A 60,948-nucleotide genomic window follows, 5' to 3' on the forward strand; every position below is an offset into this window, starting at 1 on the left:
AGAGTGTACTCCCACTCTTCCCACACCGTCTACATAAGAGGCTTCATGGCCAGTGAAAACTGTCTATCATCAGATTCTCACATCATTCCAATATCCATCCTGGTGTTTACAAAAGTACTCTAAAAACATGGCCTGCAATTTTTTCTCCATCCAGAACCCTCATGGGCTCCCCAAGTTTGTCTCTTCACATCCAGAAGATGCAGGCACTCTGAAACCTCATTCAGTCTGCAGGCAAATGAATATGGAGGCCTGGCCCAATAGAGTACATCTTTTTTATAAAGCCAATATATACAGTACCAGTTGGCACTGAGCTGAAAAAAAAATGACAAAATATTTAAAACTACTCTTTTTCACTCCAGATCAAAATAAAATGCTGCTATCTGTTTGGTTACCATCTCAGAACCATGACCTCTCCATATCCTGAAGCCCATGTGACCTACTTATTCCTTCCCATTATTAGGCACTCCTTCCTTCCTTATTTTTCTATTCTTCATTTTTTTCAATTAAAACATGGCCTGTCTACCTTTCCATGACTGTCTTGACTCTCAATTTATACAGCAAGCTGTGTAGCAACTAACAGAGCTCCACCTCCCTTTGTTTCTTTAAGCTTCATATTAAATATGTAGGCAAACACACAGCTTGATACAGCATTTACAAAGGCTAGTGTGTCTGCTTGGCCTTCTATATTTTTTATTATTTCTATTCACTTTTTCCCTTGTCATAGCCCCATCTCTCCTTTATTCCCAGAGTGCCATTCTCCCTCCCCATTCCATTGTCTCCTCCCCTTTTCCTCAGAAATGAGATCCCCACTTACCATTCACCCCAGTTCATTAAGTTCTATCAGGGATCTGCTGTTCCTCTTCCCCTTTGGCCTGTCTAGGCAGTCCTGCAAGGGGGGATTCATCAAAAAGCTCAGCCCATATCAGAGCCATCCCTTGCTCTCCTTAGTAGAGGACCCATATGAAGCCTGGAATGCCCACTGGCAACATCTGTTTAGAGTGCATAAGTCAAGTTCATGGTTGGTGCTTAAGTCTCAACAAGGCCCCTGGGCCCAGGCTAGTCTGTCCCATTTGTCTTCCCATGAAGCTACTGGCAGATCTCTTTCTTCTTCTTCTCCCATGTTTTTCATAAGACTCTCTATATACTGCCCAATGTTTGGCTATTAGTCTCAGCATCTGCTTTGAACCACTGATAGGTAGAGTCCCTCGGAGGAAAACTCTGTTGGCTCATTTCTGCAAGCATAAGACAGTATCCTTAAGAGTATCAGTGCTTGACTTGCTAAAATTGGATGGGTCATGGGTTGGGCAAGGCATCACTGGGACACTCCCTGAATCTTGCTCTATCTTTTTTGTTTGTTTGTTTGTTTTTGAAACAGGATTTCTCTGTGTAGCCTTGCTTGTCCTGGACTTGCTTTGTAGATCAGGCTAGCCTCAAGGTCACAGTGATCTGCCTGTTGCTGCCTCTCAAGTGTTGACATTAAAGGCATGCACCACCACACCCAGCTTACCTGCTCTATCTTTACCTCAACTCATCTTATACAAGGGGCAAATTTCTGTTGAAGTTTTGGTGTTCCCTTTTCTCTTCTAGGACTCTTGTCTAGTTAGAGGATGTCCAATTCAGATAGTATGTCTCCTGTTCCTAGGAGTATTAGGCAGAGCACTCTCATATTGTCCCATGAGCCTACAGTGAAGTAGGGCTCCAGTTTGTCACAGAGTAGGCCCCACCCACAGTTTCATTTTTCACGGGATCAGCCTTCTATCTTTTTAATTGAGTGTTTGAAAAATGTATTTGCCCATGTGAGTGTATGTGCACATTAAGTGGAACAAAGTGTGTTAGATCATTGCAATGGAGATCCTGAACCTTGGGAGACATATTACATGGATGATTGTAACTGAACTGGCTGCTCGGTACATGCTCTTTACCTCTGAGCCATCTCAAGTACACAAGATTTTAATTTTCTTCATGTTGTGGCATTTTGTAAAGTACAAAGAGAGGCACTTGAAGTTTTACAACAATCACGTTATTTATTTAAAGACAAAGAATAAATAAGACAATAGGAGATTGGTACCAGTCATTAACTGGTGAGAAAAGGTAATAGTGAAGACTGGTGTGTTAGCTTACCCCTCTAATCTCAACACTCAAGAGAAGTAAAAAGATACACAATTGTATTGTCCTTGGTTAGTGCAGTAGTTTGAGCAGAACCCACCCCCCAGGCCCTGACATCCATCATGATGTTCTTCTTGTAGGTTTTGAGGACCCTCTCAGTCCTTCTATTTCCCCATCTCCTATATTTCTCTTACCTAGAGTCTCAGTAGGATTGATTCATTGTTTCCAGAGCAATTACAGAGAGAGACATGACTGTGTGAGTAGAAAAACAAAAGGAAAATTGTCCTTGTCCTCTTGGAGATCAAGCCCACAAGATATTGGGGTGTACCTCACAGTCACTTTCTGAAGAAAGACATTTCTATTTAGCCTTATTCCAGGGATTCTCCCCTTCTGTTTATCTTACTGATTCCTCCGTCTTAACTTTAGAGCAATCTCTTCCTTCACCCATGAACATTCTTCATAAAGTCCAAGTGCCAGTTCAGCCTCCCTCTTTCCTCCCTTTCCTACAACCCTGCCTCTTCATGGGCCATCCTGACTTTCCAACTTGTCCCAAAACTCACTGAAGTATTTGTGGTCATTACCCAGATTCCCCAAAACTTCTGCACAGAGTTCTCAAGTCTTGGCCTGATGGTGGCTTGGGTTCTGTTCACATAGACCTGCTACACAGACCAGGATGGCCTGGAAGTCACAGGTGTCTGCCTGTCCCTGTCTCCCAAAATGCTTGGATGGATTAAAGCCACGTGCTACCAATCCAGGCTTACATAGGGTCTTGTGTTTCTTATCTGGCCATGAATTTGCCGTGTAGTTTGTGATAACTTGAGCATCTGGAATTACCATGATATCCCCCAACACAGTAGATGTGGTACTGAGGATGGAGCCCAGTGTATGCACTGAGATCCACTCCTACTTCTTTATTGTTCCTGCATTTCTTGGCTTCACTGAAAGATATTTGCAGAGATCTTGCCGAGTCTCTTCTATGCTGGGAATACATGGCCTTGCCCTCATAAATAGATAGCTTTTGCTATAATTGACCTACTTCTATTCATCTCATAGGATCTCATTGAAAGTGCAAAATTCAAACATATATGACCTATAAGCACTGCAGGCTAAATGGTGCCCATGATGGCCCAGTTGTATGTATTTATACTTAATTGCCTCATCTTTGTAACATTGCAGAACTTAGGAACATTTATTGCATCTACACAGCATACCAGTACAGCAGGTGCTTATATCCTCAGAGTTGGAGACAGGAAGATCAGGTGAAGGGCAGCTTTGACTACACAACAGGTCAAAGGATGCCTGGGCTACAGGAAAACATACCTCAAGGGAAAATATCAAACAACAAAGAAAACATGTCTCCATTGTGCTCTAGGTTTTTAAATATCGAAATAATCATAGATTCATAATGTTCTGAAAAGCTATTTAAGAGCAACAACTGGGCCACTGCCTCAGAATAGCACCTCTGTACAAAACTGTAGCAACAGTATTGCACTTTCAGGGATAGCCAGGCCACAGAGTGGCTTTAGATCAGCCAGGGATATGTGAGCAAAATTTTCCCTTGAGAAAACAGGCAGGAGACAAGAAATGTTTCTAAAAGCAGGGCATAGTTGATCTTGCCTTCAAACTGAGTGCTAAGGAAGGCAAATGCAAATGGATGCAAGGCTGGCCCAGCCCACAAAGCAAGACCAGGAGAGGCTAAGGTGACACAAAAAAGCCCGTCTAGAAGCAAGCAAACAAACAAACAAAAACAAAAAAGAGAAATGTGTGTTAATGGGACACCACTTTTTTGAGGGGGGGGGAGGTCAAAACAGCATTTCTCTATGTAGCCATTGTCTGAAATTGACCACAGCCTGTAAACCTGGCTGGTATCAATCTCAGAGATCTTTATACCTCTTCCTGTGCTGGGATCAAACTTGTCTACTACCACAGTCAGCCCAAAATCGGACACTTCTGTTTTTACTACGAACTCGCCTCAGAAGAGAAGAAAAAGTCTTCCATTTTATGAGTGAGGCATGGCAAGAGACAAATGCCTAGTATATGTGGAGTTGGAATTTCAGGCCTCTTCTTTGCTCATATGCATCACACTAACCCTCACTGACACATCCAGTAGAAGTACTTAACTTATTTAAAGACTATATGTGATGTCATGTGATGATTGGGGAGCCACATGTGATGGAAGTGGGCATGTTGCAGGCATCTCTTTTCTCCAAAGGCCTTCAACTGGTAAAGCAACCTTGGAGACACAGAAAAGTAATAACTGGCATTTTAGAGGGAAAGTTTGCTCAAAGTATTTTAATCACCTAATATAGGGTCTACCTTTAATCCTAATATTCTGGAGGTGGAGGCAAGAGGATATAAGTGAGTACCATGCAACTTGGTCTCCACAATTCATTCCCAGGCTGCAGTAGCTACAGAGAAAAATGCATATTTGTCAAAATGACAGATATGAAGTTAGTGTGCAGTGCTGCATAACATTGATCACAGCAATCAGGAGACAGACACACTGTTGGATCACTGTGAGTTTGGTGGCAGCCTGGTTGAAAACATCCAATGTTATTACACAGAGAAACTGTCTCATAAAACCACCAAAAAAGACAAATATGCATATATATATATATATATATATATATATATATATATATATATATATATATATATATTTATAAACAGGCATGACATGTTCTTTTCTCTCTCCCAGGTCTTCTCCATATCTGTGGCCACCTAACACCAGGTTCTTTCATTTTCAGCAATATATGTGTATAAATGAATGCATCATACACACATACACACAGAAAAACGGAGTCCAACATTATTCCTGACTATGGGGTGGGGAATGCATGAAAATATGATTGGTATTGATATATCCAGTGTTTAAAAACCTATAATCCCTGAAGCCAGAAATGCCCTATCGCACAAGATCTGACAGTGGGTTAATATTTAGAAAACAAAGCAAACAATTGTAAATAAACTAAAAAGAAGAGCAGCCATGGTAGGGTGTGGTGACACACACCTTTAATCCAAGCACACAGAAGGCCAAGGCCACAAAGATATTTGTGAATTCCAGTCTGGCCTGGCCTACAGAGTTCAAGGACAGCCAGAGATACACTGAGAAGCCATGTTGAAAAAAATAATAGGAATACTAATAATGATAAGAATGAATAAAATGTTCAATAAGCTGGGTGTGATGGCACATGCATTCAATCCAACACCCAGGAGGCAAAGTTAGGAGGATGTGTGTGAAGTGCTCCCAAGCCTGGTCTACACAGAATTCTTCACCACAGACTTGACTATATAAAGAAAAGAAGCCTCAAAAAAAAGCAAACAAACCTTCAATATCCTTAACCATCAGATGGAGGCAAATCAAAACCGCTTTGAGAAACCAGTCATAGTGTAACATGACTTTATTCCCAACACTCAGAGAGTAAGAGACTGGCATATCACTATGAATTAAGGTCAATCTGGTCTACAACGCTAGTACAGGACAGTGGAAGCTACACAGAGTAAATCTGTGTGGAAAATAAATAAATATTAATTAATAAACCTACTTTGACATAAAATCTTACCTAGACAGAATAGCAAGGATAAATGTTGAAATATAGTAAAATTTATTCATTGGGGTAGAAGGGCAAAATAGTGCAGCCAACCCACCCTCACCATCTCATCTACACAGGATCCCCTGTGGCTAACTCATCAGGGAAAACAGCAGGCTCTCCAATCTTGCCAAGATCCATTCTGGTGGTTGAAGCTGAACTCACATGACCTGACCTTTAATATCTTCTCCTTTCAGAAAACTCCCAGCTGGGTATACCTTTTATGTAATTGACACTCAGCCAACCTGCCCATGCTGGGCCTTTGCTCAGTGTTCATTCCCAGTTAGGATGACATGCATCCTTTGAGTATAGCTCCCTGTTGGACACATATAGTCAGTGAAGGTTTGCTTCAGACCTAAGACACTAGCATGGGTTTGGCCCAAAATTATTGGGTCTCTTTGCCTCTTAGGGCTGTAGCCAAGAGCAATATTACCTCCACTGGTTGTTTACCATGTCAAGAAATGAGCCTTCACTTGCTCTGCACCCTAGACACCCTGCTCTACCTTTATATTGCTGTCACCCTTCTTTATTTATTTTTCCACCTCTTTCTTTTTATTAATTGATACAAGGTCTCTACATAGCTCATGTTGTCCTATACAGCCGAGGCTGACCTCTGCCTCACACAGATCTGACTGCATCTGCCTCCTTTGTGCCACCATTAAGGTGTGCCCCCACACACACCCAGTTTCATCCATATATCTCTGTGGGGAAGGGCCTACTTACCCTAAGACATTCCTGGCTGTGACTCATTTCATGGATAATAGCACCACCATCCAGGTCCTTTAACTTGGGCCATATAGTGTCTCACTTTGGTGCCCCAGGCCACTAAGAGATATAAGGGCCCACATTTGCCCACAAACACATTATACAAGTGTAAAGTGCCCCAGCATAATTACATAGGGCTCAATGAGTAGGACTGATGGTGGCTTGTGTGTTCACAGAATGCCTCCACATTGCATGGGCATTCAGGAGACAGCTGCTGGTACATATTTGTGACAGTACAATCCTCTTCCATCCACAGCAGGGATACTTTGTTTCTGAAGAGTTTAGTCAATTCCACCTGCGTTCATATAGAAGCTTTATCAGGCCCCTTACTTGTTATGACAGCTTGTATAATGGAAGACCTAGGTTACTGCCCAAAGTCCTTTAAGATTTTGAGTCACCCAACAGATTAAATTTAACCAAAATATGAAATTCTTGCAAAATAAACAAGTAGAAATTGATGAGGGTTAGTGATTGAGCCCTTGCCCAACTCTGTGAAAATCTTGGAAGATGCAGCTGTCTCTCTACCATCTAGGACACCAAGAGCTACATAAAAAGAGCATGACTAAAAAGAACATGGTGATGAATAGATACAATGATAGGTAGATAGATGATAAATAGATTGATTGATAGGTACATGATAGACCATTCAAGTTCACTATGCAGAAAAGTAACTTGTCATTTATGATATAGAAATGTTAGTTACAATGAGTCAAGACAACAAAGTGGAAATGTAAGGAATAACATATGATGAGAATCCAGACCGAAGGGGTTAGCAACATGGAAAAGAAGAAGCAACAGGCCTATAAATGGCAGTCTCTGTGTTAATTGTAGCGCTCAGTACTAAAAGAAAATCAGTATGGTGGGTACTTCTCTGTAGTGAAAGTAACTTATATCTACTGCAGCCAACCCACAACTCTTTGAGAAAGTTGGTTCGAAGCTATGTCAAAAATAAAAAATAAAATAAAATAAAAGCCAGGTGTGGTGGCACACACCTTTAAACCCAGCATTTGTGGGGCAGAGGAAGGTGGATCACTGTGAGTTTGAGGCCAGCCTGGTCTACAAAGTGAGTCCAGGACAGCCAAGGCTATACAAAGAAACCCACTCTCAAAAAACCAAACCAAACTAAACCAACCAACCAAACAAACAACAGAGAGTTGTGGCAATGGAAAATGACACTTTTGGTAAGGTGATTGGCACGAAGCCTAGAAACATGTCTTTCATTACTGGCACACACAGGTAGGAGGGAACCAACTACTGCAGGTTGTCCTCTGACATGTACACACATGTGATGAACCATCAGTGATAAATGACACACAAAATTATTTCAAAGTAGTTATGCTATGCTATATTTAGTTCACTAGTTGACTGCTGGATGGCATTTATGTAGTAGATACATTGCTTTTATGTGGTAGAGTGTTCTGCCTGGAGTACACCAAGGTTATGCACTGCCTCCCAAGGCAAGAAGAATGCACAGGAGCCCCTGAAAATATAGTGCAGGCAGTAGTGAGACCCATGTGACTTGAACCTGCAGTCCCATTCAAAATCAACTAAACAAGCTGACATTTTATTTCTACAGATGCTGTGCATCCTGCAGAAGTGTCTAGGATTCCCAACGTGATATAATATCATGGCTTCCGTGGGTGTACTTAAGCATTATCCACAGAGATCCTTTGATAAATTCTATGCACCCACAAGTTGGATCACAACTCCATGTAATTTATACTTATAGAATCCTACTCTCATCAGGTCTGACTGACTGACACCAGACATGTTCACACATGCCTTCAGGCATGCATGTGGAGCAATAAAATAATGCTTGTTAATGTCACAGAGGTTCTTAATATAGCCACATGGGAGGCAGAGGTTTATACAATGTAATCATGTGTGTGTGTGTGTATATATATATATATATATATATATATATATATATATATATATATATAGAGAGAGAGAGAGAGAGAGAGAGAGAGAGAGAGAGAGAGATTCTGTCTTATAAAATAAAAATAAAATAAGATAAATCTTTAGAAATAAAAACAAAAGCAAGTTTCACTCTAATAGCTCTTCTGCCAAGAGAAAAGTGTAAAAATAAGCTTTTCAGATGAACAATTTAGCCTTTTAAATTCTGGTTTTTACAGATACTAGCTTCATAGTATGGAATGAACTGTAAGTCATGTAGTTCTCAGACTCACAGAGATCCACTTGTGCCCTGGGTCATCTGCCCCGCACATCCCCCAATATCCCGCTAGAAAAAATGCAGAATCCTGGTTCATGGCCTTAGCTAAGTGCCGACTGCTCTGCATGAAGCTGGAGGATTGGACCAGAAAGAGTCCTCCCTGGGGAGGTGGCCTCCTTTGTGACCTGCTCTCAGGACAAAGCCCTTCTTAACCAACCTCTTTAAGGCTGAAGAAAACTCCATGACCAGAATCTTTGCCCAGTCTCCCTGAGAAGGAACCCAGAGCTGACATCAGACATGGAGCAACATTGCCATCTACTCCCCAAAAGCAAAATTAACAGTTACCACAGAGGAGGTGAGTTTTTCCATGCCTAAAAGTCTTGAGGGTGGGCGTAAAAATCTTTATATATATTTTTCCTACTTTTCTCTTCCAGTAAGAGCCCTCACATGGGTCCAGATAGATTTTGTGGAATAACTGAAGCCTTTTGGCCAGGGAACTCTCTCATACTGGCTGAAGATTTCCTTATCTGACCTCTGAGGTTTTTTGTTTTTGTTTTGTTGTTGTTGTTGTTCTTGTTTGTTTGTTTGTTTGTTTTTGATACAGGGTTTCTCTGTGTAGCCTTGACTATCCTAGACTTGCTTTGTAGACCAGGCTGGCCTCGAACTTACAGCGATCCACCTACCTTTGCCTCCCAAGTGCCTAATCTGACCTCTGGACCCAACTGCCCAACCAGTTGTGGGCAATGACCTTGTAAGTTTTCTGAACAAAAAACTGATTTCACAGCAACAGAGTAACATCCATCTAGGATGGTTGTCAGTTCTGAAACTGCTGCTAGGCTTGTTTTTGGTGAGATGGTGAATCCCTCTAACAAAAAATTGTTTAGAGAATGTTGACCATCCTCAGCAGCACTTCCTATCTTTTCTATCACCATGGGAAACAGTTCACCAATTAAGAAGGACCCTCAGATTCAGGCCATACATAACATCTGGAAAGAGTAGAGCACGAAATATACCAGAAAAGAGATTTCCTCATTTTACAAAGAGTTAATCCCAACAGTGCCTTTTATGAACATGCACAATATTTGTAACCCTTAAGCATGGTTCTGAGTCATGTCCAGCATCCAACGTACAAATAGTCAGGGTTAAACAACATATCCCCAATTCACATATATCTTAAATATCATCTTCCAATGCTTAGGACCAATTCAATATATGACCCTTCCCAAATCCTCCCATAAGGGCTACAAACTGCCTTCACTCATGTCTCTTACCATCAAAGCTGAGGGAATAACCCCTACTTCTCATGCTTCTAAACAGAACCACTCCCCTCAAAGGCCCTCCAAAAGGATAGATCAAAAGCCAACTAGATCTACGACCTCTCATCCCATCCTCTAAAAGGGGGCAGCTTTGAAAATTTTCATGATTCTATTAAAACCACAAAAATATTCCAAGTTAAGGCTCCCCTCACCGATGACGACTCTGACTCAGAGTCAGAAAATCAAGAACCCCAAGCATTTCCAGTTAATATAAACCCCACCAGAAACAAGCCACTCAATTGGTATCCATATCAAGCTGCAGATCTAAAGAACTCATATAGGCAGCAAGAGAAGATGACATTCATGCACCTTGGCTAAAATCCCTCTTACAGTGCCGGATTACCACCAAATACACCCAATGATTTGTGAGACATTTGTTCCTTCTCTCTACCTGGCCCATAATTTCTACAATAGGGGGCCTATTTCAGGGACAAATGTGTGCAACAACTTTCAAGAAAATGAGAACCAAGATGAAGCCCCATGAGGATCTGATGAGGTTTTGTTTGTTTGTTTGTTTGTTTTGGCCAGGGGCACTTCTTTTCTGGGGCACAACAGGCAACATTGCCAGCAAGTTGTTCTGACCAAGTATGTTTCTGTGCACTCCAAGCTTGGGATAAAATAATCCCATTCTCTGGCTCACAGGATTCCACTGCCTTCCTTCTCTCTCTCTCTCTCTCTCTCTCTCTCTCTCTCTCTCTCTCTCTCATAAAAACAAGGAGAGACCTTATTTTATTTTACCCTCAGAACTAAAACAAGTGTAGATGGAAATATTCCTGAGTCTGGAGCCAGAGACCACTTCTCAAAAATATTATACGGGAAGGCATGACTTCGAAGTCCAAGCTAGACTTTCATGGTCTCCAAGATGAACACTATGATTGATGTATAGTAGCCACCCAAGACGTAGGGACAATCTTAACTCAGACCTAAACTTTCACAGCTGCATTAAAAAAGAATCTGCTTTAACTGTGGTGAGAAAGGCCAATAGAAAAAAGTAGTGCATAAGTGAACCCCACACACACAAAGTCCCTGAACAGCCTAAGGCCATCTGCCCTTGCTGTTGCAAAGACTTTCACAGAAAAAAAGATTGCATAGCCCAATATGATAGAGATCGCAAATTACTGGAGCTTTTAACCTCCAAATAGGGCAACCCTCAGCCCCAGTAAGAGAGACAAATGATTCCATAGTGGCTCTATGTGTATCTAGCATCTCAGAAAGTTACCACCCAAAATTAGCCATCAAAATAAATAACAAATCATTCAAATGTCTTATTGATACAGAAGCTGACAGGACAATTTTAAGACAAGAAATCCCCCCAAAAAAACTGGCATCTAATCCCAGGACCCCAACTTCTGGACATACTGTACCCCTCTCTTTCATTTATCACTAAACAAGCCTATAGATGGTAGGACCCTGATGCGACCACTGGTTTAATATGCCCCTTTAGTGGTTTATGTAGTTACCAATCTTCTGGGAAGAGATATATTACAAGCACTAGAGATAATGCTTACCACCCAATCTGAATGAAGTCACATCAAAATAGCTGATAATGTCCTAAAAAATGCACCAAAGAGGACCCTAAAAACTCCTGGCCCAGTCACCTGCCATCCTAAGGGCCATGGTTAGATTTAGTACTCTCTGCCTTGACTGGCTCTCAAATGAGCCTGTCTGGGTTGAAGAATGGCCCCCTATCAAGGGAGAAACTTGAAGGCCTCACACACCTGGTAGAAGAACAAGTACTACTACAACATTTTCACCCCTCCTGTAGTCCATGGAACACCCTAATGTTCTCTATTTAAAAAACTCAGGGGGCATGGAGACTAATATCAAGACTTGAGGGCCATTAATAAAACAATGTGTATTTGTATTTCCCCCTCAAAGGGTGTTACCCCACATCTCAGCTATTCTTGCCAATGTTCTCTTGTTAGTGATAGATATAAAAGGACTGTTGCTCTTCTACTCCTCTACACTACCTAGAATGTGAAAGGTTTGCACATTTCCCCATTAACAAAGCAGGGCTAGCCTCTTTCTATGAATGGATTGTTCTCCCTCAAGACAGCCCCTCTACTAGCCCTCCTAAAACAAAAAACCAAAAGAGATCCTCCCAGATTTTATACTAAAGATACAGGCAATTTTAGACAAAAAAAGATAGCAGAAACTGCTAAAAGCAATGCTTCTAAATAATCTCAAATGGGAAAGAATGACCACAGAACACTGGCAGGCACTGCAGGGAATAAAAACATGAACATTATGACAAATGGATTGTAGCTATCCATGATATTAAAACTGCCTATTATCAGGCCTCTTCTCTGGCCCAAGCCATTGCAACTGCAATGTGGTCTAATTAAGAATGCTTTAAGTGGTAGAGAAACAAGGCACTGGAAAGTAGATTGCCTAAAAATTGACTCAACTAACTTTAAAATCCTTAAAACCATCTCTCCTCATTGCAGGAAAAATGGGAAATCTAGATATGATAACGATAGGAAGTTACTGCCACCTTTAAACTCCTAGTGTGGAAACCCTCAGCTCCACCATAAAAGGAAAGAGCCCACAAGTCCACTGCATCACTGATATACTAAACTCTCAATAAAAATTGACAACAAAACTTTGAATGTCTAATAGATACAGGAGCTGAAAAAATCATTCAAATACAAGATGAGGTTGCCCCCCCACATGGGCCCTTTTTACCAAGGCCTCAACTTATAAGGATAGGCATCCTCTCCCAATCACATACTACTGAAAAACCTTTACAAATACAAAGACTCATATAGAGCAACTGGACTATAAGAATTCTAGTCACCAATATAACCACCAACTTACTGAGCAGAGACGTCCTGAAAGACCTAAATGTAGTTCTCTTCACCTGGGAATAAAAAAGAGTGCCTCTAAATTGAGAATTGCAAGAAATATGAATATCAAATGCGCCCATAATTCTAAGGGACACTGTAGATTACTTTACTCTCTGCCTATAATGGATCTCAGGAGACCCCATCTGGATGAAACAATGGCTTTTAAAAAAGGAAGAAACCAATAATTTTTTACAACAATTACTTAAATACCAATGAGATATGGAACACATTTGAACCACCAGAAGCGCTGGGAATACCCTCATCTTTGTAATAAAAAGAAAAAAGAAAACGGGGAACTGAATGCTTCTACAAGATGTAAAAGCAGTCAGTAGAACCATGAATGTTTGGGGTTCACCTCAACAGGGTTTCCCCCTTGGCTCTGCCATACCTATAAATACACCAATATTGATATTGGACATTAAAGACTATTTCTTTTCAATACCACTCCTTGAACAAGATTACAAACACTTTGCTCTCTTGGTACATAAAATCAATAATTCATAAGCATCTGATAGCTTTGAATAGATCACACTCTCCCAAACTAGAGCTAAGAGCTTGGCTATTTGCCTACAATCTATAGACATGCATTAGAGCCCCATGTCAAGTCATGTCTCCACGTATAATATTACATGGATGACCTAATAATGTGACAAGACAAAAGACAGAATCAAAATTTAACTCTAAAATGTCTCAAACAACAGAAGATAAAATCCAACTCATTCTTGTATGGCATTTGTAGGAATAAAAATTATCCTAACCCCAATACAGCCAGTTAATCCTGTCACTGACTTACCTGACCCACTGACCCTGAATACCCTTCAAAGTTTCTTGGGCAACATTAATTGGCTGAGACACTGGCTTACTATATCTACTAGCCAATTAATGCCTTCATTTTACTTACTTAAATGCAACAAAAACCCCACTTTCCCTTGTTCCTTGACACAAGCAGCCAGGGAAGCCCTTTGTCCTATTAACAATCTCATTAAAATGCCTCCCTAGCTTGCTATATAATCCACAGCACTAAGTCAAAATTCTTATATTTATTTCTTCCCTCATAGTAGTTGGAGCTTCCTATCAACCTCAGAGAGTTCTAGAATGACTTCATACACCAATAGAGGGAGCTCCTTGACTACTAACTGAGAATAATGGTTATCCACCATGATAAAGACAAGAAGAGGGCATACTTCACAAACTATATGCAAAGAATCTGGCATAATTATTTACCCTTCCCCTCCCAGTTATCCAGTGGCTCCTGAGAAGCCAAACCTCCTTCACTAAAAGCCTCATTGGCTTCTCAGAAAAAAATAGAAAACAATTATCCCAAGGACAAATTTCTGATATCTATGCCACTGCTGGGATGGCTGCCTCCCTCACCTGTATCCTCACTGGATACCCCATCCTACGTGCTTCTATGGTTTTAAAAGATTCAGGGGCAATTTGGTCCTGGGCTTTTTTTTTGGTTGGGAGACTATCAATGGTTGCTTGAACTAGAAATTGTCATAATGAGTGAGTTCACAGAGAAGCAAAAAGAGCTAAATGACATATACTCACTTATAACGAGACACTAGTCCAAGGTGTATGTCCCCATGAAAAACTGTACCTACCAGGAAAGTGGGTAAGAGGGGGGGGACATCCTATTGAGACTTTAGGTGTGAGAAGCCTGGGAGAATGAGGAAATAGAAGGATCCAGCGGGTCCTGAAAAACTACAGGCGGGTCTGGGCTCTGGGGTCCACCACAAACTATGGCAACAGCCAAGGAAAATATAGGCAGTAAACCTTGAACCCCTACCCAGACTAGCCAATGGACAGGACATTCTCCATTGTTGAGTGGAGAAGGAGATCTGACTTTCACACAAACTCTGGTGCCCCATATTTAACCATGTCCCTTGGATGGAGACGCCTGGTGGCACTCAGAGGAAGGATAATACATCACCAAGGAGAGACTCGATACCCTATGAGCATATACAGGGGAGGAGGTCCCCCTCAGACACAGACATAGGGGAGAGGAGTAGGGGGGAAGTGGGAGGAATGGAGGAATGGGAGGATACAAGGGATGGGCTAACAACGGAGATGTAATATGAATAAATTAATAAAAAAAGATTCAGGGGCAACAGATAACCACATATTCAATACACCAAGGAAACAATAACCCTATGTCCCATCTTTAAAGTACATTTGTAGAGACCTCTAAGCATATAATAAAAAGAGACCTTGATTGTGGAGCCTATTTAACTTCCCGGTCAGAGTGTACCAATTGTCTCTTTACTAGAACGAATATACATTTTTAGTGATCTCAGGGGAAGATATTCCAAGAAGATTCCTGAAGTCACGGCCTCATCTAGCTTTGTGTTTATCTGTGCTTAGTGTTCTCCAGGGCATAAGAAAGACTTCCAAATAGTGGCAAGATAAAGTTAACTTTATAGTTTTCCTAAAACGATTCAGACATAAATCTTCTCAGGGAAATATGTAACTTGAAACTTAATGAAGAAAGATCCCAATAATGCAGCAGGCAGAGAGAAAAAAAACCAATGTTACAGATAGAAAGAAAGCAAGTGGAGCTATCTGCTGAGATTTAATGGAACTGAGTCAAACATCTGTGCTGGCTTCATGACTCTTATCAGGCAGTGGAAATTGCTTTATGCATGGAAATATAGAAGCAATAGACTGAGCCTAACCCTGCTCCCTTATGACATATTATAAATGTAATACTTCAAAGCAACTCTTCTTTTAGAAACCAGAACACATTCTGTGAACTGTGTTCCCCTTTCTTTAGGCATCTTTCACCTGTGATCACCTAAACACCTGTGATTACTCATGGAATATAGATAGGTACATAGATAGATAGATAGATAGATAGATAGATAGATAGATAGATAGATAGAAAGATAGAATAAATTCTCTCCTTATGCCTCATAAGACATAGGGGTGGACTTGAGTTGTGATGCATGGTGACAAGTATTGTCATCATTCAAGCCCGGTAACCTGCATTCCACTAATAAATCTCACATTAGGATAGAATACAATTCTGAATAATGTTCTCTGTGCTTCATCTTGAACACAAGTTGTCAAGAAGAAAGCAAAGTGACATTAAGTGGCACAAGCACTAAAACTCATGTATACGTACCACACATTTACACAGCAATGACAAATTTAATGACTTTCAGAGTCCCTAACAATGCTTGAAATAAAATGGAACATAACAAACCAAGTAATTCACTACTATATCAGACAGATCTCAAACTGTTTGTGCCTGGACAGCGTTATAACAAAACAAAACCAACAACAGACATCACACCAGGCCCCTGGTAATTCTTTGTCCTTCCAGCTTGTCAAGGAACTGAGGTGCAAACACTAACAGTCACTCAGTACAAAGTTTATGAGCCATATTCACAGTATTTATTTGCTTTTCTCAACCACATGATTGCATAAAGAGTCACACCCAGTCACTGACCTTTCTGTCCTCACTATAAAATCAGGTCTTTGGACATCTGTCACCACCCACCACAGTGGCTATAGCTGAACACTAAACAGAAAATACTCTGAAACTATAATTATGTCAGACAACTCTGACTGTACAGAAGAACTCATTTTCCCTTCTGAGTGGGTCTCGCCTGAAATAGTAAGGGAACTACGTGACACATTTGTGGTCAGGGATGAAGATTTATACATGGTGGTCTATCCCAAATCAGGTAAGTGTTAATTTTTTCTATCCAATCTTGTGCTTAAAGCTAATACCTTGTACTTGCTAAGGAAGCAATTGTCAATGAGCCGTAGTTTGTGCTCCCAAAGTGGAGAGTTGGAACTGCAAATCACCTATTTTAAATGTCAGGATTTTGCTCTCTCACATTCAGTCTATTGATGCTCAGACCTTTATAACCATGCACAATGTCTGAGTAACAGGAAAGTTAAACCAACATCATTCTCATCAAGATAGTGACAATCAAATATAACAAAGATATGGTGAAGTGACAGTTCAGTTGACCATCCAAGGAAATACACACAACAAATGGAATAGATCCAGGAACAGGAAACACTCACACTGCATTCTTGGAGGTGACTGAAGAGGAAGGAAAGGATGGACCTAGATTAAGAAACCATGTGTAAATGGAAATTAAATGAAGGAATTTGAAATTGTTAGATTATGAGAGATATGTTTTTTCCTTTTTTATTAATCTATTCTTGTTACATCTCAATGGTTATCCCATCCCTTGTATACTCCCATTCTTCCCTCCCTCCCATTTTCCCCTTGTTCTCCTCCCCTATGACTGTTCCTGAGGGGGATTACCTCCCCCTGTATATGCTCATAGGGTATCAAGTCTCTTCTTGGTAACCTGCTCTCCATCCTCTGAGTGCCACCAGGTCTCCCCGTCCAGGGGACATGGTCAAAGGTGAGGCACCAGAGTATGTGAGAAAGTAATATCCCACTCTCCACTCTACTGTGGAGAATGTTCTGACCATTGGCTAGATCTGGTAAGTGTCCATCAGTAGAAGAATGGATAAAGAAACTGTGGTACATATACACTATGGAATACTACTCAGCTATTAAAAACAAGGAATTCCCGAAATTGGTGGATAAATGGATTGAGCTAGAAATGATCATAATGAGTGAGTTAAGCCAGAAGCAGAAAGACTCAAATGGTATAGACTCACTTATATCTGCATATTAGCCCAAGCGGCATGTCCCATGAAGGCCTTCACTTAACAGGAAACTGAGACAGAGGGGAGGACATTCTAGTGGGACTCTAGATGAGAGAAGCATGGGAGAATGGCAAAGTAGAAGGATCCAGAGGGTCCTAGAAACCTACAAGTAGAACATTATGATAGGCAGATTTGGGCCCAGGGGTCCTGCTCAAACTAAGGCACCAGCCAAGGACAATAAAGAGAGATATGTTAAAGTAGAATGTTGCCTGCATATAACACGGGCTTTCCTATACTATCCTGAAGTGTGAACTATGGTCCTTTACATCATTGTTTACCTTCCTGAGAGGAATATTTCTGCTTAAACCAGGAATGCTGCAGCGTGATGTTTGTTTCCCTAGCTTAATACATTCAAAGGTCTTAAACAAACAGCTCCTATTTCACTAGAAGACTCTGCCTGCACAGTATCTGACAAAAGTGATGAATGCTAACTCCCCTGTATGTTTATCATTGCTTTTTTTGAGCAATCTGATATTTTCCAGAAAAATCAGCTCCACCATTTTTTTGTCAAGCATTTACTAAGCAAATATTTACTAAGTATTGATTACTAGGCAAGAGATGGACTCTGATCAGGACAATGCTTCCAGAATTTTGCAGCTGGAATAGCCTCAAGTCACATGTTACAGGGGTTATAAGGACAAACATATAGGTCACCATACTATCCCAGGATGATTTGTTATTTCCCAAGAACTACAATTCCCAGGATTCCAGGAAGTTACCTGGTTCCAGAGTAGGTGAGGTTTACAAGTTACTTTTGGCATTACATCACCCCTGCCCAGAATTGCATACTGGGTCAAGTATTTGTTGTTGGCATTTAAAATCTAATAACCATTCGAGTTATTATGTAGAAGGCACCTGGCAATGAGTGAGGCACGTCATTTATTTTACCTACGGTCCCTCTTTGTAATGTTTGATTATAAGCAGAAATTGTATAGAAACTATGTTTTAAAACCATATAATACTTAATTGTTTTATAAAGAGCAGGTTAAGTGTTCTATCATGTTGTAGAACTATTTAAGCTAATTAATCTACTCATTGACAATACTGGGCTCATTTTTTGTTTGTTAGTTACCATTATAGGTAACCATTTGTCCCTTATGCCAGGAAATCTCCTTTTGACTTAGCATTTCAGCTTGTTAGCTGGGAAAATACACAATGTAGTCTCCTCTGTCACTGCTTCCTGTTGATATTGGGATGTTGTTATAGGGCACTAGGAAGGTACAAATCTGGGCAGTGGGGTATTAGAAGCATCTGATTAGCTGATCCAGCTGAAGAGATATAGCACAATCACATTGACTGGGCTGGTTTATATCAGCTCTCAGCAATTCTAGAGCTGAGCAGTTGGCAGTATGTAAATTATCTCTGGGTGTATTCTGTCAGAAAAGTGAAAATCTGTTGAAACAAATATAAAAGGCATGGAAGTCACAGAGTCATGAACTTTCTGGAGTCGGAGCTTTGTATTTGTCTAAGGCTCAGCTTCATTGACACTGGGGCACAGGCGGGGACAAGAAAGAACAACGCCACCTACCTTGAGTATCTGGGGGTGCACACAATATAATCACAAGTCAGAATCTATTTTTAGAATAAATTCTAAAACCAACGTGACATAAAACCAAAGTGACAACAGCAAAATAAAACAACATTTAACAATTCTTTCTTGTACAACCCAGATGCTAGAGATCCATTAAAGGAGGGCCATTCCTAGAATTTCTTGGCTCCCCAGTTCCATGTTGGGCCTCCCCAAAGCCTCAACTTTGGCTTGCAAGTTCATGGAAAACTGAGGATGGTTTCTGAGCTTTGTAATTCTGTTGAAAGAATTTGGGGGCTGCAAGACACCGTCTCATACTCCAGACAAATGGTTTATGGAGGACTTGCATTAGGGTCTCCTCATTCAAGATAGGGTACCTCACAACCAGAATCCAGAAACAATGAAAACTAGCTTTTAAAAACTGCTTGCTGTTTTTCTCCAAGTGTGGCCATTCTCCTGAGATTCCACAGTACCTCAACTCTCAAGCACATTTTTAAAGTGAAGAGCAAATTTAAAGACTTTGGGGTGATTTTATGTTGGGGTTAATACACTTGGACTTGAGTGTTGTGCACGGTGACAAATATGGGTCTAATCTTATTTTTCTACATGTTGACATCCAATGAGACCAGCACCATTTATTGAAGATACTATTCCTTTTCCATTGAATAGATTTGGCTTTCTTGTCAAAAGTCAAGTAAGCATATGTGTGAGGATTTATTTCTGTGTCTATTCGATTCTATTGATCAACCATCTTATTGCTGTGCTAGTACCCATGCTGTTTTTAATTACTATTGCTCTACTATAGAACAGCTTGAGATCGGGTATGGAGATTCCTCCTGAGGATTTTTTATTGTATAGGATTGTTTTAACGATTCCAGGTTTTTTGTTTTTCCATACGAAGCTGAGAATTTACTTTTCAATGTCTTTAAAATATTGTGTAGGTATTTTGATAGGGATTGCATTGAAACTATAAATTGTTTTTGGTAAGATGGCAATTTTTACTATGTTTATTGTCCCAGTGCATAAACAAGGTAGATCTTTCCATCTTTTGGTCATCTTCAATCTCTTTCTTCAGGGATTTAAAGTTTTTTCAAACAAACCTTCACTTGCTTGGTTAGAGTTAATCCTATATATTTCATATTGCCTGTGGCTATTGTGAAAAGTAGTTTTCCAGATTTCTTTCTCTGCATGATTGTCATTTGTATATAGGAAGGCTACTGATTTTTTTGAGTTAATTTTGTATCCAGCCAAATTGCTGAAGGTGTTTATATCAACTGTCAGAGTTCTCTAGTGGAATTTTAGGCATCACTTATGTACACTATCATATCATCTGCAAATAGGGATAATTTGACTTCATCCTTTCCCATTTGGATCCCTTTGATCTCCTCTTGTTGCCTTATTGCTCTGGCTAGAACTTCAAGAACTATATTGAAGAGCTATAGATAAAATGGGCAGCCTTGCCTTGTTCCTGATATTAGAGGAATTTCCTTGAGTATCTCTCCATTTAATATGATGTTGGCTATTTCCTTGCTGTATATACCCCTTATAAAGTTTAGGTATGTGCCTTGTAACCCTGATCTCTCCAAAACTTTAAATGTGAATGAGTGCTGGATTTTGTCAAATGCTTTTTCTGTATCTAAGGAGAAGATCATGTAATTTTTTTCTTTCAGTTTGTTTATATGGTGGATTACACTGATGGATTTTTGTACATTAAACCATCCCTGCATGCCTGGAATGAAGCCTACCTGGTCATGGTGAATGATATCTTTGATATGCTTTTGTATTAGTTTTCTGAGTATTTTACTGAGGATTTTTGCATCAATGCTCATAAGAGAATATGGTCGGAAACACTCTTTCTTTGTTGGGTCTTTGTGAGGTTTAGGTATCAAAGTGATTGTTGCCTCATAGAATGTGTTTGGTAATGTTCCATCTATTTATATCTTTTGGAATAGCTTGAAGAGTATTGCTATTAGCTCTTCTTTGAAGGTCTCATAGAATTCTGCTACTGAAACCATCTGGACCTGAGTTCTTTTTGGTTGGGAGACTTTTAATACTGCCTCCATTTCTATAGGAGAAATGGGACTATTTAATTTGTTTATCTGATCTTGATTCAATTTTGGCAAGCGGAGTCAATCAAGAAAATTGTCCATTTCCCTTAGATTTTCAAATTTTGTGGCATATAAGCCTTTGATGTAATACCTTATTATTCTTTGAATTTCTTCAGTGTCTGTTGTTATGTCTCTCTTTTAACTTCTGATCTTCCTAATTTAGACAGTGTCTCTCTGCTTTTTACTTAGTTTGGATAAAGGTTTGTCTATCTTGTTGATTTTCTCAAAGAACCAGCTCCTGGTTTTGTTGACTCTTTGAATTTTTCTCGTTGTTTCTAATTTATTGATTTCAGCCTTGAGTTTGATTACTTCCAGACATCTACTCCTCTAGGATATTTCTGCTTCTTTTTTTATAGGACTTCCAGCTGTGTCTTTAAGTTGCTTATATGTGATATTTCCATTTTTTTTTATAAAGGCACTCAGTGCTACGAATTTTCCTCTTACCACTGCCTTCAATATGTCCCACAAATTTGAGTGTGTTTTTCCTTCATTTTCATTGAATTTCAGAAAGTCTTTAATTTCTTCCTTTATTTCTTCTTTGACCCAGGTGTCATTAAGTACAGAGGTGTTTAGCTTCCATGTATGTAGGCTTTTTGCTATTTCTGTTGTTGTTGAAGTCCAGCCTTAGACCATGGTGATCTGATAGGATACACGGTCTTATTTCAACCTTCTTGAATCTGTTGAGGCTTGCTTTGTGACCTACTATGTGATCAGTTTTGGAGAAGGTTCCATGGGGTGCTGAGAAGAAGGTATAATCCTTTGTGTTTGGGGGAAATGCTGTGTAGATATCTGTTCAATCCATTTGATTCATGACGTTGGTTAGTGTCATTATTTCTTGGCTTAGTTTCTGTTTTTATGACCTATCCTTCAGTGAAAGTGGGGTGTTGAAGTCTCCCAGTATTAATATGTGGGGATCGATATGTGGTTAATATTAGTTAATAGGTCTTTTACAAATGTGAGTGCCCTTGTATTATGAGTGTAGATGTTCAGAATTGTGATGTCATCTTTCTTGAGGTTACCTTTGATGAGTATAAAGTGTTCTTCCTCATCTCTTTTGATTAGTTATGGTGTAAAGTCTATTTTATTAGATATTAAAATGGCTACACTTACTTTCTTCCTGTGTCCGTTTGCTTGGAAAACTTTCTTCCAGCCTTTTACCCTGAGGTAATGTCTATCCTTCTGGCTGAGATGTGTTTCTTGGATGCAGAAGAATGTTGGGTCTTGTTATGCATCCATTCAGTTAGTCTGTGTCTTTTTATTGTAGAATTGAGACCATTTATGTTGAGAGATATTAGTTACCAGTGACTCTTAAGTACTTTGATTTTGATGTTGGTTGCAGTAGAGTGCTTGTGTGATTACATTTTTGTGATGGTGTAGTTATCTATTTCCCATGTAGTTTTGGTTGTACTTTGTCCCTTTGGGCTGTTGTTTTCTTTCTAGTAACTTCTGTAAGGCCAGATTTGAGGTTAGGTACTGTTTAAATTTGTTTTTATCATGGAATATCTTGTTTTCTCAATCAATGATTATTGAAAGTTTTACTGGATAGAGCAGTCTTGCCTGGCATCTGTGGTCTCTTAGGGCTTGCAGGACCTCTGTCTGGGCACTTCTGGCTTTCACGGTTTCTGATGAGAAGTTGGGTATAATTCTGATAGGTTTGTCATTAAATGTTAATTGGCCCTTTTCCCTTGCCACTTTTAATATTTTTTCTTTATTCTGTATATTTTGTGTTTTTATTATTATGTGACAGGAGGATTTTTCTTTTCTGGTCAATTCTATTTAGTGCTCTGTAGGCCTCTTGTATGTTTATATGCACCTCCTTCCTAAAATTAGGGAAATTTTCTTCAGTGATATTATTGAAGATATTTTCAGGGCCTTTGAGCTTGTTGTCTTCTCTTTCCTCAGTTCCTATTATCCTCAGATTTTGTTTTTTCATGTTGTCCTTGATTTCTTGTATTCTACATTTTTCTATAGGCTATAAACGTTTTAATTTATAGGTAATGCATTCATACAATACACAAGACATTCTCTCTACAAATGGGTATAGTTCTGAGTCTATTGAGGGGGGTCCTCTACTCCTTCAGCTGGGGGGGAGGTGTTTTAAGTTTATTAGCTACAATGGAACTTGGAATTAATGCATATCCCAAAGTGATATTGAAAAATAATCACTACAGTTCTGCAAACAGATGATTTGCTTAAAGAGTAAAACTAAAATTTGAACCAGAAGATAGGATAGAGGATAGAAGCAGGAAATTCAGAATGAGCCACTGACAGGAAGTGTGTATACAGCTAAATCAGTGTGATGCTAAATATCCCCACTGCCAGAAGTGTGGCAAAGCAAGTGTCAGAAGAATCACAAGGTACTCAGAAGTTTATAAGAATCTCCTCCTGGAGACCACAATGACTGTGGATAAAATTAAAAACAAGGAGGATACTACCACATGATAGACTTCTGAGGTAGTATAAAAAGACAGAACATGACAGGAATCAGACCTTCAACAGACTGGAAGACCTGGTAACCTCCTTCCTGTATCTTTCTTGACTCATTTCAGAATGACATGGCAAAATTTGCAAGTTTTTCTATTTGTTTGAGATGGAATCTGCCCCCTTCTTTTTTTTATTACTTTTTCATAAACTTTCTTTGTTGTTTAGGCCTAGTAATTTCTCTCTCACCTTTCTTTTTTTTTAATCTGTTGCAGAGTTACCTGTCTTTAACCATTTTTTTTATCTTCGTGGGCTCAAGATTTGGCTTCAACATTACATTTTGTGTGTTACTTTTCTCCTCAAACTCAACTTTTTGTGTTTGTCTTTGTCTACTTTTTCCTTTTCACTGGAGACCTGCACAAATGTGAACACTGAAAAATCATATTACAGAGTCGGTGGTAGACTATCTTGAAAGCTCTGCTGAGAAAATTAGTCCAAATTAGGTATATATCTAGAGCAATGGCAAAAAGTCGCCTTATTTTTTACCAAAATATCTCTAAGACAACTGACAATATTCTTCCTCTCTGGGACATCTGGAAACAGACCACCTAATGCTCATTGCTCTTAGTAGCATCCATAATCCCACTACTCCATAATATCTTCCACTTAAGTAGTATTCATACAAGTTTTAGTCCAAAGTCTCAATTTTTTTATATTTCCTCCATAATAGCATTGTAAGGCTTTTCACAACAATATTTCAGTCCCTGAAAGATTCTGTCATAGTTAATGTTCTGGGGAATTACTGTTTCTCTGTGAAAAAACAGAATGGCAAAGGCACATCATATAAAAATGTTTCCTAGTTTTGTTTGGTGTATGTTTACAACTTCAGAGGGTTATTCCATCATCATCATGGAAAGGAGCATGTTAGCAGACAGGCAGACATGGTGACAGGGTTGTAGATGATAGCTAGTTCCTAATATACATGCAGCATGGAGTAAAGATAGACACAAAGAAATATAGACACAGACACACACAAACACACACACACACACACACACACACACACAGAGAGAGAGAGAGAGAGAGAGAGAGAGAGAGAGAGAGAGAGAGAGAGAGAGAAAGCAGCATACTGAGAGGAATGTATAATGTATCCTGTCAGGTCTGATACTACGTCAGTGTCTGATTCTTTTATTCTGAAAGCATATAATTTGTTACAAGAATTATACCGTCCTAAAATTATAAGTGTATAAGGTGTGCATGGAGCACAGAAAAATTAAGGATGATTTTTCTGCTCTTTGTATGAGCAGAATAAATCTTCATTCATGCCATATGAAGAATGGTATCTAATAGTAATTCATAGGGGCTCTCTAGCCAATAAGCATTGTCTATGCCTAGACATCCATGTCCCAGCCAGTCTCAGAGCTATTCCGATCGGCTACATAAGTTACCTGCTTATTCTTCAGTTTAAATACTTCACATCCCAATTGTAAACCCCTCATTCACCCCCACCTGGTCCCCTCTCCCTCTCCTATCTCCTCTCCATCCCTCACTTAGTCCTTAGAAAGTGGAGCCCTACTCTCCTAAAATCTGATCTCAGCCTATCAAGTCTTTTCTGTACTACCTATAACCTCTTCCTCTGTAGCCTGCAAAGGCTGTTCTGGAAGGGGGGAGTGATCTAAGTTTGGTGGGCAGATGGTATGTTGGAAGTAGTCCCTACTCAGCACATATGGGACACACAAGGAAACTGTGCTGCTACATCTGAGAAGAGGGTGTAGATCTACATTGTACATGGTACTTGATTGATATTTCAGCTGTATTGTAGTGCAGTTATCCTGTATTATGCAGACAACATCCACTTATGAGTGAGTATATACCATGTGTGTCTTTCTGGGTCTGGGTTACCTAACTCAGGAAGATCTTCTCTACTTCAATCCATTTGCCTGAAATTTTCTAAATTTCCTTGCTTTTAATGCCTGAATAATATTCCATTGTGTAAATGTGCCACAGTTTCTTAATCCCTTCTTTGGTTGAGGGACAATTAGGTTACTGCCATTTTCTGGCTGTGGACATAGTTAAGCAAATGTCCTCATTGTATGGTGAAGCATCTTTCAGGTATAATCCCAGGAGTATTATGACTGGGTCCTGAGATAGAATTATTCCTGAAAAAGCACCAGATTGATTCCAAAAGTGGTTTTACAAGTTTGCACTTTCACAAGCAATGGATAAGTGTTTCCCTTTCTCCACATCCTTGCCATCATGTTTTGTCACTTGGGTTTTTGATCTTAGCCACTCAGATAGGTATAAGATGGAATATCAGAGTAGTTTTGAGTTGCATTTTCCTGATAAGTAGGGATGTTGAGCATTTATTTAAGTGTTTCTCATGCTTTTCATATTCCTCTGTTGAAAATTCTCTGTTTAATTCTGTAACCAATTTTTAATTTGATTATTTGGCTTGGTGGTGTTTAATTTATTGAGTTATTTATATATTTTGGATATTAGCTCTTTGTCAGATATAGGGTTGGTGAAGATCTTTTCCCAGTCTATAGGCTGTTATATTATTCTGTTGAAAGCTTTTCAGTATCATAAGGTCTCATTTATTAATGGTTGATATTAAGTGCTGAGCTGTTGGTGTTCTGTTCAGGTAGTTGTCTCCTCTGCCAATGAGCTCCCTACTTTTTCTTCTAACAGATATAGTGTATCTGGTTTTATTTTGAGGCTTTAACCCATTTGGACTTCAGTTTTGTTCAAGGTGTTAGATATGGGTCTACTTGCATTTCTCTGCATGTAAGTAACCATATGATTAGACCAGCACCATTTGTTGAAGATGGTATCAGTTTTCCATTGTATGGATTTGTCAAAAATCAAGAGTCCATATGAATGCGAGTTTATTTCTGAGTCATGGATTTGATTCCATTGTTCAACCGGTTTATTTCTATGCCAGTACCATGTTGGTTTTTTTTTCTTTTACTGTTGCTCTATAGTACAGCTTGAGATCCAGGATGGAGATTCCTCCAGAAGCTCTTTTATTCTATAGGATCATTTTAGGTATTCTGTGTGTGTTTTTTTCCATATGAAGATGAGAATTAACCTTTCAAGGCCAGTAAAGAATTGTGTGGGTACTTTTGAATAGGAATTGCATTGAATCTATAGTCTGATTTTGGTAAGATGGCCATTTTACTATGTTGATTCTCCCAATGAGCAAGCATGAGATATATTTTCATCTTCTGAAATCTTCAAATTCTGCCTTCAGAGTTTGAAGGGTTTTTTCATACAAATCTTTCACTTTCTTGGTTAGGGTAACACAAAAATACTTTATATTATTTGTGGCTATTGTGAAGGGTGCAGTCCCTAACTTTTTCCTCAGCCTATTTGTCCTTTGTATAGAGGAGGGCTACTGATTTTTTTACTTGATTTTGTATCCAGCCACTTTCCTGAACTTGTTTATCAGCTGTAGGAGTTCCTTCATAGAATTTTTGGGGTCACTTATGTGTACTACAATATCATCTGCAAATAGTGAGAGTTCGAAATCTTCTTTTCAAATTTGTATCCCCTTTATCTCCTTTATTTGTCTTACAGCTCTACCTAGGATTTTGAGTACTATAGTGGAGAGATATAGAGAGAGTGGACAGCCTTGTCTTGTCCACGATTTCAGTGGAATTGATTTAAGTTTGTCTCCATTTAGTTTGATGTTGGCTATTGGTTTGCTGAATATTGACTTTATTATGTTTAGATATGTGCCTTGTGTCCCTGCTCTCTCCAGGACTTTTAATATTAATGGGTGTTGGATTTGTCAAATGGTTTTTGGCATCTAAGGAGATGATCATGTGGGTTTTTTCCATTCTGTTTGTTTACATGATGAATTACATTGATGGATTTCTGCATATTAAACAATACCTGAATGCAGGAATGAAGCCTACTTGGTCATTGTGTATTATAGTTTGAGGTGTTCTTGAATTCAGTTTGTGAGTATTTTATTAAATATTTTTGCTTTCCATGTTACTTAGGCCTGTACTATATGCCTAATATCCCTTTATAAGTAAGTACATTCCTGTGTGTTTTGGGGTCAATGTTATCTCATTCAAGATACACTTTTCTAGTTCCACCCATTTGTATAAATTTTTATGAATTCCTTGTTTCTCTATCCATTCTTTGCTTGAGGGGCATCTGGGTTGTTTTCAGCTTTTGGATATTGCAAATAAATCTGGTATAAGAATAATTATGCAAATGTCCAAGCGTCTGTGAGTATATGCCCAGCAGTGGTAAAGATAGGTATTGAGTTGGAGCTATTTCGAATTTTCTGAGGAATCTCAAGTATAATTTCCAAGGTGGTTGTACAAGTTTGCACTAACACCAGCAATGGAGGAGTGTTCCCCTTTCTCCACATCCTCGCCAGCATGTGCTATCACTTGAGTTTTTAGTCTTAGCCATTTTGACTTGTGTGACATGGAATCTAAGAGTTGTTTTGATTTGAATTTCCCTGATTACTAAGGAGGTTGAGCATTTCATTAAGTGCTTCTCAATCATTCTATATTTCTCTGTTGAGCAGCCTACGTTCAGCTCTGTACTCCAGTTTTTAATTGGATTATTTGGATTGTTGGTGTTTAATTTCATATATATATATATATATATATATATATATATATATATATATATATATATATATATAAGTATCAATATTTTGTCACATGAAGGGTTGGGGAAGATCTTTTCCCAATCTCTATGCTACTGGTTTGTTTTGTTGACAGTGCCCTTTGCCTTACAGAAGATTTTCACGTTCATAAGAATCCACTTATTAATTGTTGACCTTGAAGACTGAGGTGCGGGGGTTCTGCTCAGGAAGATGTCTCCTGTGCCAACGAGTTCAAGGCTTCTCCCCATTTTCTCTTCTACTATACTTAGTGGATCTGGTTTTATGCTGAATTTTTTTAAATATACCTGGGCTTGAGTTTTGTGCAGGGTGATAAGTACTGATCTTTTTGCAATTTTCTACTTGTAGACATTCAGGTCGACCATCACCATTAGTTGAAGTTTTTTTTTTTACCATTGTATAAATTTGGTTTCTTTTTCAAAAATAAAGTGTCTTTAGGTATGTGGATTTCTTTCTGGATCTTCAGTTCAATCCCATAAAGCCACCAGTCTATTTCTATGCCAGTACCATGCTGTTTTTATTATGTTGGCTCAGTAGTACAGCTTGCAAAAAGGGATGGAGATACTTTAAGAAGTTATTTTATTGTATGGGACTCTTTTAGCTATTCTAGGTTTCCTGTTTTTCTCTGTGAAGCTTAGAATTGTTCTTTCAAGGTCTGTAAAAATTCTGTTGGAAATTTGATAGGAATTGCATTGAATCTGCAGATTGTTCTTCTAAGATGATCATTTTCACTATGGTGATCAGTAGACCCATAAGCATGGGAAATCTTTTTCTCTTCTGATATTTCTTCAATTTCTTTTTTTCAGAGATTTGAAGTTTTGTTTTGGATTTTCCCCTTACTTAGAGTTACACCAAGATATTTTATATTGTTTCTGACTATTCTGAATGGCGCTCTTCCCATACTTTCTTTATCAGCCCATTCATCACTTCTATACAGAAAGTCTACTGATTTTTTGAATAAACGCTGTATCCAGCTACTTTGCTAAAGCTGTTTATCAGCTGTTACCTTCTAGAATATTTGGGGTCATATAAATACTATTGTATCATTTTTGAACAGTGGTGTCTTGAATTCTTCATTTTTAACTTGCATCTTCTTGATCTCCTTATTTTTCCAAATAGGACTTCAAGCACAATATTATAGAAATGTGGAGACAGTGAACAGCCTTGTCTTTTCTATGATTTCAGTGGAATTTCTTTATTTTTTCTCAATTTAACTTGCTGTTGTCTATTGGCTTACTGTATATTTCCTTTATTCTGTTTAGTTAGGCATGTTGTATACCTGCTTTCTCCAAGACTCCTTTTTAAAATTAGTTTATTTATTATGTATTCAGTGCTCTGCCTGCATGTACATCTGCACACCAAGTGATGGCATCAGATCACATTATAGATGGTTGTGTGCCACCATGTGGTTTTGAGAATTGAACTCAAGACCTTAGGGAAAGCAGCCAGTGCACTTCTCTTCTTTGGGTCTGTGCATTATAGTATATTTATGCTTCAGAATTTGTCTCAAATCCACTTGTAAGTAAAGATATACCACATGCTCCTTTCTGGGCCCAGATTACCTCATTCAGGATGTTCTTTTATAGATCCATCCATTTGCCTGAATTTTTCATGATATTTGTTTTTTATAGTTGAGTAGTAGCCAGTTGTGTAAGTGTACCAGTTTCCTAATCCATTCGTCAATTGAGGGACATCTAAGTTGTTTCTAGATTCTGGCTGTTATGAATAAAGTTGTTATAAACATAGTTGAGCACCTTATTGTAAGGTGAAGCATCTTTGGATATGTTCCCAGGAATGGAATTACTGGGTATTGTGGTAGCACTATTCCCAAATTTTTGAGAAAGTGGCTGATTTGTTTCCAATGTGGTTGTACATGTTTTCACTCTAACTAGCAATAGAGGACTATTCCCCTTTTCTCCACCTCCTCACCAGCATTTGCTGTCACTTGATTTTTTGATATTAGCAATTCTGACAGGAATAGGATGGAGATTCAGAGTCATTCTGGTTTTCATATAGCTTGTGACTAAGGATATTGACAATTTATTTTAGAATCTGTTTCTAATAAAAGGGAAACAATAAGAATAAAAATTAAAAACCTTCCAAACTCTGTTTTTAAAATCTAATCTCTCTCAATTATAGGATCATATAAAATAAAAATTAAATCAAAATTTTTGTTTCAAGAGGGAAAAACTGAGCCGGGCAGTTGTGGCACATGTTTTTAATCCCAGCACTTGGGAGGCAGGGGAAGGTGGATTGCTGTGAGTTTGAGGCCAGCCTGGTCTACAAAGCAAGTCTAGGACAGATATGGGTATGAAGCACAGTTGGTAGCAGGCTTGGATAGCATGCATTAATCCATGGTTTTTATCACTAGAGCAGAGCAAACTGATGAGGATGGCCCACACCTGTGATCAATGCATTCCAGCGGGAGAGTCAAGGCAACCAGAAGTTCAACGTTATCATTGACTATATAGACAATTCTAGGGAAGCCTTGATTGTATGAGATTATACAGTTGGGGAGACAGAGAGACACAGACAGAAACACACACACATTCAGAAAGAGAGAGAACAAAAAGATCTGATTCTTCATGGGAACTGGCTACAGTGTCAACTTTATGTGGAATTTTTTTTGGTAAGTTTAGTTAAAATGAGTGACTTCTACCCTTCCTTCTCATACAGGAACGAACTGGTTGACGGAGATTGTTTGTCTGATTCATTCCAAGGGGGATCCTACATGGGTAAAATCTCTGCCTGTCGAGGAGCGTACTCCATGGATAGAAATTGGTGAATATAGTAGAACACTAAAAAATAAGGAGGACCCACGTCTCATCACCTCTCATCTCCCTGTCCAACTATTCCCCAAATCTTTCTTCTCTTCCAAAGCCAAGGTCAGTGTTAGTGTCCAGAGCTATGTGATCTATGCTTAGTTAACTCTTTCTATTTATTTATTTATTTATTTATTTATTTATTTATTTATTTTTAATGTATGTGTGTGTCTTTGTGTACATGGGTCTCCTTGTCATCACTTTTAACACACACACACATATGAGTGCCTGCAAATATCATAAGAGGATGCTAGATCACCAAGAACTGGAGATATTTGTGACACTGGAGATGGTTGTGAAACTTAATGTGGATGCTGTGAACTAAACCCAGTTCCTGGCAAACAACCCTGGTTATGAACCAAGCATATCTCCAGCTCCTAGACACCCTCTTTAAAAATCTCAGTGTTTTCATTTGTGTATGTGTGCATGGGTCTGTGTGCATCTCTATGTGTGTGCTCATGCTGCGGAAGTTATGGGGAAGCCTGAGGACAATTTGCAAGAGCTGGACAGGAAATTGAACCCAGATCCCTAGTTGTGGTGATCAGTAACTTTACCCACTGACCCACATCTCCCATGGAGGGCATTGTAACTCTGTCATGCATAACCATGCTTTGGGGATGTTGCCAAATACCTACCTCTCTGTGAATTTGGGGTTATTGCCCAAGGATTTCAGGCCTTGGATGATAGTGAGTTTTTGCCCTGAGGCCACACTGTTGACCAAACAGAAGTAGCTCATACACTTTACATCCAGTTAAGTGGCAGTGTCAAGATATAGTGGTAGATGTGTTGTATATTAGAGTAGTCAGTTAGCAGAGAGCATTTCATCACTTTCATCATTAAAGGATATGTTAACTTATCCAAAATTTAATTTCTACATCATACAGCATTTCTTTTTACTTAATTTGCCAATATTAGACTGAAATAGAGTGGGAATGCTTTTTTCTGTCTTTATTTTCCATCAGATTTAAATGTGATTTTAGCTAGACTTATCTATTCAAACAATGCATGGGAAAGTATAGAATTAGAAGAGGAAGACTGAAAATGTTCCCCATAAGAAAGGAAAGAATTTAAGAAGTCTAAGGAAAGGATAAATGAACGATACAGTGGGATACTATTAAACATGGAAAGTATAGACATAGGTAGTAACAGTGTGACCAGTAGAAAGGGGAACCCTCAAAAAGGGTGGACAGCTAAGAATAATAACTGGTTGGAAGAATTTGAAATTTATTTGTTACATATAATAAATAATATAAAAATATTTCTCAAAAATATATAGTGGTAGAACTTAGAAAAGTAAGCATTAACCAAAAATAAATTTATTGTACGTTTCATATATATGTATGTATGTTTATGGTGTGGTATGTGCACATCTCTATACATGATTGCATATGAATTGGTGATTTTACATATATATATATGTGTGTGTGTGTGTGTGTGTGTGTGTGTGTGTGTGTGTGTGTAACATACAGAAGATATGTTGCATGTGCATGTCTGTGTGGGTAGTGAATATAAGCATGTTTGACTATGTTGTGGTACAGGTGTATTGGGTATGTGTTGACAATTCTATGACTGTGTGTTATGTGTGTGAGCATATATTTTTGTGCATCTCTGTCTTAAGAATGTATTACCATCCAGTTTAGTTTGTTGATATTTTTCAGACAGGGTCTTGAAGCCCACACTGGCCTTGACCTCACTGTGTAGCTAACAATAACAAAGAGTTTATGATCCCTCTCTTCCAACTCATGAGTGCTAGAATTAGAGGGTTATGCTACTGTGCCCAACATGCAAGAGCTTATATGTATATTGTATACTATATATTCCTTTTATATTGATTCAAAAATTACTCTACCTTTAAATTTTTTATTTTACATATAGTGGTGTCTATGTGTGAACTTATTAGTGTGTATATGTGAGTATGCATGTTTTTTGTGTATGCATGTTTATTTGTGAGTCTGCATGTGTGTCTCTATGAGTGTGTATAGTTGTGTGTGTGCATATCTCTAAGCATGTGAGTAGGTTCGTGTGTATTTGTGTGTGATTTTAGTGCATGCTTAGATGTTATGTGTGTGCATATGTGTATTGAGTGTGTGTGTGTGTGTGTGTGTGTGTGTGTGTGTGTGTGTGTGTGTGTGTTTGTGGATAGTGTCAATGGACACTGTCCTGATGTCAGTTCTCTTTTCTATCCCGGGATTCCAGGGGCACAAACTAAGATTGTCAGGCTTGGTAGATTGCATTTTATGTGCTATGCCAATTCACTGGCTCCTAATTAATCAAGTTTAATTAAATAAGTTACTCCTGTACCATGCGCTGACTTACTCCTGTTAGTTGATGGCTGGGTATGCAGGATGTTGTTCAGGTACCAGTATTTTAAATCTCTGGATTGCTTGAGGTTTCATGGCAGATTTTACACCGAGTCTAGATGTCCAATGAGATCAGCACTCCTCAATCCTTTGCTGTGGCTGACAAATGAAAACGAGAAATGACCAGGAGAACTGGATATCAGAGCCAAGACAGATCATTATTATTAAACTTATTATTAAACTGCAGTCTAAGTATGTGACTGAACAGTGCCGTGTCCCTGTGTACAGACTTCCATGCAAACAGTGCACACATTATTAACCAGGACTCTGCTAGTGATCTTCCATCACACAACAGAAATGTAAAAACATCTACATTTGCATTACATGGAGGGACGTGTCAGAGGTCAAAAGGATATGCTTAAGTTGCAGAGGATCTGGCTTCCATCCTCAGCATTCACATTCATTGGCTCACAACCTGTTGCAGTTATTTTACCAGTATGGCCTAATAATGTTTATTATTAGGCCTATAATTATTATCATGGCAGTGTTCTCTAACCCCCTAGCAATCAATCAAGACACAGACACCTGTTATATTTTTTAAATAGCCTTAGTTAACCTGGGACAGGGCAGATTTTAATTCCCTTTACTACTTCCCATAGTGGGTAATGCATCCCATACCTGTTCCAACCCCCATGCAATCTGTTTCTAATAATGTCTATCAAGCTACCTCCCATCCATAATCCCAAATACTTGCTAGTTATTATCATCTGGGACAAGTCTCCTTCCATGCCAGACATGTGCTTCTCCTCCTCTTAACCCATGGCCCAGCCTTCTCTTCCTCCCCAATTCTCAAGTCTCTCTCCCTCCCAAGATTCTCTATGTCTCCCCAAGCCCTGGACCCATAACCACACCTAACTATTTTCCTTGCCTGGGTGTGAAACTTTTTACTTGTAAAACAGGTTAGGCTCTTAGGCAAGGTACCAGTAGGGCACAGACACAGAAACAGCAAGCAGTAATTAGCATCAAAGTACACTAGACCAACCTCCAACGCAACTTCTTATAATTCCAGTTCAGGAAGATCTGACTCCCTCTTACTGCCTCTTAAACACTGCATTCATGTGAAAATACAAACACAGGACCAGACACATATACATTAAAGTAATATTAAAACCCAATTGTCTTTTCAACCATCCCTGGAGTCTTACTCTGTGGCCCAGAGGAATACCCATCATGTTTTTACATTGCTCCAATTTTATCAGACAGGTTCATGAAATTGTTACCACATATACATGTTTAAAGCACACTGTAAACCATTCATAGCAAAAATCCATTGAGGGTCAGGAGTCCTGGTACATGCCTGTAATCAAGGTAATTTAAAGGTAAAAAGAACAAAATCAGTTCATGATAATTATTATCTATACCACTAATTTGAGGCCTGCCATCACTATACCAGACTTTTCACCCCCAAAAAAAGAGAGAGACAGCATAAGAGGTTAAGTTTCTTGTCAGGTATGGGAAGCTTGAAGAGATCCATGGTCTTCACTTAATGGTAAAAGGACAGAGCTCAGATTAGAAGGTTCCTCTCTGACTTCCATATATATAGTCTAAACACTATACACATAAAAACAACAACACAAACAGACATGCAAACAAACACATACAAGCATGCTCAAATACAGTGGCACAAAATAACAAGGAGTAATCCATTGGTATTTGCAAGGAATTTTATTAAATTTTCTAGAAATGATCATAATGAGTGAGTTAAGCCAGAAGCAGAAAGACTCAAATGGTATATACTCACTTATATCTGCATATTAGCCCAAGGGGCATGTCCCAAGAAAGCTTTCACTCACCAGGAAACTGAGACAGATGGGAGGACATTCTAGTGGGACTCTATATGAGAGAAGCATGGGAGAATGGCAAAGTAGAAGGATCCAGAGGGTCCTAGAAGCCTACAAGTAGAACATTATGATAGGTAGATTTGGCCACAGGGGTCCTGCTCAAACTAAGGCACCAGCCAAGGACAATACAGGCGGTAAACCTTAAACCCCTACCCAGATCTAGCCAATGGACAGAACACTCTCCACAGTAGAGTGGAGAGTGGGATATTACTTTCTCACATACTCTGGTGCCTCACCTTTGACCATGTCCCCTGGAGGGGGAGACCTGGTGGCATTCAGTGGAAGGACAGCAGGTTACCAAGAAGAGACTTGATGCCCTGTGAACATATACAAGGGGAGGTAATCCCCCTCAGGAACAATCATGGGGAGGGGAATAAGGGGAAAATAGGAGGGAGAGAAGAATGGGAGGATACAAGGGATGGGATAACCATTGAGATTAACCAACAAGAATAAATTAATAAAGGAGGAAAAAAATAAAATAAATAAATAAAAAACAAAAAACATAAATTTTCTTGGAAACCATATGAAGATGTTGGAACCTAAATGCTGTAATTTTCAATCTCCAATTTTAATATTGAAGATGATTTATCTAATAAGAAATCCCAGAGATGCTCTTGTGTCTGGTTATCACTTCTGGCGTTCCACAAATTACACTAAGAAACCAGAGTCACTGGATGGATTCTTTAAGGACTTCATTCATGGAAATGGTGAGTATGCTGTGTAGAATGTGATGAGTGTGAGTGTTGGCCTGGGAAGCTCAAAGTTTCTATAATCATTCTGGTTGTCTCTGAAGCCTGTGGGCTTCATAAACACTGAAAAGTAGATCAACTGAGTGACAAGACATTAGTCCACCCTCTGCCTGCCATATGGTTAAATATCCCAGGTGCTTCAAATCTCCAGAAAATTCAGTACAAAAAAAGCCCACACATTTCAACCAAGTGCTCTATCACCACTTCTAGCCTCACCTCTCCTTTTTCTTCTCTTTTAAATTGCCAAGGCCGTCTTCAAGGGACTATAAATCCAACCAAACCAATACCTATTTTGTCACTCTGTAGAATGTTCACTTATTTGGATGCTGAAGAGTCATAACATGTAAGGTGAAATCATATGTGAGATACAGTTAGTCGGTAGAGGTACTATATGAACAACTATGAGGACGACAGTTAAGGTTCCATCACCCACATAACATGGGAGTGGTTTTTCATAGACGTGTGGCCCTGGTGCTAGAGTATTAGGAAGCAGAGACAGGAGAAGATCTGGCAGTATTAAGTAATTTTTCTTTTGATGTTGTGGAACACCATGACCATGAAAAATTATAGCAGGAAGTTTATTTCTGCTAATAGCTCCAAAGAGATAAGTGACCACGGTAATAAAGCACACAATTGGAAGCTAGAACAAGAAGATGATACCATATTTCCTTAAGCATAAATATGAAACAGAGAGAGGAACCTGGGGGTTTCTAGAGCTTTTGAATCCTCAAAATGCATCTCCATTGTCACTTTTCCTCCATGAAGGTCACATGACCTAAGCCTACTCAAACAGCAGCAGCAAACATCTGACGTTCAAACCACCAAATGTGGGTTGTGGTTGCCAGTATACCTAAAAATTCTAAACCCTGAACTTAAGGAAAAACAATCTTCAAAGGAGTAAGGAAGACAGCAATAGAGGAAGACACATAACTTCTTCCTCTGGCATTTGCCCCAGTGCACACAGGAAAATACACCAAATGCACATATGCACATAGATGTGATAATATACCATAGACACATACATCAATAATTAGCTAACAATATCTTCAACACAAAGGCACACACAAACTTATGTGTTCTGCACAAAGAGTAAGCAGAGTAGAACCTGATACAACCGAGAATAGAGCATATTTTAAAGAGATGTATTAGGAGGAAACAAATGACGGGCTGGAGAAACTGCTCAGCAGTTAAGAGTGTAGACTGATCTTTTAGAGGCCCCAAATAAAGAGCTAAAAACTAATTTGGGCGCTTCACAACTGCCTGTAACTTTAGTGGCAAGGTCCATATAAAAGCCAGCCAGGCCCCATAGTCCCTATAACACAGAAATTGACAGATGGGTACTGGACCCCAGGAAAAGTTGGCTGGCCAGACGTAGAGTAAATTGTCAAATGCTGGGTTCAAATAAAGTGCACATTGGAGTAAATAGAGGAGAAAACTGGGGAAAGACATTTGATGTTAGCTTTCAGGCTCCATATCTATGTATACAGTGCATGTGCTCCTGTACCCCCACACATACTGCACTACACACAAAGGCATACAACTACATACATGTACACAGTAAACACACAATAAGAATTATTTAAAAAGTGCTGAGACTGAGTAGGCAAAACAAAAAAAAATTGTTTAGATGTGGCTAAGAGTATTGTATTAAATCACAGGGTCCCTTTTTGTTTCTGTATGGAGATCCCTGTTTTCTCCACACACATTTGTGCTGATTGAATATTCCAGGAGATTCACTTTTACACCACTTCTGCTTATGTCTTTTAGATCATTAATACAATAGTTATTTAGGCATCATAAATCTCACTATAAACATTTGCAAATATAATTTCAAAATACAATCATATGACTGTAAAAATGCACAATATTTGTTTTCAGTTACAGATTAGATATGTGTGCAGTGGTTATGCCTAGTGAAGAATAGAAAATGGTCCCTGACTTCTTTTTAAATGCTCACTTTATTCATTTATTGTTCATGTATATGCATGTGTGTGATACAGCATGTCTGTGGAGGTTAACATGAGGGATGAGTTTTTTTGTTTTATACTTAGTGGTCAGAGGTATCAAACTCAGGAAATGAGGCTTATCATTAACCAAATGTAATCACTAAGTCATCTATCTGACGAGATCTCCTGATTTTTCTCTTTACTCTTCACATTCTGCTCTCCATGGTACAGTACCATATGGATCGTGGTTTGAGCACACACGTGGCTGGTTGTCCCTGAAAGACAGAGAGAACATCATGCTGCTTAGTTATGAAGAGCTGAAAAAGGTAAGAATCATTCTCATCCTCAACACAGTCTCTCACCACCTTAATCCACACACTATTCTCCATCCTCAGGGTCCCTATTCCACATGTTCTGTCAGGGCTAGGCTTAGGGAGAATCGTAAAAGTGGTCTTTTCTTCCTCCATTAGTGTGCTTCTTGTTTGTCCTCTTTCATGTCCTGGATTCTTCCTTCAGGTCTTTCCAGGCACATCCTGCAACACTACAAAGGCAATATACAGCAAGCCTGTAGCCAACATCAAACTGAGGGACTTGAAAAGGCTGTCCATTCTGTCCATTTCTCTTCAATATAGTACTTGAAGTCCTAGCTAGAGCAGCAAGAGACCTAAAGGAGATCAAGGGGATACCATTAAGAAAGGAAGAAGTTAAAGTCTCCCTATTCACAGATGATATGACAGTATACATCAGAGACACTCAAAATTCTACCAAAGAACTCCTAGAGATGATTTAAAAACTTCATCCAAGTGGCACTATCTAAAATTACCACAAAAAATTCAGTAGCCTTCCTATACACATGTGACAAAAGGGCTGAGAATGCAATTAGGGAAACCACACCCTTCACAATAGCTTCAAATAATATAAAGAGTCTTGGTATAAATCTAACCACGCAAGTAAAAGGCTAGTATGAAAAAGTCAAGCCTTTACACAAGGAAATGGAAATATCTCTCATACTTATTAATTTGGAGAATCAACATAGTAAAATGGCCATGCTACCAAAAGCAATCTACAGATTCAATGCAATCCCTATGAAAATACCAACACAATATTTTACAGAACTGGAAAGATAAATTCTCAACTTCATATAGAAAAAAATAAACCCAGGATAGCTAAAATAATCTTGGACAATAAAAGATCTTCAGAAGGAATCTCCATCCCTGATTTCATGTTGTACTACAGAGAATCAGTAATAAAAACAGCATGATAATGGCATAGAATAGGCCAGTTGACCAATGGAATCTAATTGAAGACCCAGAAACATATCCACACATCTGTGGTCATTTGGATTTTGACAAAGAATCCAAAACCATAAAATAAGAAAAAAGGCAGCATTTTCAACAAATGGTGCTGGTCTAACTGGATATCTACTTGTAAAAAATGCAAATAAATCCATATTTATCACCCTGTAGGAAACTAGTCCAAATGGATTAAAGACCTCAACATAAAACCAGACACACTAAATCTGTTAGAGGAAAAAGTGGGCAAGAGTCTAGAACTCATTGGCACAGGAGACAATTTCTTGAACAGAACACCAACAGTTCAGGATCTAAGATGAACAATTAATAAATGGGGCATCATAAAACTTAAAATCTTCTCTAGGATAAAAGACACTGACAACAGAACAATGTGACAACCAACAGGCTGAAAAGGGCTAATATCCAAAATATATAAAGAACTCAAGAAATTAAACACCATGAAACCAAATAACCCAATTAAAATGGGGTACAGAACTAAACAGAGAATTAGAGGAATATCAAGTGGCTACGAAACACTTAAAGAAATGCTCAACATCCCTAGTTATCAGGGAAATGAAAGTAAAAAAGACTTTGAGATTCTATCTTACATCTATCTAAATGGCAAAGGTCAATAACTCAAATGACAATACATGCTGGTGAGAATGTGGAGAAAGGGGAACACTCCCCCACTGTTGGTGGGAGTGCAAACTTGTACAATCGTTTTGAAAATCAATATGAAACTTTCTCAGAAAATTTGCAATAGTTCTACCCCAAGATGCAGCTGTGCCACTTCTGTGCATATATCTGAAAGATGCTCCACCATACAACAAAGACATTTGCTCAACCATGTTCATAACAGCCTTACTCATAATAGCCAGAACATGGAAACAGCCTAAGTGTTCCTCAACTGAAGAATGGATAAAGAAACTGTGGTACATTTACACAATGGAATACTACTCAGCTACTAAAAACAAGGAAATCTTGAAATTTGCAGACAAATGGATGGCACTAGAAATGATCATCCGAAGTAGACACCTATGGTATATAATAACTTATAAGTGGGGTTTACTCTAACAAATATGTCCTCTGAGAGACTCCACACAATGGGGGAGAGGGACATTTACTGAGACTGGAAGTTGGACACTGGGCAGAGTGCTGAGAGTTGTATGGTGACCTTGCAAGGCCAAAGAGGAAGAGGTTACAAGTAGTACAGAGGACACTGGACAAGCTGAGGTCAGGTAGATGTTAGGGGCGGATGACTCCCCTTTCTAAGGACTAAAGGAGGGAGGGAAAGGGGGCGAGGGAGGGATGGGATCAGAAGATGAGGAAGGAGGAGGTTGCAAATGGAATGTATAGAATTCAAACTACAGAACAAGCAGGTACTTATATTGCTAAGCCCACTACATGAGAATAGCTCTGAAATTGGCTGAAATACAAATGCCTATGCATAGACAAGGCCTCAAGTTGGACACAGATGCTCTATGACTTATCATTAGAGGCAATTCTTAGTATGACATGAAGGAAGATTTGCAGATGTCTTACTTCTGATTATACAACAAGCAGAGAACCAGCCTTAATTTCTCTGTATATCCTGTATACCTCATACAATTATAATGTTAGAACTGTATAATGCTTGTCAGAAATTATGTTTTCAGAAAAAAAAACACCTAGACACTGATGCTGGATCAGACCTGATAGGATTCATTGCTCTCAGCATGCTGCACACTGACATTCTGCATCCTCCAGTTTCCAGTCTGGGTGCCTCAGTCACTGTCACCCATCATAATTGGACAGCGTCCAGGACAGCATTGAGGAAAGCATCTGATCCCAATTGATCCAGCATTTCATACTGTCCCACACAGGACTTATATGAAGCCTGGAATTTCTCACCATTTAGAAACTGGACCACAAATGCTATCCCTAGTTTATTAACCATTTTTCCCAATTTGGGGGGAATGGGCTTCAAAAGTATTATTTGTCCTAAGTCAGCCTGAAGAAACCTTGAGAGAGTGATGTTCCAGTTCCTTTAAGGGGAGTGGGTAGGTTTCTGTTTGCTTTTTTGTGAAGGAGATGCTTATTTTCATCAGGAGGTGGTTATGAGTTAATATTGGTTTTAGACAGAGAGAAACCCAAGTTGGACTCAGGGACATCTCTCTTTTCCTTTATCTTTCTTTCGTATGTAAGGTGATAGGAGCTGAAAAGAAAGAAAGGGGGATATAGAAATATTGAGGGATGATAGAACAAAATGTAGATTATTGAATCTACTCCTCAACTCAAGGCCTTAACTGTTACTCACAAATAAGGTTATTTTCAATTCATTGGTATAGAATTTTGAATATTGATGCAAATCATTGTCATATAAAAAACTAGTCTAATTTTATCACAAGAATATATATCCAAATCTAACAGATAGATATGATTCTATAGACATATCAGGTAAAATAGTTAAAGTGTTCCAAAGCCTCAGAGACCTACAGAACATGGCATTTAATGATGTTTTAATTATTCTAAAGTTTCTTTGACAAGACAAGTTAATGCCTGGCAACACCCAGCCTACCTCAAAGAAAATTATCAACATCAAAGAACCTCCTTACAGAGTTGGCTTCAAATATGGCAAAGAAGCCACTGGGAAAAATGTCCTTGTTTCTGCCACACATAGAATTCTGCCTAAATGTGGGCAAGAGGAGATGCAGACTGAATCAATGGCCAAACTATGCCAAGACAGGGTACGCAAGTCCTCAATAGTCCCTGCCTTGCAAATATGTATGTCAGAGATATTGGGATAGAAAACAGAAGAAGATGCTCCAACATCATTGAGAGTTGGGTGACCATTCAGGCAGTAAACTATCTCAGTCATTTTTTTTTTTTTTAATTTTAGAAACTGCTAACCTGTACTTCCAGTTCATTCAGGTATTTAAGTTTTATCCCTACTCATGTCTTTGATGGGGTTGAAGACCAGATAGTTTAGTCATATAATTTGGCTTAGTTGGTTAGGGATTAAGATGTTTTTAGATCAAGGTAAATGTTTTCAGTTAATAGAAATGAGATATGCTAGGTATTGATTTCATTCAGAAGTTTAGACCTGATAAGATAGGAAAGATGCTTTCTTCAAGTTTGACAAATACAAAGAACCAAATCATTATGAATGTAACATTTATATAACTTCTGATTGTCTCATAGTTTATTTTATTCATGTGTAAGAATATAAATGTATATGTTAAAATTAACTAAAAATGATAGTATGTAGGTGTTTGGCACTTTTGCTATGACAATGTACATAAGTAAAACCAAATTATTCTCATACTTAACATGGTTCCATAATCTATTGTCTTTATGTGTTTTCAGAACATGTACTAACATAGGACATCTTACACATGGGGAATAATTTACTTATTGTATTTACTTATGTACATATGTATTTGGCAGTACAATTATTTCCCTTTTCAGAAAGCTAAACTGAGGCAAGATACGTACATGCAGTTACAACTCAGTTCTACCACTGGACAATTGCAATTAAATTTTGGTATGTGAAAGATCTTTCAAAAACTTTTGTGAAGTAGGAAAATTATATGCCAAAAAAGTTGGTAGATATAAATCCAACATATAACCAGGTACTATTTTTATTGACATTATTATTGTGATAGTGAAACAATTACTCATTTTATCTCTAGTGTTTCACACAATTCTTAGTATATACTATTTGCCAAATATGCCTATCATGAATGCCTCATAATATTGGCTTTTGAACCTCTTGTCTTTAAAAATATATATGTAGTTGTCTACTAAGATACCATCTCAGTTAATTTTAAGTGACATTTGTTTTCAATTTCTACTTATTTTGACATAATTCTATACACAAACCTACAAATCAATAGAAAACCATCATGATAGACATCACTGGAGTAAAATATGCCATAATGTGATTGGTATAGGAAGGTATTAAAGCCATGAGGATACTTTGTGGACTCCTTATTTTTGCCTTCTATTTATCTCATTCAAAAATTGCACCCTAACACCATTCTCTCCATATCTAGACATTGATTTAAAGAACTGGGTAGAACTGACAGAATTCTGCATAAAAATAGGCAAGCTTGGATTCAGGCAGAGTCAATATTCAACTTCTGCCAAGACAGGGTAAGCAAGTCCACAATAGTTCCTGCCTCACAAATATGTAAGTCAGATATATGGGACCATAAGGCTGAAGATGATTCTCCAAAGTTATAGAGAGTTTTGGGTGACTGTTTAGGCAGCAAACTCTCTCTGCCATATTTTTTAACTTTGGAAGCTGCTAACCTGCACATCCTGTTTTCTCAGCTAATTGATTTTATTCTTTCTCAAGTCTTGGATGTGTGTGAAGACCAAATAGTTTAGTATCACAAGTAAGCTTAGTTATTTAGGGGTTAAGATGTTTTTAGGTCTAGATAGATGTTTTAAGTACTTTGAGATAAGATATGACAGATATTGGGATATATTCAGAATTTTAGACCCATCAAGATAGGAAAAATTTTTTCAAGGTTGCGAAATACAAATAGCCAACACATTCTGAGTGTATTAATATAATTTCTGATTTTTGTGGTTCTTCTTGATGTATGTAGTTTATTTTACATATATGTAATTATATAAGTATATATGTAAAAAATAAAAAATGTTTAAAATCAAAATTTTTACTGCATATGGTGGTAATGCAGAGCAGATTCCACTTGCACTTTGGGTTGTAAATATTTCTGTGCTAGGTTTGTAATAATTACCTAGTGGGTGAGAACCATTCCTGGTCCAGTATAAACACTTGAGTGCCTATCCCCAGCACCTACATAAAAGTTTAGGAATGGCTATACATACGGCAGAAAACATAACTGATCTCAGGAATTCAATGACCAGGCAGCCTAACTAAAGCAGAAAGAGCTTCAGGTTCAGGAAGAATCTGTCTAAAGATAGTAAGGCAAAGACTAGTAGAAGAAAACACTCAATGATGGTATTAGGCATTTTTGCCTATGGGCACATTCACATGTGCACTAATGTACATGCTACACACACATATGTACACACACAAGAACACATATACATTAACACACACACACACACACACACACACACACACACACACGTGCATCTCAAAAAACAGGATACTTCCCATGAGCTAGCATGAGAAGGTAGTTGGCCTCACTCATGGTCATACTCCAGCCTCAGCCTCACTCAAAGAGAGATCAAAGGCCTTACTGAAGGCTACTCTCCTGTGCTTCTATTGGCTCAGCTTGGTGTTCTGGAGACACAGTGTCATGGATCCAGGCTAGTCTCAAACTTACTATGCACCTGAGGATGCTCTTGAACTACGCATTCTTCTGGTTTCACCTATATCACATTATTAGCAAATATTTTTTACATTTAATTTTTACTTATTTATTATGAAAGTGTGTGTTTGTATGCATTTGAAAATGTTGGCTCTTGTGATTAGGTATTTAATTTTGAGAGAGTGAGAGAGAAAGAGACAGAGAGAAAGAAAGAAAGAACAAAAGAAAGAAAGAGAAGAGAAGAGAAGGAGAGAGAGATAGAGTTCATAAGTTTTTTTCTTTGAGTATCAATACTTCCAGAAAAAAAGAGTATTGATTCTTCAGAATTGATATTATATGCAGATGTGAGCTATCTTATATGTGCTATGGAAACAAATCCAATCATCCCTAAGAACTGTATGTACTAATCCATCTCTTAGCCCATTTATTCTTTAAAAAGCTATTAGTATTTTGTGTGTGTTTGTGCATGTGTGTGTGTATGTCAAGTGTATATGTGTGTGTCTCTGAAAGTGCATATGTGTGTGGATGTGGATATAATATGTGTACATGCATGTGTGTTAGTGTGTGTTTTCATATGATTGTGTGCATATAAAGTTTATGTGTTAAACAGTGTATGTTTGGGGTGCACATGTGGAAGTTAGAAAAGAACTGAAGGAGTCTCTTCTCTCTCTGGTTCTCCGTCCTCCTTGAACCTTTTCATCCTTTCCTTGCTTACTTCCCTTTGTTGCTCCTCTTTCTATTTATCCTTTGATTTCCTTCCTCCTAACTTCCTGTCTCTGCTGTCATTCAGGTTCACATCCACACGGGTATTTTTGTTTTCCTTTAGGACCCTAGGAGTGCCATCAAGAAGATCTGTGAGTTTCTAGGAAAGACATTGGAACCAAGGGAACTGGATCTGGTGGTAAAGAACAGCTCCTTCCAAGTCATGAAAAAAAACAGGCAGCCTGAGAACAACACTCTAACTCATAAGGAAACCCATTTTTTACTTGTGAGAAAAGGTATAGAAACGCTGTAGTTCTGATATGCCTCTGAATGCATGAGGCCTTTCTTGCAATTGGGAAAGATGCTAAGACAAGGTGTGTGTATGTGCCAGCTTATTTTATATATTTTTCTATTCATGTTTATGCAGCTTGTGTTTATATTCATGCGTGTGTATGTGTGAAGGAATGACTTTGGTGTTTGGTGCATGTTCTCTCTCATATGGGAATCTGTGCTTTTGCTGCTTATGTGATTTATATGTAGTAATATGGGTGGGTATATGTCATAAAACTAGAAATAAAACTACAAGAAAATGAAGGGGAGCTAAAATGCTTACCATTTTATCTGTTGAGGGAAGATCTTTAGCTGAGCCCACAGCATGGGTGATTCCAGTCCCTCTGTCTAGCCATCTTACACAGGGGATCCTAAGTCTCTTTCCTCAAAAACTGAGATTACAGGTTATTACCATGTCTGATCTGCTTTTAAGTGAGATATGTGGGTTTTTACTCCAGTTCTTTTTGCTTGATTGGAAGATGATTCATGCACTGAGACATCACTTCCCCAAATTTAACGTTTTATCTCTTGAAATTTTAAAATACAAAGTGCAACATTCCATTGTGGTGTGGTAATCATAATTTATTTCCATTACTACTCCTTCTCTCTTCTTTCCCAACTTGTATTCTTCCAAAGGCAGTGCACTCAGTTCAGCTTTCATATATTTCGTGTCCAACTTTCTCCTCAGATACTCTTTCTTCTTTTGTGGTTTCATTTCTAGTTTTATAATTTATACCCACTCTCATTCCTATATGAATAGATAAATAACCAGCAAAAGCCCAGCTCTCCATATAAGAAGGAAATGCAGCATTTGTTTTTCTGAATGTTATTACCATACATAATTGTTTCTAGATATATTTAGTTTTCTTCAAATTTCATTTTTCTTTGTGGCTCAATACATCACCACCATATGTTACTGCATTTTTTCACTCTCTGCTCATCTGCTGAAGACATCTATGATTGTGCCATTTCCTTGATACTTTGAATAGTATAACAAAAGACATTGAAGTAAAATATTTCTCTTTCTGCATAAAGAATTCTTCGCATATATTCCCAAGAAGTGTGCATCTAAGTCATATTGCAGGTCTATTTTGCATTGTTTGGAAATATGCATAGTGAAATTCATATTAGCCACACAGGTTTGCACACTCACATTTTACATTGCACATTACATCACAGGGAGAATAAGGTTCCCTTTACTGCATAATTTTACCAGCTATTGCTCCCCTTCATCATGAACATTCTGCCTGGGACATGATAGTTTCTCCAAGTAATCTAATTTGCATCTTCATGATGGCTAAAGATGTTCAGCACTTCCAAAAAAACTTGTCAGTCATTTGTATTTTGAGAATTGAGAGTTAATTTTAACCGCTAACCATATATAGACAAGCACTGTGGGTTTGTAGGTATATATCAACACTAATTATTGTCATCCAGACATATCCTTGCATGTCTTTATCTGGGATTATTTTAAAACAACTGATGTATGTTTCAGCCACTTCAAGGATGTTTATTGAGTGTGGGAGAAAAAAATAAAAATCAAGCTGGAGATAGAAATATTAGTGTCAACATATGTATGAAGTAGCCTAGAGCATGCTCCAGAGCATAAACACATAAAAATAAAAAAGCAATACAAAGAATTGACTATGGGGTTCTTTAAGACATCTTCAATGGCTAGATGGAGGAAGAGGAATCAGGAATTAAAGTTATCCTTTGGAACACAACTAATTTGAAGCCTTTTTCAGTATCTGAGACACTATCATAAAACAGAGAAAAACAGTAAAATAACAATCAACAAGAGAAAATTAAACACACACACACACACAAACACACATGAGAGAGAGAGAGAGAGAGAGAGAGAGAGAGAGACAGACAGACAGACAGACAGACAGACAGACACACACACACACACACACAGGGAGGGACAGAGACAGAGATAGAGACAGAAAAAGAGAGACAGAGACAGAGAGACAGACAGACAGAGAGAGAGAGACAGACAGACAGACACAGAGAGAGAGAGAGAGAGAGAGAGAGAGAGAGAGAGAGAGAGAGAGAGGGAGAGAGAGGCAAAACAAAAAGAACCAGATAAATCATTGTATAAATAAACATCATGCTATGAAAGCACACACTTCCTGTTCTCAGTGAACTCACTTTGGGTTTGGGATGTAGTCCACTTGTCAAAGTGCTTTCCTAGAATGGATGTATCCCTGGTTTTTATCCTAAACACTGCATAAATGTAGCAAGGTACAGTCTGCACCTAATCTCAGCACTAAGCAGGTGAAGAATTTAGGATAAGGAGTTTAAGGATATCTTTAGCTACATAGGAACTTTTAAATCACAGTGAACCACATGAGATCCTGTCCTCAAAAAAACTTTACAAAAGGGCTAAGGAGATTGCTCCGTAGTTAAAAATGTTGTCTACCAAGCTTGATGAACTGAAACCCAATTCATAGAAGTAGAACTGAGTCCTCAAGGTTTTATTCCATTCTCTCCATGCAGGCACCATGGCACCTGCCCACTTACATACATACAGATGCACACACAAGCAAATAAAAATGAATTATAATAATTATCACAACAAAAAGCTACCCCCTTCTCCCAATGAATCCGCTTTTGCATTTAATTTATTCTTAATGTATGGATGTTTTGCTTTCAGATATATTTGTATACTACATATGTGCAGTGTCCACATAGGCTGAGAAAGGCACTGGGTTCCCTTTAATTAGAGTTACACTAATTTGTAAGCCTTCATGACAGTTCTTGAGTGTGAAGACAGGACCAATGGAGGCAAATATGATTTAATTTCTTAAATCTTGATATATCTCACTGGGACTAGAATCCACATTTGAAGTAACAATTCATAGATACAATTCAAGTATCTGAGAAGATAAGCCATTGCAGAAACACACTAGATCCTTACAAATGACAGACCTGATGCAACTCAGTTGACCAGACAAACAAAATATTAAATATTACTGCCCAACCTTCAAGGCCCAGTTAGGCCCTTTATGTCTCAGGACCATGATGTTTCATCATCTGTATGGGATCATTTATCCTGGCCTGTAACATCATCCTCCTAGGTAGAAGCTGCTCCTATCATTTCACACCCAGCTAATATGTAGGACTGAGAGCTGAGGCTGTAGAGGGTTAAGAATTCAGGACATCTGAGATGGAATTCAGAGGGACTTTCTGAGAAGCCATTCACTCACACAGTACAGCATGTTATAGTGAAATGGGTTAGAGAATGGAGACAGAGAATGCAGAGCAGTTTACTAGGGGAAAGAACAACATACCTTGGCATGTGCTCTACAAGGTAGATCTATGGGAACCAGCTTAAACCACTGACAGGTGACTTTGGCATCATTCTGGAAAGCTATGTGGCTCTTCTGTAGTCACTTTTGATATCTCTTACCTCACCTGCAACCACTTTGTATTATCTTCTCTTGTGTTTCTGACATTTCTGTGGATTTGAGTATAGGAGTTCTTCGGTAATATTGAGAGGAAGTATGAAAGTGGCCTTAGCTCTAATGAGCTTTATTTAAAACCTGGTGCCATCCTCACACTAGATTTTTCACATAAAAAAAAAACAGAAAAGCTACCCATAGAAGGAGGAATTATTTCACATTTTAAGACCAGGTATATGCGTGATTATCATGCTTTTTGCTTTTTAATTTATATGTATGGGTGTTTTCTCTTCTTGTAAATCGGTGTACCATGTGCATATGCGGCCATGAAGGCAAGTAGAGGACACCAAATACTTCGGAACTGGAAATAGAGATAATTGTGACTGCCATTTGAGTGCTAGAAACAGAACACTAATAACATGGAAGAATATTTAGTGCTATTAACTCTTCGATAATCCTGCAAACTCTTAATTTTTAAATTAATTATTTTTATTCATGTATATCTATGTGTAAAAACGTGCATGCTACTTGCATTCAGGAACCTAAAATGCCAGGAGAGAAATTCAATTTCCTGAAGCTATCAATATAGGAACTTGTAAGGTGCCCAGCTTGGGTACTTCAAACTAAACTCAGTTCCTTTGCCAGATATATGAGTGCCTTATCTCTTGAATCACCTCCCCAGTCCATGCTTTTATTGTTTTTACATAGCTCTTGGGAAATGGTTTTTCTCTCAGGATATATCTAAATCAAATTTCTCACAGCTTCATAAGCATAAATAGTAGTTTTAAATTACCTCGATTTTGACTCTTTTTGGAGACAATGTCTATGCGCATTTGGGTAGTTTATTAAGTTATTTTGATATTTAATACAATGTTTATGCATACTCAGAAGATAAGCGACCTCTGACCTATGCTCCATGCTCCTCACTGGGGAATTATAGGAAGGGATCTACACTAATCCTTCCTGAATGAAATACTGAATCCTGAATTCATGGACAGTACTGCATTGCTGAGCTATGACCCCACTTCTTAGAGACAGTGCCTTTCCAAAGACAATTAAGTTAAATGAGAAGATGTGGGGACTAGGAGACTATGCACATTGAACAAGTGTTTTTAAATATATTTTATTAATTTATTCATAGTACATCTAAATTGTTATCCCATCCCTTGTATCCTCCCATTCCTCCCTCCCTCCCATTTTCCCCTTACTCCCCTCTCCTATGACTGTGACTGAGGGTGATTTCTTCCCCCTGTATATGCTCATAGGTTATGAAGTCTCTTCTTGGTAGCCTGCTATCTTTCTTCTGAGTGCCAACAGGCCTTCTCATCCAGGGGACATGGTCAAATGTGGGGCACCAGAGTTCGTGTGAAAGTCAGACCCCACTCTCCACTCAACTGTGGAGACTGTTCTGCCCATTGGCTAGATCTGGGTAGGGGTTCGACGTTTACTGCAAGTATTGTTTTTGGCTGGTGCCATAGTTTAAGCAGGATTCCTGGGCTCAGATCTGCACATCATAATGTTCTTCTTGTAGCTTTCTTGGAACCTCTGGACCCTTCTATTTCCCCATTCTCCCATGCTTCTCTCACCTAGAGTCCCAATAGAATTTCCTCCCCTCTGTCTCACTTTCCTGGTAAGTGAAGACTTTTCTGGGACATATGCCTGGGGCTAGACTCCAGATATAAGTGAGAATATACCATTTGACTCTTCCTGTTTCTGGGTTAACTCATTCATTATGATCATTTCTAGTTCCATCCATTTGTCCACAAATTTTGAGAATTCCTTGTTTTTAATAGCTGAGTAGTATTCCATAGTGTAAATGTACCACTGTTTCTTTATCCATTCTTCTACTGAGAGACAATTAGGCTGTTTCCATGATCTGGCAATTATGAATAACGTTGCTATGAATATGGTTGAGCAAATTTTCTTGTTGTGTGCTGAAGCATCTTCTGGATATATTCCAAGGAGTGGAATAACTGAATCTTAAGGAAGCCTTATTCCCAGTTTTCTGATATAGTGCCAGATAGATTTCCAAAGTGGCTGTACTAGTTTGCATTCCCACCAACAATGAAGGAGTTGAACAAGTGTTTTTAAAAGAGGAAGTATTCATAAGGAAACAACTAAAATGAAGTGACGGCACAGGAAAAAGACAGTCATATACAGGCCAAGTGGAAAAGCCTGAAACAGATTTGTCCCTGGTGCTCTAAACAGGAACAAACCCCAGGAAACAACAGATCTCAGATTTCTACTTGCTTTAATTTTCTACAACAAACACGTACTTTTTATTTCACAAAGACTATTGCATATTTTTGTGGGAAAGAACATTTGAACTCTGGAAGGAGTTTTAAAGACAAGAAAATATGAATGTTTATGTCTGTGGGAATTATACAATTTTCAGTTAGATTGGAAACATTACGTATCCATGTAGAAATATTTACATAGATAAATTAGGGGATAGACTGGACCTCAAACCTATCACAAAATCCACTTCTATATTCTTCTCTATGTTTTCCAGGCATCGTTGGGGACTGGAAGAGTCACTTCACAGTAGCCCAGGCTGAAGAATTCGATAAAATATTTGAGAAGAAGATGGCAGACTTTCCTAAAGAGCTTTTTCCATGGGAATAGTATAAAGTATATGAATCTTTCAGGGATACTTCATATGTTCTGTTATCCTTGAACATATATATGGCTTAGCATTATGGTATAAAATCTACATTTTTTAACTCAAAACTTTAATTGCCAAATATCATGGTGGTGAAATGACTCACAGAGTTAAAACACTTGCCTCCAAACATGAGAACGTGAGTTTAATTCTGACACCAAGATGATAGTAGGCAACCAAAAGTTGTCCTCTGACTTACACATATACAACATGATGGCACCAACCAACAAATAAATAAATTAATGTAATTTTAAAATCTTATTAATTTTCAAAAACAGAATAATGATGCTCATACAATTATTGTTCCTAATTTGTCAAAAATTTTAGTCAAGAAATAAAATATAGAAACAATGAATATTGTTTTTCATTTTCTTCCATATGTCTCTGCAATTTTTATTACATTTTTTCTTGCATATGTAAGTCTACAGTTACTTTTATTCTCTAGCTCTGTGATATTGGATGTCATTTTTCATGATGACATAGGAAATGTAGTGAAATTAGCACTCTTCTTTTGGCAGAGTACTGGAATGACCATTTGGTATGATCCTGTATTCCTACAAAATAATAACTTGTATTCCACATTGTGAAAAGTATTGGCAAATACAGTTGAATTTATTCATATGTGTACACTACTAGTAAGATACTTAATATAACATATCTGAATATAGTCCACAATTAAGCTTATTTGTATATGGATTTAGATGTTTTTAGGTCTAGGTAAATGTTTTAAGTTGATAGAGATGAGACATGATAGATATTGATTTACATTCAGAATTTTAGACTCACCAAGACCAGAAAGATGTTTTCTTCAAGGTTGCCAAATTCAAGAAGCCAAAACATTCTGAATGTAACATTTTTATAATTGCTGATAGTTTCATGGTTCATCTTGGTGTATGTAGTTTATTATACTTTGTGTAATAATATAAATGTACATATAAAAGTGAAAAATAATAGGAAAAAATTAGAAAAGAATAAGAACATAAAGAGCTACTTTTTGCTACAGTGAACAGATTGAAGTAAAAGAAGAAAAAGTTATGTCAAACAGAGCTAAATACACAGAATTGATATTGAGTCCCGTTTAGGCAGCCTGGGAATTAGTCATTGCTTACTCACTAAATAAAAAACATGAGGAGGTCCAAGATGGCCGCGAGCAGTGTGGACCGTGTTTGAAAGCTCCAGTGAACAATTCAGGGAATTACACAGATTTCTGAGCCAGGAACACTAAGGTCCCCACACCACGGCAGCAGAAGTGCTCCACGGTTCGCAGTGACCAGGGTGCAGAGGACCTGCTTGCCCCTGCACACGGGAGGAGCGTAGATTTTCTCGGATCAGAGCAGCAGCGGCAGAGACAGCAGTGCCACCAGTGGCACCAGCGCCACCAGCGGCTCCAGCGACACCAGCAGCGGTGGCTGAGGTTTGCAGCTCAGAGCCTTCCAGTGGAGGCGATTGGTGTGGTGAACAGTGGGAGTTGCTGTGGGAGAGGGGACTCTGGACAGGATTTGGGTTGTGTGGTGCCTTGAGACCCAAACTGGACTCAGCAGACAGTTCAGCCCCAGAGTCCTGGGTTTGCTCAGTGAGCTGTGCCGTGTAGAAGCTGGCTCAGCTCAGCAAGGAATTTTGCCCAAGGCACAGCTCCCCTGCTGTGACGCAAGCTGGGCGGAGCACTCACTTCCACCCTAGGTGCTTGCTCAGCGCAGTCGCAGTTTCCCTGCTGTGACCCGAGCTGGGCAGAGCGCTCACTTCCACCAGGTGCTTGCTCAGCGCAGTCGCAGTTTCCCTGCTGTGATGCAAGCTGGGCGGAGCGTTCAATTCCACCAGGTGCTTGCTAAGCGCAGTCGCAGTTTCCCTGCTGTGATGCAAGCTGGGCAGAGCGCTCACTTCCACCAGGTGCTTGCTCAGCGCAGTCACAGTTTGCCTGCTGTGCTGCAAGCTGGACGGAGTGCTCACTTCCACCCTAGGCGCTTGCTCAGTGCAGTCGCAGTTCGCCTGCTGTGGCAGATGGTTCAGGCCTTGAGAAACTAGCTGAGCTCAACGTGTGGTTCGGGCCCAGTATCCCTGGCTGGACATGGCAGGGAACCCAAAAGGCTGTGGATACCAGAACCTGATCCAACGCTCATTCAGAGACCCAGAACAATTGCAGGAACCACAGCAAAGGGGAGCTGAGGATCACTGGCTGTGAGAGCCCAAAAAGACAGGGCTAACCTCCTGACATCCACACCAGTGAAGTATCAGGGCTTCCAGCCTACGGAAATCATGAGAAAACAAGTGAATCTATCATGAGACTCCCTCCACCCAACTCTGGAAGTTACCCAACAAAAACAGAGATGGCAAGATGTCTAAAGGACAGCGTAAAAGCATATGCAAGAAACCCCAAAACAACATGGCGTCTCCAGTTCCCAACTATCCCAAAGAAAACAACGCAGAGAACTCAAATACAACAGAAACACAAGAAAATGACCTCAAATCCTTGGTAATGAGGATGATAATGGAGAAAACAAATAAAATTCAAAATCAGATACAGGAAGAAGCAGCCAAGCAGGTGTGAGACATAAAAGAAGCACATAGAGTGGAACTGGAAAATTTTCAGGAAAATGTAAACAACCAGATGAAAGAAATAAAAAAATTCTGTTCAAGATATGAAGATGAAAATGGATTCAATGATAAACACACAGACAGAAGAAAAACGAGAATGTGAGGCCTCAAAGAAGAAGGCGAATGACACAGTGCTGAGCTTTTCTAACAGAATCCAAGAGATGGAAGAACGAATCTAAAGTCTAGAAGATACAATCACAAATCTTGAAGCAACGATTAAAAAAATGCCAAATCTGGAAAACTCCTGACACAAAACATCCAAGAAATTAAGGACACCATGAAAAGAAGAAATCTGAGGATAATAGGCATTGAAGAAAGAGAAGATATCAGACTCCAAGGCACAGAAACTCTTCTCAACAAAATCATAGAAGAAAATTTCCCCAATCTAAAGAAAGAGATGCCTATAAACATACAAGAGGCATACAGAACACCAAATAGAATTGACCAGAAAAGAAAAACTGCCCGTCACATAATAATCAAAACACAAAACATACAGAACAAAGAAAAAATACTAAAAGCTGCAAGGGAAAAGGGCCAAATAACATTTAATGGCAAACCTATCAGAATTACACCCGACTTCTCAGCAGAGACCATCAAAGCAAGAAGGGCCTGGACAGAGACCTGCAAACCCTAAGAGACCACAGATGCCAGGCCAGACTACTTTACCCAGCAAAACTATCAATAACCATTGATGGAGAAACCAAAATATTCCATGACAAAACCAAATTCAAACAGTACCTATCCACAAATCCAGCTTTACAAAAGGTACTAGGAGGAAAACTCCATCCCAAAGGGGCAAGCTACAACCAAAACTACTCAGGAAATAGATAACTATACCATGGCAAAAACACAACTACACAAACGCTCGACTGGAACCAACATCAAAATTAAGACTCTTAATAGTAACTGGTCATTAATATCTCTCAACATCAATGGTCTCAATTCTCCAATAAAAAGAAACAGACTAACTGAATGGGTACATAAACAGGATCCAACATTCTTCTGCATTCAAGAAACACATCTCACCCATAATGATAGGCATTACCTGAGGATAAAAGATTGGAAAAAAGTATTCCAAGCAAATGGTCACAAGAAGCAAGCAGGCATAGCCATTTTAATATCGAACAAAGTAGACTTTCAACCAAGATTAATCAAAAGGGATGAGGATGGACACTTCATACTCATCAAAGGTAAAGCCAACCAAGATGACATCACAATTCTGAACATCTATGCTCCCAATACAAGGGCACCCACATTTGTAAAAGATCTGCTAAAAAAGGCTTAAACCACACATCGATCCCCACACAATAATAGTGGAAGACTTCAACACCCCACTCTCACTGAAGGACAAGTCATTGAAACAGAAACTAAGCCGAGAAATAACATCATTAACCAATGCCATTGGTCAAATGGATCTAACAGATATCTATAGAACCTTTCACCCAAACAAGAAAGAATATACCTTCTTCTCTGCACCCCATGGAACCTTCTCAAAAATTGATCACATCGTAGTTCACAAAGAAAGCCTCAACAGATACAAGAGGATTGAAATAATACCTTGTATCCTATCAGATCATCATGGGCTTAGGCTGCAATTCAACAACAACAGAAATAACAAAAAGTCTACACGTATGTGGAAACTAAACAACTCTCTGCTAAATGACACCTGGGTCAGGGAAGAAATAAAGAAAGAAATCAAGGAGTTTCTGAAATTCAATGAAAATGAAGGAACAACATACCCAAATTTGTGGGATACATTGAAAGCAGTGCTACGAGGAAAATTCATAGCACTAAGTGCCATTAAAAAGAAATTGGAAGCATCGCACATAAGCACCTTAATGACACAACTGGAAGCCCTAGAAAAAAAAAGAAGCAGAAATACCCAAAAGGAGTAGACGTCTGGAAATAATCAAACTCAGGGGTGAAATTAACAAATTAGAAACTAAGAAAACAGTCCAAAGAATCAACAAAACCAAGAGCTGGTTCTTTGAGAAAGTCAACTAGATAGACAGACCATTAGCCAAACTAACTAAAAGGCAGAGAGACAGTATTGAAATCAACAAAATCAGAAATGAAAAGGGAGACATAACAACAGACACTGAAGAAATACAAAAAAATCATAAGATCCTACTTTGAAGGCATATATGCCACAAAATTTGAGAATCTAAGGGAAATAGATGATTTTCTTGATCAATTTCACTTGCGAAAGTTGAGTGAAGAACAGATAAACAAGCCAAATAGTCCCATTTCCCCTAAAGAAATTGAAGTAATCATTGATAGTCTCCCAACCAAAAAAAGCCCAGGGCCAGATGGTTTCAGCGCAGAATTGTACCAGACCTTCAAGAACGAGCTAATACCGATATTCTTCAAGCTACTCCAAAAGATAGAAAGGGATGGAACATTACAAAATTCATTTTATGAGGCTATAGTCTCATTGATACATAAACCTAACAAAGACTCAACAAAGAAAGAGAATTTCAGACCAATTTCTTTGATGAACATCGATGCAAAAATACTAAATAAAATACTTGCAAAACGAATACAAGAGCACATCAAAGATATCATTCATCATGACCAAGTAGGCTTCATTCCAGGCATGCAGGGATGGTTTAATATACGGAAATCCATCAATGTAATCTACCACATTAACAAACTGAAAATAAAAAACCACATGATCATCTCTTTGGATGCAGAGAAAGCATTTGGTAAAATCCAACACCCATTCATGTTTAAAGTTTTAGAGAGATCGGGAATACAAGGCACTTTCCTCAACATAATAAAGGCTATATATAGGAAGCCAATAGCCAAAATCAAAGTAAATGGTGAAATACTCAAGGAAATTCCTCTAAAATCAGGAACAAGGCAAGGCTGCCCACTCTCTCCATATCTCTTCAATATAGTACTCAAAGTTCTAGCCAGAGCAATAAGACAACAAAAGGAGATCAAGGGTATTCAAATGGGAAAGGAGGAAGTCAAATTATCCCTATTTGCAGATGATATGATAGTCTACATAAGTGACCCTCAAAATTCCACCAGAAAACTCCTATAGCTGATAAACAACTTCAGCAAATTGGCTGGATAGAAAATTAACTCAAAAAAGTCTGTAGCCTTCCTATACACAAATGACAAGCTTGCAGAGGAAGAAATTAGGAAAACTACACCCTTCACATTAGCCACAAGCAATATAAAGTACATAGGAGTTACTCTAACTAAGCAAGTGAAGAACTTGTTTGAAAAAAATTTCAAAACTCTAAAAAAAGAGATTGAAGATGACATGAGAAGATGAAAGGATCTTCCTTGCTCATGGATCGGGAGAATTAACATAATAAAAATGGCCATCCTACCAAAAGCAATCTACAGATTCAATGCAATCCCTATCAAAATACCTACACAATTTTTTAAAGACATTGAAAGTTCAATTCTGAACTTCATATGGAAAAACAAAAAACCCAGAATAGCTAACACAATCCTGTACAATAAAAGGTGCTCTGGAGAAGTCTCTATACCTGATCTCAAACTGTACTATAAAGCAATAGTAATTAAAACAGCATGGTACTGGCACAGCAACAAGCTGGTTGATCAGTGGAATCGAATCGAAGACCCAGATATGAATCCACACACATATGGTCACTTGATTTTCGACAAAGAAGCCAAATCCATTCGAAGGAAAAGGGATAGCATCTTCAACAAATGGTGCTGGTCTAACTGGACATCTATGTGTAAAAAAATGCAGCTGGACCCATATTTGTCACCTTGTACAAAACTCAAATCCAAGTGGATTAAAGACCTCAACATAAAACCAGAGACACTAAGTCACTTAGAAGAAAATGTGGGAAAGAGCCTGGAACATATTGGCACAGGAGACAACTTATTGAACAGAACACCAACAGCCCAGACATTAATGTCAACAATTAATAAATGGGACCTCATGAGGCTGAGAAGCTTCTGTAAGGCAGGAGACACTGTCAAGAGAACAAAGAGACAGCCTACAAACTGGGAAAAGATCTTCACCAACCCTACATCTGACAAAGATCTAATATTCAAAATATATAAAGAGCTCAAGAAATTAAACACCACCAAACCAAATAACCCAACTGAGAAATGGCGCTTGGAACTAAACAGAGAATTCTCAACAGAGGAATATCAAATGGCTGAGAAACACTTAAGGAAATGCTCAAACTCCTTAATCATCAGGGAAATGCAAATCCAAACAACTGTGAGATTCCATCTTACACCCATCAGAATGGCTAAGATCAAAAATTCAAGTGACACCACATGCTGGCGAGGATGTGGGGAGAGAGAAACACTCCTTCATTGCTGGTGGGAATGCAAACTAGTACAACCACTTTGGGAAATCTATCTGGTGCTATCTCAGAAAAATGGGAATAGGGCTTCCTCAAGACCCAGCTATTCCACTCCTTGGAATATACACAGAAGATGCTCCAGCACACAACAAGAAAATTTGCTCAACCATGTTCAGAGCAGCCTTATTCATAATAGCCAGAACATGGAAACAGCCTAAGTGTCCATCAGTAGAAGAATGGATAAAGAAACTGTGGTACATATACACTATGGAATACTATTCAGCTATTAAAAACAAGGAATTCCCGAAATTTGTGGACAAATGGATTGAACTAGAAATGATCATAATGAGTGAGTTAACCCAGAAGCAGAAAGACTCAAATGGTATATACTCACTTATATCTGCATATTAGCCCAAGGGGCATGTCCCACGAAAGCCTTTACTTACCAGGAAACTGAGACAGAGGGGAGAACATTCTAGTGGGACTCTAGATGAGAGAAGCATGGGAGAATGGCAAAGTATAAGGATCCAGAGGGTCCTAGAAGCCTACAAGTAGAACATTATGATAGGCAGAGTTGGGCACAGGGGTCCCGCTCAAACTAAGGAACCAGCCAAGGACAATACAGGCGGTAAAACTTAAACCCCTACCCAGACCTAGACAATGGACAGAACACTCTCCACAGTAGAGTGGAGAGTGGGATATTACTTTCTCACACCCTCTGGTGCCTCACCTTTGACCATGTCCCCTGGATGGGGAGACCTGGTGGCACTCAAAGGAAGGACAGCAGGTTACCAAGAAGAGACTTGATACCCTATGAACATATACAGGGGGAGGTAATCCCCCTCAGGAACGATCATAGGGGAGGGGAATAAGGGGAAAATGAGAGGGAGGGAAAATGGGAGGATACAAGGGATGGGATAACCATTGAGATGTAACAAGAATAAATTAATAAAGAAGAAAAAAACATGTAACATATCAAGTTAGATTAGCACCATTTGTTGCAGATGCTATCTCTTTTCCATTGTATGGCTTTTGCTTCTTTCTCAAAATTCTAGTGTCCATAGGTGTTTGGGTTTATTTCTGGTTCTTCTATTCAATTCCCTTGATAAATCTGTCTTTTTCTATGCCAGTACCATGAAGTTTTCTTACTGTTGCTCTATAGCAGAGCTTCAGATTAGTGATGGAGACACCTCCAGATCTTTTATTGTATAGGATTTTCTTAGCTATGTGAGGATTTTTTGCTTTCCATATGAAGTTGATAATTGTTTTTGAAGATCTGTAAAGTTCTTGTAAGATTTGTAAAGATCTGTAAAGTACATTGGCATTTTAATGGGAAATGCATTTATTCTGTATATTGATTTTGGTATGATGGCCACTTTTACTATGTTAATATTACAGATCCATTAGCATTGAAGATCTTTCTGATTTCTGATATCTTCTGCAATTTTCTCTCTCTCTCTCTCTCTCTCTCTCTCTCTCTCTCTCTCTCTCTCTCTCTCTTGGTTTTTCAAGACAGAGTCCCTCTGTGTAGCCATGGCTGTCCTGGACTTGCTTTGTAGACCAGGCTGGCCTTGAAGTCACAGCGATTCGCCTGCCTCTGCCTCCCAAGTGCTGGGATTAAAGGCATGCGCCACCACACCCAGCTTGCAATTTTTTTCTTTAAACATTTGAAGTTTTTTTTTTCATACAACACTTTCAATTGCTTGGCTAGAGTTACATCAACAGACTTTATATTATTTGTGATTATTGTTAAGGGTGTGGTTTCCCTAATTTCTTTCTCAGGCTGTTTGTCCTTTGTATAATGGAGGGCTCATTATTTTCTTGAGTTTTTGTTTTAATCCAGCCAGTTTGCTGAAGGTGTTTTTCAGCTGTAGGGGGTCCTTGTTAGATTTTTTAGGTCACCTATATATACTATCATATTATTTGAAAATAGTGATTCTTTGACTCCTTTCCAAAGTGCATCCTTTTGATGTTCTTTAGTTGTCTTGTTGTTCTAGCTAAGACTTAAGTAATATATTGAAGATTTACAGAGAGAGTTCACAGCCTTGTCCTGATTTTAGTGAAATTGATTTAAGTTTCTCTTCATTTAATTTGATGTTGTAAATAGGCTTGCTGTATATTGCCTTTGTCTTTACTATATTTAGGTACTTGCCTTGTATCCCTGATTTCTCCAAGACTTTTAATGTGAATGTGTGTTGCATTTGGCCAATTGCTTTGGCAGCATCTAAGGTGATGATCATGTGTTTTTTTTCTTATAGTCTCTTTATATGATTGATTACATTGATAGATTTCTGTATATTTAACTGTGCAACCATGCCTGAGATGAAGCTTACTTGGTCACAGAGAGTGATATTTTTAATGTGTTCCTGATATGGGTTTTCTAGTATTTAATTGAGTAGTTTTGAATCAATGGTCATAAGGGAAATTGGTCTGAAATTATTTTCCTTTGTTAATTCT

General features: G+C 38.6%; 1 protein-coding gene across 1 annotated transcript; it reads left to right on the forward strand.

Annotated features, from left to right (window-relative positions):
* Positions 1–16,271: 16,271 nt before the first annotated feature.
* On the forward strand, positions 16,272–51,937 carry LOC311591157 (3-beta-hydroxysteroid sulfotransferase-like). The gene is made up of 6 exons (XM_084770525.1): positions 16,272–16,485; positions 30,876–31,084; positions 35,803–35,929; positions 38,149–38,243; positions 45,324–45,495; positions 51,446–51,937. Exons 1-6 carry the CDS (start codon positions 16,350–16,352, stop codon positions 51,556–51,558), a joined length of 852 nt encoding a protein of 283 aa, XP_084626651.1. The 5' UTR covers positions 16,272–16,349; the 3' UTR covers positions 51,559–51,937.
* Positions 51,938–60,948: the final 9,011 nt, after the last annotated feature.

This window comes from Acomys minous (assembly GCF_964271855.1).
Source record: "Acomys minous genome assembly, chromosome: 20".
Lineage (NCBI taxonomy): Eukaryota > Metazoa > Chordata > Mammalia > Rodentia > Muridae > Acomys > Acomys minous.

Coding starts and splice junctions, on each gene's coding strand:
- LOC311591157 (XM_084770525.1), top strand. CDS start 16,350: ATGTCAGACAACTCTGACTGTACAGAAGAACTCATTTTCCCTTCTGAG. Junction 16,486..30,875: donor GGTGGTCTATCCCAAATCAG/GTAAGTGTTAAT, acceptor CTTCTCATACAG/GAACGAACTGGTTGACGGAG. Junction 38,244..45,323: donor GTTATGAAGAGCTGAAAAAG/GTAAGAATCATT, acceptor GTTTTCCTTTAG/GACCCTAGGAGTGCCATCAA.